The 72,089-nt window shown below is 45.0% G+C and overlaps 2 protein-coding genes and 1 pseudogene across 4 annotated transcripts in view; 2 read left to right on the top strand and 1 right to left on the bottom strand.

The window, feature by feature from the left end:
* Positions 1 to 16,717: 16,717 nt before the first annotated feature.
* Positions 16,718 to 51,453, bottom strand: MARVELD2 (MARVEL domain containing 2). Of its 2 annotated transcripts, none has more exons than XM_085896437.1 (8): positions 51,347 to 51,453; positions 44,002 to 44,659; positions 39,096 to 39,612; positions 34,114 to 34,149; positions 32,380 to 32,489; positions 28,917 to 29,088; positions 20,365 to 20,415; positions 16,718 to 19,409 (listed from the first exon to the last, which is right to left on the bottom strand). In XM_085896437.1, the coding sequence occupies exons 2-8, from the start codon at positions 44,508 to 44,510 to the stop codon at positions 19,287 to 19,289; spliced, it is 1,518 nt and encodes a 505-aa protein (XP_085752563.1). In that variant the 5' UTR covers positions 44,511 to 44,659; positions 51,347 to 51,453; the 3' UTR covers positions 16,718 to 19,286. The 2 variants fall into 2 exon arrangements, with proteins under 2 accessions (XP_085752563.1, XP_085752564.1); XM_085896438.1 differs by lacking the exon at positions 51,347 to 51,453 and adding an exon at positions 51,161 to 51,283.
* A 13,479-nt stretch (positions 51,454 to 64,932) lies between these two features.
* Positions 64,933 to 67,194, top strand: LOC147020810 (uncharacterized; annotated as a pseudogene).
* An 877-nt stretch (positions 67,195 to 68,071) lies between these two features.
* LOC147020808 (E3 ubiquitin-protein ligase Trim36-like) overlaps positions 68,072 to 72,089 on the top strand; it is an 89,184-nt gene continuing 85,166 nt past the window's right edge. For both annotated transcript variants that reach the window (XM_085896436.1, XM_085896435.1), the window contains exon 1: positions 68,072 to 68,297. In XM_085896436.1, the coding sequence (XP_085752562.1) occupies positions 68,181 to 68,297 (117 nt within the window). In that variant the 5' untranslated portion in view covers positions 68,072 to 68,180. The remainder of the gene's footprint in view (positions 68,298 to 72,089) is intronic.

Raw genomic sequence — 72,089 nt, 5'->3', positions numbered from 1 at the left:
AATACAGGTAACCATCGTGTGTGTTTACAAAAACCTTTACACAAGTCAACACCGTGATCTTGATTTAATACAGGTAACCATCATGTGTGTTTACAAGAACCTTTACACAAGTCAACACCGTGATCCTGATTTAATACAGGTAACCATCCTGTGTGTTTACAAGAACCTTTACACAAGTCAACACCGTGATCTTGATTTAATACAGGTAACCATCCTGTGTGTTTACAAAAACCTTTACACAAGTCAACACCGTGATCCTGATTTAATACAGGTAACCATCCTGTGTGTTTACAAGAACCTTTACACAAGTCAACACCGTGATCTGATTTAATACAGGTAACCATCATGTGTGTTTACAAAAACCTTTACACAAGTCAACACCGTGATCCTGATTTAATACAGGTAACCATCCTGTGTGTTTACAAAAACCTTTACACAAGTCAACACCGTGATCTTGATTTAATACAGGTAACCATCCTGTGTGTTTACAAAAACCTTTACACAAGTCAACACCGTGATCCTGATTTAATACAGGTAACCATCCTGTGTGTTTACAAGAACCTTTACACAAGTCAACACCGTGATCTTGATTTAATACAGGTAACCATCCTGTGTGTTTACAAGAAGATTTACACAAGTCAACACCGTGATCTGATTTAATACAGGTAACCATCCTGTGTGTTCACAAAAACCTTTACACAAGTCAACACCATGATCTTGATTTAATACAGGTAACCATCCTGTGTGTTCACAAAAACCTTTACACAAGTCAACACCATGATCTTGATTTAATACAGGTAACCATCGTGTGTGTTCACAAAAACCTTTACACAAGTCAACACCGTGATCTTGATTTAATACAGGTAACCATCGTGTGTGTTTACAAAAACCTTTACACAAGTCAACACCATGATCCCGATTTAATACAGGTAACCATCCTGTGTGTTTACAAGAACCTTTACACAAGTCAACACCGTGATCTGATTTAATACAGGTAACCATCATGTGTGTTTACAAGAACCTTTACACAAGTCAACACCGTGATCTTGATTTAATACAGGTAACCATCCTGTGTGTTTACAAAAACCTTTACACAAGTCAACACCGTGATCTTGATTTAATACAGGTAACCATCCTGTGTGTTTACAAGAACATTTACACAAGTCAACACCGTGATCTTGATTTAATACAGGAAACCATCCTGTGTGTTTACAAAAACCTTTACACAAGTCAACACCGTGATCCTGATTTAATACAGGTAACCATCCTGTGTGTTTACAAAAACCTTTACACAAGTCAACACCGTGATCTTGATTTAATACAGGTAACCATCCTGTGTGTTTACAAAAACCTTTACACAAGTCAACACCGTGATCTTGATTTAATACAGGTAACCATCATGTGTGTTTACAAGAACCTTTACACAAGTCAACACCGTGATCCTGATTTAATACAGGTAACCATCCTGTGTGTTTACAAGAACCTTTACACAAGTCAACACCGTGATCTGATTTAATACAGGTAACCATCCTGTGTGTTTACAAGAAGATTTACACAAGTCAACACCGTGATCTTGATTTAATACAGGTAACCATCCTGTGTGTTTACAAAAACCTTTACACAAGTCAACACCGTGATCCTGATTTAATACAGGTAACCATCATGTGTGTTTACAAGAACCTTTACACAAGTCAACACCATGATCTTGATTTAATACAGGTAACCATCCTGTGTGTTCACAAAAACCTTTACACAAGTCAACACCGTGATCTGATTTAATACAGGTAACCATCATGTGTGTTTACAAGAACCTTTACACAAGTCAACACCGTGATCTGATTTAATACAGGTAACCATCATGTGTGTTTACAAGAACCTTTACACAAGTCAACACCGTGATCTTGATTTAATACAGGTAACCATCCTGTGTGTTTACAAAAACCTTTACACAAGTCAACACCGTGATCTTGATTTAATACAGGTAACCATCCTGTGTGTTTACAAGAACATTTACACAAGTCAACACCGTGATCCTGATTTAATACAGGTAACCATCCTGTGTGTTTACAAGAACCTTTACACAAGTCAACACCGTGATCTTGATTTAATACAGGTAACCATCCTGTGTGTTTACAAGAAGATTTACACAAGTCAACACCGTGATCTGATTTAATACAGGTAACCATCCTGTGTGTTCACAAAAACCTTTACACAAGTCAACACCATGATCTTGATTTAATACAGGTAACCATCCTGTGTGTTCACAAAAACCTTTACACAAGTCAACACCGTGATCTTGATTTAATACAGGTAACCATCGTGTGTGTTTACAAAAACCTTTACACAAGTCAACACCATGATCCCGATTTAATACAGGTAACCATCCTGTGTGTTTACAAGAACCTTTACACAAGTCAACACCGTGATCTGATTTAATACAGGTAACCATCATGTGTGTTTACAAGAACCTTTACACAAGTCAACACCGTGATCTTGATTTAATACAGGTAACCATCCTGTGTGTTTACAAAAACCTTTACACAAGTCAACACCGTGATCTTGATTTAATACAGGTAACCATCCTGTGTGTTTACAAGAACATTTACACAAGTCAACACCGTGATCCTGATTTAATACAGGTAACCATCCTGTGTGTTTACAAGAACCTTTACACAAGTCAACACCGTGATCTTGATTTAATACAGGTAACCATCCTGTGTGTTTACAAGAAGATTTACACAAGTCAACACCGTGATCTGATTTAATACAGGTAACCATCCTGTGTGTTCACAAAAACCTTTACACAAGTCAACACCGTGATCTTGATTTAATACAGGTAACCATCGTGTGTGCTTACAAAAACCTTTACACAAGTCAACACCATGATCTTGATTTAATACAGGTAACCATCCTGTGTGTTTACAAGAACCTTTACACAAGTCAACACCGTGATCTGATTTAATACAGGTAACCATCCTGTGTGTTTACAAAAACCTTTACACAAGTCAACACCGTGATCTGATTTAATACAGGTAACCATCGTGTGTGTTTACAAGAACCTTTACACAAGTCAACACCATGATCCTGATTAATACAGGTAACCATCCTGTGTGTTTACAAAAACCTTTACACAAGTCAACACCGTGATCTGATTTAATACAGGTAACCATCCTATGTGTTTACAAAAACCTTTACACAAGTCAACACCGTGATCTGATTTAATACAGGTAACCATCCTGTGTGTTTACAAGAACATTTACACAAGTCAACACCGTGATCTGATTTAATACAGGTAACCATCCTGTGTGTTTACAAAAACCTTTACACAAGTCAACACCGTGATCTTGATTTAATACAGGTAACCATCCTGTGTGTTTACAAAAACCTTTACACAAGTCAACACCATGATCCCGATTTAATACAGGTAACCATCCTATGTGTTTACAAAAACCTTTACACAAGTCAACACCGTGATCTTGATTTAATACAGGTAACCATCCTGTGTGTTTACAAAAACCTTTACACAAGTCAACACCATGATCTTGATTTAATACAGGTAACCATCCTGTGTGTTTACAAAAACCTTTACACAAGTCAACACCATGATCTTGATTTAATACAGGTAACCATCATGTGTGTTTACAAGAACCTTTACACAAGTCAACACCGTGATCTTGATTTAATACAGGTAACCATCCTGTGTGTTTACAAAAACCTTTACACAAGTCAACACCGTGATCTTGATTTAATACAGGTAACCATCCTGTGTGTTTACAAAAACCTTTACACAAGTCAACACCGTGATCTTGATTTAATACAGGTAACCATCCTGTGTGTTTACAAGAACCTTTACACAAGTCAACACCGTGATCTGATTTAATACAGGTAACCATCCTGTGTGTTTACAAAAACCTTTACACAAGTCAACACCGTGATCTTGATTTAATACAGGTAACCATCCTGTGTGTTTACAAGAACATTTACACAAGTCAACACCGTGATCTTGATTTAATACAGGTAACCATCCTGTGTGTTTACAAAAACCTTTACACAAGTCAACACCGTGATCTTGATTTAATACAGGTAACCATCCTGTGTGTTTACAAGAACCTTTACACAAGTCAACACCGTGATCCTGATTTAATACAGGTAACCATCCTGTGTGTTTACAAAAACCTTTACACAAGTCAACACCGTGATCTTGATTTAATACAGGTAACCATCCTGTGTGTTTACAAGAACCTTTACACAAGTCAACACCGTGATCTGATTTAATACAGGTAACCATCCTGTGTGTTTACAAGAACCTTTACACAAGTCAACACCGTGATCTTGATTTAATACAGGTAACCATCCTGTGTGTTTACAAGAACCTTTACACAAGTCAACACCGTGATCTTGATTTAATACAGGTAACCATCCTGTGTGTTTACAAGAACCTTTACACAAGTCAACACCGTGATCCTGATTTAATACAGGTAACCATCCTGTGTGTTTACAAGAACATTTACACAAGTCAACACCATGATCTTGATTTAATACAGGTAACCATCCTGTGTGTTTACAAAAACCTTTACACAAGTCAACACCGTGATCTTGATTTAATACAGGTAACCATCCTGTGTGTTTACAAAAACCTTTACACAAGTCAACACCATGATCTTGATTTAATACAGGTAACCATCCTGTGTGTTTACAAGAACATTTACACAAGTCAACACCGTGATCCTGATTTAATACAGGTAACCATCCTCTGTGTTTACAAAAACCTTTACACAAGTCAACACCGTGATCTTGATTTAATACAGGTAACCATCCTGTGTGTTTACAAGAACATTTACACAAGTCAACACCGTGATCTTGATTTAATACAGGTAACCATCCTCTGTGTTTACAAAAACCTTTACACAAGTCAACACCGTGATCTTGATTTAATACAGGTAACCATCCTGTGTGTTTACAAGAACATTTACACAAGTCAACACCGTGATCCTGATTTAATACAGGTAACCATCCTCTGTGTTTACAAAAACCTTTACACAAGTCAACACCGTGATCTTGATTTAATACAGGTAACCATCTGTGTGTTTACAAGAACATTTACACAAGTCAACACCGTGATCTTGATTTAATACAGGTAACCATCCTGTGTGTTTACAAGAACCTTTACACAAGTCAACACCGTGATCTTGATTTAATACAGGTAACCATCCTGTGTGTTTACAAGAACATTTACACAAGTCAACACCGTGATCTTGATTTAATACAGGTAACCATTGTGTGTGTTTACAAAAACCTTTACACAAGTCAACACCATGATCCCGATTTAATACAGGTAACCATCCTGTGTGTTTACAAGAACATTTACACAAGTCAACACCGTGATCTTGATTTAATACAGGTAACCATCCTGTGTGTTTACAAGAACCTTTACACAAGTCAACACCGTGATCTGATTTAATACAGGTAACCATCCTGTGTGTTTACAAGAACCTTTACACAAGTCAACACCGTGATCTGATTTAATACAGGTAACCATCCTGTGTGTTTACAAGAACCTTTACACAAGTCAACACCGTGATCTGATTTAATACAGGTAACCATCCTGTGTGTTTACAAAAACCTTTACACAAGTCAACACCGTGATCTTGATTTAATACAGGTAACCATCCTGTGTGTTTACAAGAACATTTACACAAGTCAACACCGTGATCTTGATTTAATACAGGTAACCATCCTGTGTGTTTACAAGAACCTTTACACAAGTCAACACCGTGATCTTGATTTAATACAGGTAACCATCCTGTGTGTTTACAAAAACCTTTACACAAGTCAACACCGTGATCTTGATTTAATACAGGTAACCATCCTGTGTGTTTACAAGAACATTTACACAAGTCAACACCGTGATCTTGATTTAATACAGGTAACCATCCTGTGTGTTTACAAGAACCTTTACACAAGTCAACACCGTGATCTGATTTAATACAGGTAACCATCCTGTGTGTTTACAAAAACCTTTACACAAGTCAACACCGTGATCTGATTTAATACAGGTAACCATCCTGTGTGTTTACAAAAACCTTTACACAAGTCAACACCGTGATCTTGATTTAATACAGGTAACCATCCTGTGTGTTTACAACAAGATTTACACAAGTCAACACCGTGATCTTGATTTAATACAGGTAACCATCCTGTGTGTTTACAAGAACCTTTACACAAGTCAACACCGTGATCCTGATTAATACAGGTAACCATCCTGTGTGTTTACAAAAACCTTTACACAAGTCAACACCGTGATCTGATTTAATACAGGTAACCATCGTGTGTGTTTACAAGAACCTTTACACAAGTCAACACCGTGATCCTGATTAATACAGGTAAACATCCTGTGTATTTACAAGAACATTTACACAAGTCAACACCGTGATCTTGATTTAATACAGGTAACCATCCTGTGTGTTTACAAGAACCTTTACACAAGTCAACACCGTGATCTTGATTTAATACAGGTAACCATCCTGTGTGTTTACAAGAACCTTTACACAAGTCAACACCGTGATCTTGATTTAATACAGGTAACCATCCTGTGTGTTTACAAGAACCTTTACACAAGTCAACACCGTGATCTTGATTTAATACAGGTAACCATCCTGTGTGTTTACAAGAACCTTTACACAAGTCAACACCGTGATCTTGATTTAATACAGGTAACCATCCTGTGTGTTTACAAGAACCTTTACACAAGTCAACACCGTGATCTTGATTTAATACAGGTAACCATCCTGTGTGTTTACAAAAACCTTTACACAAGTCAACACCTTGATCCTGATTTAATACAGGTAACCATCCTGTGTGTTTACAAGAACATTTACACAAGTCAACACCGTGATCTTGATTTAATACAGGTAACCATCCTGTGTGTTTACAAGAACCTTTACACAAGTCAACACCGTGATCTGATTTAATACAGGTAACCATCATGTGTGTTTACAAGAAACCTTTACACAAGTCAACACCGTGATCTGATTTAATACAGGTAACCATCATGTGTGTTTACAAGAACCTTTACACAAGTCAACACCGTGATCTGATTTAATACAGGTAACCATCCTGTGTGTTTACAAAAACCTTTACACAAGTCAACACCGTGATCTTGATTTAATACAGGTAACCATCCTGTGTGTTTACAAGAACCTTTACACAAGTCAACACCGTGATCTTGATTTAATACAGGTAACCATCCTGTGTGTTTACAAGAACCTTTACACAAGTCAACACCGTGATCCTGATTTAATACAGGTAACCATCCTGTGTGTTTACAAGAACCTTTACACAAGTCAACACCGTGATCCTGATTTAATACAGGTAACCATCCTGTGTATTTACAAGAACATTTACACAAGTCAACACCATGATCCTGATTTAATACAGGTAACCATCCTGTGTGTTTACAAAAACCTTTACACAAGTCAACACCGTGATCTTGATTTAATACAGGTAACCATCCTGTGTGTTTACAAAAACCTTTACACAAGTCAACACCGTGATCTTGATTTAATACAGGTAACCATCCTGTGTGTTTACAAAAACCTTTACACAAGTCAACACCGTGATCCTGATTTAATACAGGTAACCATCCTGTGTGTTTACAAAAACCTTTACACAAGTCAACACCGTGATCTTGATTTAATACAGGTAACCATCCTGTGTGTTTACAAGAACATTTACACAAGTCAACACCGTGATCCTGATTTAATACAGGTAACCATCCTGTGTGTTTACAAAAACCTTTACACAAGTCAACACCATGATCTTGATTTAATACAGGTAACCATCCTGTGTGTTTACAAAAACCTTTACACAAGTCAACACCATGATCTTGATTTAATACAGGTAACCATCATGTGTGTTTACAAGAACCTTTACACAAGTCAACACCGTGATCCTGATTTAATACAGGTAACCATCATGTGTGTTTACAAGAACCTTTACACAAGTCAACACCGTGATCCTGATTTAATACAGGTAACCATCCTGTGTGTTTACAAAAACCTTTGCACAAGTCAACACCGTGATCCTGATTTAATACAGGTAACCATCCTGTGTGTTTACAAGAACATTTACACAAGTCAACACCATGATCTTGATTTAATACAGGTAACCATCCTGTGTGTTTACAAAAACCTTTACACAAGTCAACACCGTGATCTTGATTTAATACAGGTAACCATCCTGTGTGTTTACAAAAACCTTTACACAAGTCAACACCATGATCTTGATTTAATACAGGTAACCATCCTGTGTGTTTACAAGAACATTTACACAAGTCAACACCGTGATCTTGATTTAATACAGGTAACCATCCTGTGTGTTTACAAGAACCTTTACACAAGTCAACACCGTGATCTTGATTTAATACAGGTAACCATCCTGTGTGTTTACAAGAACATTTACACAAGTCAACACCGTGATCTTGATTTAATACAGGTAACCATTGTGTGTGTTTACAAAAACCTTTACACAAGTCAACACCATGATCCCGATTTAATACAGGTAACCATCCTGTGTGTTTACAAGAACCTTTACACAAGTCAACACCGTGATCTTGATTTAATACAGGTAACCATCCTGTGTGTTTACAAGAACCTTTACACAAGTCAACACCGTGATCTTGATTTAATACAGGTAACCATCCTGTGTGTTTACAAGAACCTTTACACAAGTCAACACCGTGATCTTGATTTAATACAGGTAACCATCCTGTGTGTTTACAAGAACCTTTACACAAGTCAACACCGTGATCTTGATTTAATACAGGTAACCATCCTGTGTGTTTACAAGAACCTTTACACAAGTCAACACCGTGATCTTGATTTAATACAGGTAACCATCCTGTGTGTTTACAAGAACATTTACACAAGTCAACACCGTGATCTTGATTTAATACAGGTAACCATCCTGTGTGTTTACAAGAACCTTTACACAAGTCAACACCGTGATCTTGATTTAATACAGGTAACCATCCTGTGTGTTTACAAGAACCTTTACACAAGTCAACACCATGATCCTGATTAATACAGGTAACCATCCTGTGTGTTTACAAGAACCTTTACACAAGTCAACACCGTGATCTGATTTAATACAGGAAACCATCCTGTGTGTTTACAAAAACCTTTACACAAGTCAACACCGTGATCTTGATTTAATACAGGTAACCATCCTGTGTGTTTACAAGAACCTTTACACAAGTCAACACCGTGATCTGATTTAATACAGGTAACCATCCTGTGTGTTTACAACAAGATTTACACAAGTCAACACCGTGATCTTGATTTAATACAGGTAACCATCCTGTGTGTTTACAAGAACCTTTACACAAGTCAACACCGTGATCTTGATTTAATACAGGTAACCATCCTGTGTGTTTACAAGAACCTTTACACAAGTCAACACCGTGATCTTGATTTAATACAGGTAACCATCCTGTGTGTTTACAAGAACATTTACACAAGTCAACACCGTGATCTTGATTTAATACAGGTAACCATCCTGTGTGTTTACAAAAACCTTTACACAAGTCAACACCGTGATCCTGATTTAATACAGGTAACCATCCTGTGTGTTTACAAGAACATTTACACAAGTCAACACCGTGATCTTGATTTAATACAGGTAACCATCCTGTGTGTTTACAAGAACCTTTACACAAGTCAACACCGTGATCTTGATTTAATACAGGTAACCATCCTGTGTGTTTACAAAAACCTTTACACAAGTCAACACCGTGATCTTGATTTAATACAGGTAACCATCCTGTGTGTTTACAAGAACATTTACACAAGTCAACACCGTGATCCTGATTTAATACAGGTAACCATCCTGTGTGTTTACAAAAACCTTTACACAAGTCAACACCGTGATCTTGATTTAATACAGGTAACCATCCTGTGTGTTTACAAGAACCTTTACACAAGTCAACACCGTGATCTGATTTAATACAGGTAACCATCCTGTGTGTTTACAAGAACCTTTACACAAGTCAACACCGTGATCTTGATTTAATACAGGTAACCATCCTGTGTGTTTACAAGAACATTTACACAAGTCAACACCGTGATCTTGATTTAATACAGGTAACCATCCTGTGTGTTTACAAAAACCTTTACACAAGTCAACACCGTGATCTTGATTTAATACAGGTAACCATCCTGTGTGTTTACAAAAACCTTTACACAAGTCAACACCGTGATCTTGATTTAATACAGGTAACCATCATGTGTGTTTACAAGAACCTTTACACAAGTCAACACCGTGATCCTGATTTAATACAGGTAACCATCATGTGTGTTTACAAGAACCTTTACACAAGTCAACACCGTGATCCTGATTTAATACAGGTAACCATCCTGTGTGTTTACAAAAACCTTTACACAAGTCAACACCATGATCCCGATTTAATACAGGTAACCATCCTGTGTGTTTACAAGAACATTTACACAAGTCAACACCGTGATCTTGATTTAATACAGGTAACCATCCTGTGTGTTTACAAGAACCTTTACACAAGTCAACACCGTGATCCTGATTAATACAGGTAACCATCCTGTGTATTTACAAGAACATTTACACAAGTCAACACCGTGATCTTGATTTAATACAGGTAACCATCCTGTGTGTTTACAAGAACCTTTACACAAGTCAACACCGTGATCTGATTTAATACAGGTAACCATCCTGTGTGTTTACAAGAACCTTTACACAAGTCAACACCGTGATCTTGATTTAATACAGGTAACCATCCTGTGTGTTTACAAAAACCTTTACACAAGTCAACACCGTGATCTTGATTTAATACAGGTAACCATCCTGTGTGTTTACAAGAACCTTTACACAAGTCAACACCGTGATCTTGATTTAATACAGGTAACCATCCTGTGTGTTTACAAGAACCTTTACACAAGTCAACACCGTGATCTTGATTTAATACAGGTAACCATCCTGTGTGTTTACAAGAACCTTTACACAAGTCAACACCGTGATCTTGATTTAATACAGGTAACCATCCTGTGTGTTTACAAGAACCTTTACACAAGTCAACACCGTGATCTTGATTTAATACAGGTAACCATCCTGTGTGTTTACAAGAACATTTACACAAGTCAACACCGTGATCTTGATTTAATACAGGTAACCATCCTGTGTGTTTACAAGAACATTTACACAAGTCAACACCGTGATCCTGATTTAATACAGGTAACCATCCTGTGTGTTTACAAAAACCTTTACACAAGTCAACACCGTGATCTTGATTTAATACAGGTAACCATCCTGTGTGTTTACAAGAACATTTACACAAGTCAACACCGTGATCTTGATTTAATACAGGTAACCATCCTGTGTGTTTACAAGAACATTTACACAAGTCAACACTGTGATCTTGATTTAATACAGGTAACCATCCTGTGTGTTTACAAGAACATTTACACAAGTCAACACGGTGATCTTGATTTAATACAGGTAACCATCCTGTGTGTTTACAAAAACCTTTACACAAGTCAACACCGTGATCCTGATTTAATACAGGTAACCATCCTGTGTGTTTACAAGAACATTTACACAAGTCAACACCGTGATCTTGATTTAATACAGGTAACCATCCTGTGTGTTTACAAGAACATTTACACAAGTCAACACCGTGATCTGATTTAATACAGGTAACCATCCTGTGTGTTTACAAAAACCTTTACACAAGTCAACACCGTGATCTTGATTTAATACAGGTAACCATCCTGTGTGTTTACAAAAACCTTTACACAAGTCAACACCATGATCCTGATTTAATACAGGTAACCATCCTATGTGTTTACAAAAACCTTTACACAAGTCAACACCGTGATCTTGATTTAATACAGGTAACCATCCTGTGTGTTTACAAAAACCTTTACACAAGTCAACACCGTGATCTTGATTTAATACAGGTAACCATCCTGTGTGTTTACAAAAACCTTTACACAAGTCAACACCGTGATCTTGATTTAATACAGGTAACCATCCTGTGTGTTTACAAGAACATTTACACAAGTCAACACCGTGATCTTGATTTAATACAGGTAACCATCCTGTGTGTTTACAAGAACATTTACACAAGTCAACACCGTGATCTTGATTTAATACAGGTAACCATCCTGTGTGTTTACAAAAACCTTTACACAAGTCAACACCGTGATCTTGATTTAATACAGGTAACCATCCTGTGTGTTTACAAGAACATTTACACAAGTCAACACCGTGATCTTGATTTAATACAGGTAACCATCCTGTGTGTTTACAAGAACCTTTACACAAGTCAACACCGTGATCTTGATTTAATACAGGTAACCATCCTGTGTGTTTACAAGAACCTTTACACAAGTCAACACCGTGATCTTGATTTAATACAGGTAACCATCCTGTGTGTTTACAAAAACCTTTACACAAGTCAACACCGTGATCTTGATTTAATACAGGTAACCATCCTGTGTGTTTACAAGAACCTTTACACAAGTCAACACCGTGATCTGATTTAATACAGGTAACCATCCTGTGTGTTTACAAGAACATTTACACAAGTCAACACCGTGATCTTGATTTAATACAGGTAACCATCCTGTGTGTTTACAAAAACCTTTACACAAGTCAACACCGTGATCTTGATTTAATACAGGTAACCATCCTGTGTGTTTACAAGAACATTTACACAAGTCAACACCGTGATCTTGATTTAATACAGGTAACCATCCTGTGTGTTTACAAGAACATTTACACAAGTCAACACCGTGATCTTGATTTAATACAGGTAACCATCCTGTGTGTTTACAAGAACATTTACACAAGTCAACACCGTGATCTTGATTTAATACAGGTAACCATCCTGTGTGTTTACAAAAACCTTTACACAAGTCAACACCATGATCTTGATTTAATACAGGTAACCATCCTGTGTGTTTACAAGAACATTTACACAAGTCAACACCGTGATCCTGATTTAATACAGGTAACCATCCTGTGTGTTTACAAGAACCTTTACACAAGTCAACACCGTGATCTTGATTTAATACAGGTAACCATCCTGTGTGTTTACAAGAACCTTTACACAAGTCAACACCGTGATCTGATTTAACACAGGTAACCATCCTGTGTGTTTACAAAAACCTTTACACAAGTCAACACCGTGATCTTGATTTAATACAGGTAACCATCCTGTGTGTTTACAAGAACATTTACACAAGTCAACACCGTGATCTTGATTTAATACAGGTAACCATCCTGTGTGTTTACAAGAACATTTACACAAGTCAACACCGTGATCTTGATTTAATACAGGTAACCATCCTGTGTGTTTACAAGAACCTTTACACAAGTCAACACCGTGATCTTGATTTAATACAGGTAACCATCGTGTGTGTTTGCAAGAACATTTACACAAGTCAACACCGTGATCTTGATTTAATTCAGGTAACCATCCTGTGTGTTGATGTGGATTTTTTAAACCCACCTTGTTGTGATCGTTGTCCTCCTGAAGGATTCTAACTGGTCGATTGTGGAATCCTATTTGACTTCAGACAGAGTTTAACGTTTGTCCGATTTGATTATAAAACCCTACAAAAACCCTATCGACACTGATAAAACTGATGTCCACACAAGTCCTTCCTTGTGAAACAATTTATTTCCTAATTATCCACCATACACTTCTCAACCTTGTACAATGAACTCAAGAATCCCCATTTGATTGCAATATTATTTGGTTCTATTTCATTTATTCTTATTTTAGTTAACAGTTTGACCAACCCGATTCAATTCACTTCTACATTACATCAGAGAGTTTTATTCTAACTTGGTACTTGGTCAGTTCCAAGGAGTACGAACCACTGAGAAACTATACTTCCTCACGTGCTCGTACCAAGAAAATGTGTCTTTCAAAACATTTTATACTTCCATGAGAGAGAGGTTGGGGGATATTCACCCAGACTGTAGACGTGTCCTTTAGACAAAAAGCCACTTTGTACATTTTCTAAGCAAAAGTTAATTTATCAGCTTGGTCACTCTACTCCAGAACAACACATTTCTTATCATTTAGGGCAAAAGTCTTTTGGCCAGAAATGACAGCCAATTCAATTTGCAGCATAAAAGTTACATTTCTGAAACTCCATTTGTTACAATTTAAAATACATTAATATAAATTTTTCCCCCACAGTGTTTACAAGAACATTTACACAAGTCAACACCGTGATCCTGATTTAATACAGGTAACCATCCTGTGTGTTTACAAAAACCTTTACACAAGTCAACACCGTGATCCTGATTTAATACAGGTAACCATCCTGTGTGTTTACAAAAACGTTTACACAAGTCAACACCGTGATCTTGATTTAAAACAGGAAACCATCCTGTGTGTTTACAAAAACCTTTATAGAAGTCAACACCGTGATCTTGATTTAATACAGGTAACCATCCTGTGTGTTTACAAGAACATTTACACAAGTCAACACCGTGATCTTGATTTAATACAGGTAACCATCTTGTGTGTTTCCAAAAACCTTTACACAAGTCAACACCGTGATATTGATTTAATACAGGTAACCATCTTGTGTGTTTCCAAAAACTTTTACACAAGTCAACACCGTGATCTTGATTTAAAACAGGTAACCACCCTGTGTGTTTACAAAAACCTTTACACAAGTCAACACCGTGATCTTGATTTAAAACAGGTAACCATCCTGTGTGTTTACAAAAACCTTTACACAAGTCAACACCGTGATCTGATTTAATACAGGTAACCACCCTGTGTGTTTACAAGAACCTTTACACAAGTCAACACCGTGATAGATTTAATACAGGTAACCGTCCTGTGTGTTTACAAAAACATTTACACAAGTCAACACCGTGATCTTGACCTTCCTTTGACAATTGATTCAAAGTATTCGTATTTTTATTTCCTAACAGCGTCAAAAGGAAAAGAATGTCCAGGTATGGGTTGTTGGATAATAAATTTACTTGGTCAGAAAGAGGATAATAAATTTACTTGGTCAGAAAGAGGATATTAAATTTACTTTGTTTTAAAAGGGATAATAAATTTATTTGGTTGGAAAGAGGATATTAAATTTATTTGGTTGGAAAGAGGATATTAAATTTATTTGGTTGGAAAGAGGATATTAAATTTATTTGGTTGGAAAAGGGATAATAAATTTACTTGGTTGGAAAAGGGATAATAAATTTATTTGGTTGGAAAGAGGGCAATTTACTTGGTCGGAAAAGGGATAATAAATTTACTTGGTTGGAAAGAGGATATTAAATTTACTTGGTCGGAAAAGGGATAATAAATTTACTTGGTCAGAAAAAAAAAGAGGACAATTAATTGACTTGGTGAGAAAAAGCGGATCACTGGACCTGTTAGCTGACATGGGCCCTGGCCCGTTTTAACCTAATTTTGGTCGCATTCTAACTGGTGGGTCTGGAGAGGAAGGGATTTGGAGGAATTTACGAGATTTTCCAAAAAAAAAAAGTACTTAGCCCAGCCATTTCGACACACTTCCGGTCACGTGATCAGCATGACCTCCACAATTTAACATCACGACCCTGTCCTGTTGTTACCTACATTTGGTAGCATTCTGACTGGTGGATCTGGACAACATTTTTAAAGGAATTGATGCGATTTTCACAAAAGTTGACCAAGTCAGCCATTTTGACGCACTTCCGGTCACGTGATCAGCATGACCTCCATAATTTAATATCCCTACCCTGGCCTAACGTTGAATCTCAAATTTGCTTACATTCTGACTGGTGTGTTGAGATTATTTTTGTAGGAATTTACTAAGTTGACTATTTTGGCCTACTTAAAGTCAGGTGACCAGAACAAGCTTTGCAATCCCCGTTTCCAGTCAGGAGCAGAACGTTGCTGCCAAATTTCAGCCGAATCGGCCCAGGGAAGTCGAAATTGGAGACGGACAGACGGTGCACGATTACAATACCTTCCAGATCACCTAATGATAAATTTACTTGGTTAGAACGCTGATAATCAATTTATGTGGAACAAAAACCTGTGTCTGTTTAATCAAACAGACGCCAATTTTAAAAGTGCATCTTTTCAGGATTGAGGAATAAGTGGGAATGGGAGCCTGATGTTGCAGTTCCAATGTTAACATTTACTGTCAACACAGGCGCAGTTGATCCCTGTTCCACAATCTGTTCCATAATGATGATCCGTCGTCACAGACGTCGATCTTTATTGTTCAACATCATCAAAAACTCTTTAGGGCATGGAATGAGCACAAACTACTACTCCAGCCACAACAATTCTGATTTACCTGACTGTTACGGAGCGTCGTTGCTGCCAAAGCAGTTTCTTGGTAAGGGTTATACTAGTTGGGTCACTTGGTGGTTGGGTCAGTAATTTGCAATTTGTTCAGGGTGCCGGCAATAGCTCACCTACTCTTCGTGAAGGACACTGTAGGATCTTTAACACCCACCAACTAATGCTGGCAGATAGGATGCCAAGTTTAACATGTTTCCGAAGGACGGCACACCCATGGATGAATCACCCTGCCTGAGAAACCAGGCTGGGAGTTTATAGCTGGATCGGGGTTCAAATCCAGGCTTGACGACTTCGAGTTGTGTGTGTGTCACACCCCAGGCCATCCCATCAGCTCTGCAAATGAACACACTGGAAAATTGCTTCTGCAGAAACATTGTATTTATTATTATGGAAAATCAGAAGTTCATCTACAAAAATAATTTGCAGAATTTACTCCGTATAACAAAGAAAGTTGAAAACACAAAAATGTCGGTTCATTGTTTAATTGTCCATCATCAATGCAATGGACAAAGACAAACATATGAACACATTGTTATAAAACCCCTGCTGTCGGTCGTAGCAAAAGTGATTTACACACTTGATTGGTCTTTAAAAACTTTGACAAAAATCAACACCTCAAAAGAAAAGTACAATGCTCATATCCACTCCTCACATTGTAAACTACAAAATGTTCACGTCGTTCGTATCTGATGCAATGCAGCATATTGGGTTAAACGGAACAAATATACACGAGCGGCACTGGGTAGAGCACACACCTCTGCCAGGCCAAACAGTTTACATTTTGTATCCCACCGATAGGCCGGATCTGGATCTTCACCAAAATCGAATCAGCTTGTTCTCCTCACCCAACCAACTCATGCACCTAGTTTCATCCGAATCCGTCTATAACTTTTTGAGATATTGTGCTATAGATATTGTTCTTCTCAATGGTGCAGAATAACTTTAAAAAAAATTCTCGGATACGGATCGAGATCTTCACCAAAACAATCAATTAGTCCTCGTCATACACAGCATGTCCACCGAATTTCGTCCGAATCCGTCCATAACTTTCTGAGACAAAGCATAACTTATCCTGCTCACAGACAGACAAACAGGGGTGAAAACATAACCTCCGTTCACCTTCAGTTGCCGAGGCAACAATCTCGCATTTGCAATTACAAAGCCCAACAGGACGGCGCAAAGGTAGCACAATCACCTACTGTAGGTATGGGTTCCATTCTTCACCTGAATAAATGATGGGATCGGTGCTTTACAGGCAAGACGGCGAATTACAAAGTGCATCGTCTTTCAGGCGGAGGCAAAGCCGAGCATCCCGTCCGCCAGCATTGGACGTCCGATGCGAGTTATCGCCGAACGACCTGAACAAATTTGAAATTCCTGCCTCCTTCATTCAAACGTCAGGTCGACCCAGCCATCCCGCCCCAAAAACAAAAAAAACAAAAAAAAAAAAACAAAAAAAAAAAACTTTCCCCAGCTGAGCCCATAATTTGGGGACAAATGGGGTAATTAAATTAGTGCTGGTCGTAGTAGTTATTGCAAAATAACAATTATAAGGAAGTGACTACAAAAATAAAAACTTGTCATTGAAAAACTACAAGCAAACATAACTCTGCGGAATATTTTGTGTTTTTAAGTGAAGCAATTCTTACTCAGATTTTTTTTTTTTTTAATAAAACTGATCAAACCGAACGAATGTATAGGAATGAGATACGACGACGATAAATAGTGGTTCGTAAAAACAATGTTCCTTAATAGGTTGAGCTACCGAGCAATGTTCGTTGATATTTGAAGAGGTCGCAAGTTGCTGCCATGCTGCCCGAGGGTATCGACGCATGGCAAACCACGAACAATTATTTAATTTAAAAATGTCCAAAGAAAAGCAATTTTTACATTTTTTTTTTTTTGGACACGTCAATCAATGCTTGAAGTTGAGTGAACCTCGCAAGACATTCAAAGAAGAATTTGGAGTCTGGAGCATCAACGATCATCGAGTGTGCGGAGGAGGTAATAAAACGCGTTTCATTTTTGATGATTGTGCTCTAGTCAAGTGATAATTTGCAATCAATACTCACAACAAAGGGCAACAATAAGAACCGGAGAAAACATCCTAAAAAAAAAAACACGAAACCTCAGAAACATTATAGGGGCACAAATTGTAGGGTCATGGGTGAAATTGGGTGAACTGAACCAAAGTTCAAAGGACAGATCTCCCCTTGAATTAGCTACCCACACGATGATGGTTTCATTAGTGTCAAGTACGTACACCGACTGTCATTTTGACCAACAAGCTGTGCATTCCCCGATGAAGGCCGCTGGACTTTAAGACTTTGTCTTTCATGACAAAACCTCGAGTTGGATATAGTTTTGCACTACGAGTTCTGTGGTTGGGCTGGCAGGATGGCCTTGTGGTATGCACATTCACCTCAAGGCTGTCTAGCCAGGGCTCGCATCTCGGGCCGTCTATAAACTGCCATCCTGGTGTCTCACAGGCAGAGCGATTCAATGTGTGCACCCATCCCTCGGATGGACGTTAAACTGGGCGTCCCATCTGTCACATTAGTTGGTGGATGCTAGATATCCCAGTGTCCTTCGTGAAGAGTAGGCAAGCAATCGACGGCACCATTAACAAATTAACAATTCCTGTGCTAACCTACAGAGGGGATTGCATCAGCAGCACAGCTGTGCCCTCAGCCAATCATGTGATCCGCAACCTTGTGCTGCGTACAAAATAAGCTCGGATTCAAAAATTTGGTAATTGTACGAGATAATTTTGATATAACATTGCGCATTATTGTGATGAAGCTGCTGATCATCACACAGCACCCAATCAGGTAATGATGCCAAATTGGGACACCACAAAATCAAGTCTCTTGGTCGAGTCGGGTAGTTTCACAGTTTGAACTGGGAGTCGGTGGCTTGGTGATGCACATCAGACCAGTCTTTGTCGACCGCCCGGCTCCTGTTGATCGTACTCTCGTATGCGCCGCTTGATATGGGAAAGCTTCTTCTTCAGATACTCGCATCGGTCTTGTCTTTCCTTGAGTGCTGGGTCCTGCCAAAGAGGAAGAAATATGTGAAACGCAGATCACTCCAACTTCCTTACTTTGGTGCTCTGGGGAACCCAGTTTGTTCATTCTCCTATTTACTCATGTGATCAACCTCTGGAAGAAGTCGAGTCTCTCCAATTATTGGATTTTACTATTAGACATGACAAACATTTCTGAGTTCTTCTAAAAGTGTGTCCCAACTTGAACGTAATTCAGCAGACCTGGAGTACTCTATCGGTTTACATTGTGGGCAAGGCATCCAGCATTCTCCTCTATATGGTCGAGTTGGATGAAATCATCGACGGTGCCCATCAGGAATTCAGGACACAGAACCCACCGGGGTCTCCTTCATTACACACGAGTCAGTCGTTCGACTTTGTCTGCCTCTCATCTGGCCTTGCACCTGCTACTCACTCACTCACTCACACATCCATCCTCAATCACAACTGTCAAAAAGAATTCAAACACCAACCATTTCCTCATTTCCAAGACTGCAGCTCACTGACTATACCCCTTTTCCCTGGCTGATGGAAACACCTAGTATTTTCATATTCCGCAGTCTATTGTTGAAATAATTATCGTTATGGAAAAAAAATCTGCGTTTTCTGGCGTTTCAGATCAAAAACCTGTCGAGGGCAGATTTTAATCCTCTCTCCACTTGGTTTGCTTTTACCAATTGACTCGTTGGGTTTAGGAATATACAAAACTGAATGCTTCATGTGACGGAGCAAACACATGGCGGTTTAAACAATGTTCACAAGAAACGAGGCTTTCCAGATGATTGTTAATTGGCATCAAGCAAGTCACAGAGAAGAATTTTAAGGATAAAGATCAACTTGTCAGTGAGAAATATATTTGGGGGAAGGAGGAGGGGGGGGTGGTGTGGCCAAACAGCAAACTTCTATATAAAATGATCTTGTGGAAGAAAGCACCGAGCAATTTCCAAGGTAATTCACTCACATTCTTCTTTCGTTCATATTCTGTGAATATTTTCTTGGTTCTTTCAGTCTCCTGTAAAAATAGAAAAACAAATAAACTCAATGGAGCGATTGTAAAGCAGTTCACCTCTCCTATCTATCGAACAAAGTTCAAGGGGCTGTTCAGTCTCACTCCCCCCACCCCCACCACCACTCCCCCAGGGCTTCAAGTAAGCAGTGCACAGTCATCTCTCATCATCTGCAATTGTCACATGATCTTTATTACCCACAAAAACTTTTTCTAACCTCACCATCTCACTTGCTAGTTTCAGCGTTTCCTCACCTGGTCACGCTCCTCTTTTCCTGTTCGTTCATTCCCTTGATGTTTGTCCCACTGTCAGTTCTACCATGCTCTTCATGAGCCTCACTCCTATAAATAAATATATATTTCACACACACACACACACACACACACACACACACACACACACACACACACACACACACACACACACACACACACACACACACACACACACACACACCATTGTATAAATATGATTAAAGAGACGACCATACTGTATATTACCCACAGCATTTTTGGGAGAGCGTTTATTAATATTAATAGCGCAACGAGCCGCACGGCACGGGGGAAGGAAACCAGAGAGTTGGTGTCAAAGCCACCCAATGCTCGCCTGTTTATACATTTATCGTTTTTAAGACTAGTCTAATAATATTTTTTATAAAGCATTGCAGTGAAGTCTGATCCAAATAATTTTAAAGCAATATATGTATTTGTATATTGTAATCAGTAAAAAAAATTGTGTGGTAGATAAAAACATTAGAAAGGAAATAACTTGCACCAAAAACTTTAACATTTTCACGCTCACGCTGATGCTCACGCTGACGCTCACGCCGGGGGTATCGCTATAGCTCTCTGTTCTTCGAACAGGCGAGCTAACAAAAAGAACACGAATTGGAAATTGACCAACTAGAGGAGATGAGCAAGAGAATGGATGAAATGAGGAAGGAAGAATGTGAAAGAGGTGTGGAGATGAGAAAGGAATTAGAAAAAAAAGCTTCTGACTTACCGAAACACCAAAACAAAGAGACGGGATTACAAAACGAGCTGAGGATGTTGAGAGAGGAAAGAAAGAGAACGGAGAATGAAATGTTAAAGAACCACACTGTGCAGATCAAAAAGTTAGAAGCAGAAGCAAGATTAAAGAATGAGATGCAAGAAAGAGTATTGAAAGAAACGAGATTGGAGAAGGAAGAACATGAGAGACAGTGGGAAAGGAAACAAAAGGAAAGACAAGAACAACTAAAGGAGAAAGCAAGGTTGAAGAACGCGGAGATAGTGAAAGAACGACGAATGAAACAGGAAAAGCAAATCAGCCAATTGAAAGAAACGATGAGATTGGAGAATGAGGAACATGAGAGACGGTGGGGTAGAAAACAAAAACAATATGAATTTGAGATCAACCAACTCAAGGAGAGAGCAAAGTTGGAGTCCACAGAGATGGAAAAGCTCCGGAAAGATAACGAACAACTAAGGGGGCTCAGAGAGGAAGAACGACTCAAATGGGAAGGAAAATAGAGCCAGGAAGAAACGGAAATAATAAACGAAGTGAAGGAGAAATTAAAGGAGGTAGAGGTGATGACGACGGAGACGCAGGAATTAAAAGAAACTAAAGACGAACACACACACACATGGAGTTAGCGATGGACAATGAGGGGGAGCTTGGGGAATGTTTGGTGGCCCAGTGCAAGCAGCAGGATAGCCTCCTTCAGGAACGAGGGGAAGGAATATGCCCCCTTGAAGCGGATCGCGACCAGGTGAGTCTGGTCGTGCCGAACAAGTTGGGGGGGGGGCGAGTGCTGTGAACAGGTACACGCGGAGCTTGGGGGGTATGGAGGCCCCGGGAGCGCTTGTGGTGGCGCGGATTCCCAGCGCGATTGTCTCGGTGTGTGTGGTGAAAGGTGTGAGTGTGGCAAAATGCGTGTTGAAACGCGCGCATAGCATGAGTGAAAGGGCGTATGTGAGAGGAACCGCATGTGTAAGAGCGCGGTATGAGAGGGAAATTGCGGTTGGTAGGCGGGAACACGCAATCGCATGTCCGAGTGAGAGTGTCATGGTAAGGTGTGTAAGCGTCATGGCATGCGGGAGTGCGTGCGTTGAATAGCGACAAAGACGGTGCCAGACGAGGGACAAGGGCCGTGTAGCGGCCGTAGTCGTTTCTAGGACCGTGCCAGATTCGCACAGCAGCACGTGCGGGGTCCTTGCTGTGCTTCGCACGAGGCGGCCACGTGCGCACCTGCGCAAGTGAGATCCGGTTCGGAAACGCATGCGGTGGATACAAGCTGATCCCGCGGACGGACAAAAGTTAGGCTGGAATTGTGAATTTGGATCGGACGGGTTCTCCAGGCGAGCATGTGTGTAAAGCTCCATGTGGCCTGCGCTGCGCGTTCTATTCGCAGAGCACGCTAAGCGGCTTTCCCGATGCGTTATGTGTGCCCCGGCTTGCGCGAGAAATCGCGCGGGTTCAGGGTGCGAGTGACGTCATCGGGGATTCCACGGCGCGGGTTACGGACGAGCAGAGCACATGTGCTCGCGTGGGGTACCCCTCGAAATGCGAGGCTTGCTTGGGATGCGCAGGGGGACGTCGTGGCTGCACGAATGGTTGGAATCCGGCAGAAGGAAATCCCTGCCGGATGTTACCATCCGATAAGGGACGAGAAACGAGAACAGCTGCCATGACGTCACGGGAAAAGAGCGCCGGTTGCGAACCCCGCGCTGGTGAGCACAAGAGAGAAAAAAAAAAAAAGAGAAAAGCAAGCCTCGCCATTTCGGGTAAACAGGATTCCTGGGCAGGAGACCCCCTTGCTTTAGGGCACAGGAAGACCACTAGCTAGGGGGATGGGTTAGTTTAGTTAGACCAGCTTCATGGGGATGTGAGTTGTTCCTCATGAAGCCCGTGAAATGGATTAGTTAGAGGGATTTTAGTTTAGATTTAGAGAATGGGAAATGATTTTTGGAGACACGGACAGACTTTGAGTGTGTAATGGGGATGTAGCTTAGCTACGTAGAGTTAAAAGGATGTGCTATATTGTAAGGGATGACGAGGGAGCACGAGTTCGTTGAGGGATTTAGTGAAGAAGAATGGCAGTGTTCAGCGATGTGATGCGAGTTGAGAAAGGAAACAGGTTGAGTGAGTGAGGGCCAGCGGGCCTGTGTGAATGGAGTGAATGTGGTATGCATGGTGCGATGAGTGATTGGGGGGAGGAGTAATTCCCACCCAAGGGACCCCAGGGTCAGAGTAATGTAAGTTAGTGGGTTAGTCAAATTGACAAAAATGGAAGTCGTCTTGCTGTTGGTGCGAGTATAGGCCTGAAACCAGTTTTGAGTCCTGTTGACGCGTTGGGAGCGTGGCTGCGAACGGTGAGTATCGCTTAGTGGGCACCTCGGGCACCGGACTAGTCGGCCGCGGTAGACCAAGGGCCCAATAGGGGCCGGGAAAGCGTAGTGGGCACGGGTGGGCCCGCATGAAGTGGGGCCCGTAGCGCCAATGGCCACGTGGGCAGTGTCGTGGGCACGGGCACCCGGAGAAAGGGGCCCGTGGTGCTAGACTGCCATGTGAGTATCGAGGAGGAGTAGCCAAGGAGGGCACTCCCCAGGTTTTCGGGAGCTGTTAGGCTCGGAGACAGTCGCAGGGCCCGGGGGTACCATGGTTGGAGAATCGGCAGAGGGTAGTTCCTGCCAAGTGAGCCACACGGCCCAGCCATGAGACCGTGCAAGGGCACGAGCGAAAATTGGAGGGCAAGGCCCAAATTTGTGAGGACACCAACACAGGCGACGGGAATCTTGGTTGGTAGAACCAATAGATTAAGTGAGAGGCGTTTGTTGAAAGCCCCGGGGCAGTTTAAGGAGTTAATAAATGTTAGGGTAGATAGGGAAGTGTACCCCTCCGCACCATCCATCCCTTCGCTCTCGTTGTAGGCCGCTGAACCCACTTTGGGTTAGATCGCTGAGATCTGAGGAGGCCATTCTGAGGCTTCATTGGGCCTCAGGACAGGACGCTAGCTCTCCCTTATTCCCCTCCAGGAAAGGAACATAGGGGTTGGGAGTAGGCTGGGTGACACAATAGGTTAGCCGGACAGAGACAATAAAGGGGGTTAGGGAGACGAATTAAAAAGGGAAAAATAAAAATAAGATGGGGCTAAATTTGGTTTTGCAAACTAAGGGATTGGGTATGGACAGAGACAGGCAAAGGCGATAAGTTGGGAGGGAGACAGTAGGGTAGGTCCGAGCCCGACTTCAGACCCGCCGGCACCACAGCACTCCCTCCACAAATCGCCAGAACGAGACAAGAGGCCAGCCAGCTTCGTATGCCGGCCTGTTTGTGCTACAGCGGCCTGTTCCGGCCTTGCCATGCCTTGTCTGCCTGCCTCTGCCTTGACCCCATGCCTGCTAGCCCTTGGTTGCATTTGCCCCTGTGTCCATCCATCACCATGTGCGCCAGGATCATCGTGCAAGTTGCTGGGACTGCCCTGCAGGCAGCCCCGCCGACCATTGTGTTTGCTTGCGTCAGTGCCCATCCAGTGTTCTGCAGGGACTGCCCTGCAAGCAGCCACACACGGGGACTGCATTGGTGCAGCCTGTGCACCATTTGTGTTTGCTTGCGTCATCCAGTTCACTTCAGGGGGGAAGCCTGGGACTGCATTTGGGCAGCCTGGCTCCCTGTTTCAAGAATGGCCTGTGGGATGGCATATGGCATGCCGGGTTGGGGTGAGTTGCCTCCAGGAGCTGAAGACATGAAAAAGGTTCTGTGACGCACAACGGGGCCTTTCGAACAGCCCTTGAAGACATCCGACCTTCAGCTGCGGAGCGCTCACCCTAAAATACTGAATAACTTTGCCATTCCCTTTTTCCCCACAAAGTCCATCAGTCCTGGGCCATGGTTTCATGTAAAATGTATAAGGTTAAGTTCAGGTAAAAATTGTAAATGAGTTTTGCTCCCCCTGCATGTTTGTCGTAGCGCCAGCAATTGTAGATAAGTCGCCTGTACGAGTGAGTTTGCTTAGGTAGTTACACAGCCCGTAGGTTATTTACTTTTGGGACACGGATACACCAAATGTCACACTCAGGGATCCGAAGGTAAATCATACTCGGGGAGAACTTACACATGAAGGCACACGGAAATTTGACGACTCGGGACGAGTCTGTAAAAAGGGGAGGGGGTAGTGTTACGGTTGTGGAAATTCACAGATCACCATTCAGGTTCCCCAGAGATCAGTTATGTCCGTAAGTGTGTGTTCCAGGTTAGATTTCCCCACCGATGCATAACGGGCTTTATTCGTGTGCCAGGCTGTGAATCTTGAGGTAGTGTTATTCTTTTCTATCTTTATTTTAACAACACCAATCTCTACAAACAAACAAACTTCTCCTCACCATCATCTCCACAAACAACAACAACTCAACAAACAAACTAACTTCTCCTCACCAGCATCTCCACAACACTGCCATCTCTTCACCAACAACAACATCCCAACAAACAACATCTCCACAAACAAACATGATGGCATCCTCGACAGCGGCAAAGTGATCTCAAACACGGCCGCGTTGTGAAAGTGATGTCAACCACGGCCCCTTTTGACGGCAGAATCGGATCAGAACGGCGAAAGGGGCGGAGCCAGCCGGGGGTGAAGGTTCAAAGGTGAAAGGAAGGAGGGCGCTGACTTTGGGTGGTAAGCCCAGAGCGACCCCTACCCTGCGGGCTATAAAAAGGCGCGTTTCAACGCCGAGAGTGTTGTTGGTCGGTGGAGGGAGTCGAGTTGGTGAGTTGAGTTTGGAGCCTGGACTGCAGTTGAGCGGTTGAGGAGGCGCCGGGTCGTCGACAAGGAACGAACGACTTGGAGAAGAGCGCTGGGAGAGAGCGTTCAAGTTCACGCTGCGCTGGTGTGGTGGAGTCGGGAAGAGAGCTTGGAGAGTTCGGAGGTTGGAGTGCGGGCAGAGACATCGACGGTCGCCCAGCGAGTCACCAAGAGGGTGGCAGGTAGCCTGCTTGGTCTCTCGGAGTCCCTTCGGTCATCCCGGCTTCGGGCAATTTAAAAGGCTTACGAGCCCGGTTCTTCCTTTCTTTCTGGGGGTTTGTATGAAAGTCTGTGGCCCCTTGTCTACCAAGTAAAACTGAGTAAGTGCATGTACATATTAAATAGACCAGCTGTAGGTTCTTGCTCGCATCTTTTTCCCATCCCCCCCACCCCCACCCCCATTCATTGCATTGCTTGCATGTGTGGAAATAAATGTCCCCATTTGTGAATGACACCTGCTCGTTGCGTACCTTCCTCCATTGACTGCCATAATTGCGTTCGGAATAATTAGCTGGCTGATTATAAGCCGATAAAATGTACATCTGGTCCGACGGGGCTTGGAGATATAAAACCGCTCGGCAATTGCAAACAGAACGAGCTGCTTAAAGCGGCTCGTTTTCGTGCAGGCTCCGTTGAGGAATAAACTCCCGGCATTTCTGTCTGCGCGAATAATTAGGTACATCGACAATTCGGTGATCGACCCTGTAGCGCGTGGACAGAAGAGTTGGCTGGTTTATGGTGCGGTTAAAAACAACCGCAGCTGGGTTTCGGCGTTGATCCGAAAGCTCCGACTAGATTGCTCATTCGGTGGGCGTGCGCGGCCGCAATTGAGCTAAAGGCGGTCGTCCGCACGCTGGACGGGTGATAATCCACAACAATGTGGTTTTTTTTGCCCCATTTCTCAATGGCGAAGAATCACTGTATAAATAAATAAAAATTATCATATCCAGATCCGGATCTTTCACAAAATCTAATCAACTTGTCTTGGACACACAACAAGCCTGTCCACTAGGCTTCGGCTGAATCTGTTCATAACTTTTTGAGACATGCTGCTCATAGACAGAGAGCACATGAGATGGAGATGGAGATGGAGAGAAAGAGGAGGAGAAAGAGAAAGAGAAAGAGTTGTTTCCACAAGCCTTTGGTCTGTATTGAGGAACTGAGCACTCCGGTAGACCCTGCAGTTCTGGATCATCCTCCAGGGACCATCAATGAGCACATGGTCAATCTCCTTTGCCACACCACCAGCATTGGAATACCAAGTCCAGCGATGAGCCTGGCAATGAAACCATGAACCTGCCACCATGACTTCTTGCAAGGTCAAGGAACTTAGTGCTATTTTGGTTCACAGTTCAAGACCCATGGAGACCAACGCATGTCTCATAACCATCCCTATCAGTTCCAGGCAATGCAGTGAAATCCTCCAAGACTCGAAGAGTATATCTCCTGGGGCACTGATCAACCACAGACTCGACCGTAGCATAGAATACGTCCTTCACGGTGAGATCACTCGCCTCATTCGGAGCATATACTGAGACCAGGGAAATGACACCCATGGAGTGACAAATCCTTAGTTTCATAATACGCTCGTTGACCGGAGGTTACCTCAATTATCATTTAAGTCAGGTTATTGGATAGTTACAGCAACTCCTTGGGCATGGTAACCATCAGTGACCAGACCAATAGTAGGTGCAACCTGCCAACCTCCCACCATGATCTCGCCACAATCCGGTCTCCGAACCTCAGAGTGCTGCAATACCGATGTTCAAACACTTGAGCTCAGATAGTAAGAGAGACAGGTGGTCATCCTCTCTTAGGGGAAGGACATTCCAAGCACCCACCCGAAGGAACCGCCTCGGATTATCCTCAGGAGACTGCCATCTGGTGGAAGACTCCTCAGAACCACCCTGACGCACACTCCCACATTCTGACCCAGGAAGGTTACCTCGTGGTTTTCCTCTTATCAAAGAGTAGGGGTCCTGAAGGCTTTGCCCCAATCCCGTCACCGGTGAGCTGCCCTGTGAAGAGCAACTGCACAGGAGTTACTCCCACCGAGTGAGTTTTCAGTCTTCTTGGCACTTTTCTTGTGTTTTGTGCAGTGAAGGATTTGATGGTGGCTGGAGTGCAAATCCTGCCACCGTTTATTCCTGATACGTGAAACACCCTGCAACCCTAAACTACAGAAAACAGACTTTTTGAAACGCCTGCTGCATTTCCCATCCAATCACCATGTAACTTTCTTTAAAATAAAAAAATAAAAGAAAAGAAAATGAAAAACAATCTTTATGGGTTGGTGCTACTACAGTGAAAGTTGTGTCAATTGGTCAAGCAGTTACATAGAAAACGAATGTAAAGGCAAATAAACATGAAAAAGTGAGTGCCTCGGCCGACATGGTTTAGGATGAGTGTGGACGCCAATTTCAAGTTTAATCTTTGTTAAATTCGCTTTTCAAAATTCTTAGTTTTGCAAAGATCGAAGGCTCATGTTTGAGTTTGTATATAAATCGTATCAGGACTAATACACGTGCAGACATCCTTTATATATCAACTACAAGGACATCTTTAGATGAACAGGTGTATGGGACTTGAACCTGAGTGGTCCACATAAGGGGTTCAGATGTGAACTCTAACAGATCAACTTATTTTCACCATGTTATGAAACAAAACAAAAATGTGCACATTAGTGTGAAGCAAAATGATGTCACGCTTTGTATGTCATACGGTGGGGCCCTCCGTGCATGAGGATAGTTGGCGAATCAAGGTGTCCAATTCCTTCAAGCGACCCTTCACCTCCTTCAGTTCTTCAGTCAGCTCCTTGTATTCTGCAAACTGATCATTAAATACCGCTGCATACCTCGCTCGCTCCCTCTCACTCGCGATGGCTGGGAACTTACTGCGGTACAAGGTGGAAAAGAAGATCAGTAAAAAAAACCCTCAAAGCAAAAGATAAACTTGGTTTATCAACTCAGGTCAAACTGAATAAATCTACACAAACACCACTTGACAAATTGTTCATGTAAATCAGATTAAGTGATGACTAAACTCAAACCGTACCTTCTCACGTCTTCCCAAACAAACACTTATGACCTTCCTCTTTTCAAAAAGCAGATTTTTTTTTACTTCTTCAAAAACCCTTAGACTATTCTCTCTTTCTTCACTTTTCTATCTCTGCAGTTCTTTCATTTAAGGCCCGATCTCGATGAAGACTCATAGTCCGTGACTTGAGTGTTTAACATTAACATAAACAAATTTCCACATTATTGTCAATCTCATTCTTCCCCCCAGATATTCAAGACAGCTGTTTACCACCATCTCAATTGTTCCAAATCCAAACTCCATGACCTTTTCTACCTTCATTTACCCCCCCCCCAACCCCAATCCCTCCTCCAAAATTTCCCGTTTTTCTCTCCTGAGAGTTTCCTTCGAAATCCATCTTGTCCACCCCATGCATCCTTTCTTGCCCCACATTCCTCCCCACACCCATTGTTTATCCAAATCTGCCTCCATCTTGGCCTTCAAATCTGCTGTTGGTGTTTCCCCCACCCCTCTCTGCACTGCTTCTTTTGTCCTGTTCCAGTCAGTGTACTCGCTCTTCCATGAGCCTCGACTCTGTATACAACAATAAATAATAATAAAGACTAGTAGAAAGTGAAACCACAAAATCCAAAATGTTTTGAATCCACCATTGTATTCTTCCAGTCATGAATCAAAAAGATAATCCAACCGATTATGCTCGTCACAATTCCATCCCGGAACTTCCACATACCACTGTTATTGTTATACATCAATGATCTGCCCGATGGGCTTCTTTCTCAATGAAGCATTTACACAAATGACTCAACACCGTATGCTACCTACCCAAGAACCTAGCTCGTCTCCTCCTTCCCACGACCATGCGAGGACCACTCTCAATCAGGACCTAGAGAGCATGATCAACTGGGGAGAAGACTTGCTTGCTACTTTCAACCAAAAAACAAAAGACCCACTTGTTGTCCGTGTCTAGTTCATGATCACCTTGTTTTCCAACCCTGTCTAAGGATTCTTCACCTTTGCAGGAACTTCCTGTTTTCTGTCTGCTTGGATTGGATATCACTTCAAACATCACATCTGGTAGAGCTGAAAGAGCTTCCCAGCACCTTGGCTGCTTATTTCATGTTCAGCGATACCTTCCTCAAGCTGCTATGCGCCATCTACACAAGGCCACTGTACAACCTGTCATGGAGGATCATTGCCATATTTGGGCTGGTGCTCCGGCCTGTCACCTATCTCTCCTAGACAGAGTCCAGCCATGTGCTGCCATTCTGGTGGGACAGGAGTTGGTATTACCGCTGGAACCTCTCTCAGTCTGCTGCTCTGTTTATTCTTTGAGCATTTTCTACAGATATTACGACGGAATGTGCTCTGAGAGTCTCTCAGATGTTGTTCCACCTGAGCATACTTGTAGTCACCCGACACGTTTGGCAGTTTCTTCCCATACACACACTATATCCGTCCCAAGGAGTCGAAGAATACCTCATCGAATACGTATGAGGTATTCTTCGAGTTCCCCTCCCCCCACACTTCATCACTTTGGAATAGTTTACCTGTTTCCTGCTTCCCCCTTAATCCCCACCTCCCTCAATTCAAGAGGAATGTCAATAGATTCCTCCTTTCTGTTTAATATCTATAGATACTTTCCTTTGTGTAGTCCCAACCTTGAGTGGCCTTTGGCTTTGTGGTGGGCAAAATCTCATTAAAAAAACAAGCAAAACTCGAAGGGCACCCGGTAGAGCGCATAACTCCGCCACGCAATGCCTGATCCACGAGAACATATCAGGCCCAATACATTTTTGAAATATTATGTGCTACAGTACGATATCGTTTTTGTGTATGTATGTATGTATGTATGTATGTATGTATGTATGTATGTATGTATGTATGTATGTATGTATGTATGTATGTATGTATGTATGTATGTATGTATGTATGTATGTATGTATGTATGTATGTATGTATATATATATATATATATATATATATATATATATATATATATATATATATATATATATATATATATATATATATATATATATATATATATATATATATATATATATATATATATATATACCTGGTGTTGGCGCAGTGGTTAGGGCAGCGGCTTGGGATCCAAAAGGTCCTGAGTTCAAGCCCCGTTGGGCCACTGAATTAATACACCAGGGGGTTGACTCAGCCTGTCATCCTTCCGAGGTCGGCGAAATGAGTACCAGTATACTGGGCCGGTGTATACCCCGGTTAAAATAGGTGTACCACATCCCTGTGTCGTAAGAGGCGACCAGGGTTGCGTCAGGAAGGGCATCCGGCGTAAAAACTAAGCCAAATCACTATGCGGATCATACGGATGATCCGCTGTGGCGACCCCTAACGGGAGCAGCCGAAAGAAGATATATATATATATATATATATATATATATATATATATATATATATATATATATATATATATATATATATATATATATATATATATATATATATATATATATATATCTCCCACACCTCTCTCTCCCTCTTGAAGAATCACTATAAAAATTAAATAATTCTCGTATCCAGATCCTGATTGAGATATTCACCAAAATTGAATCATTTCTTACTTGTCACACACCCAACATGTCCACCAAGTTTCGTCAAAAATCGGTCCACAACTTTTTGAGATATCGTGCTACATATCGTTTTTGGCCCTATCTCTCAATGAAATGGTGAAGAATCACTTTTAAAATTATCAGATCCAGATCCAGATCTTCGCCAAAATCTAACAAGTTCGTCCATGTCACACACTGAACCTGTCCACAAAATTTCATCCGGATCCGTCTGCAACTTTTTGAGATATCCTGTACACAAACAAGAGACAGACAAAGACAGAAAGTGGTGAAAACATCACCCCCTTCACCTTCGGTGGCAGAGGTAACAAATCCCACAACTTACGATGCTTTCCCTCCCCAACCCCCACCACCTCTCGTTCCCATTGCTCTCAAGTCATGATATTATTGAAGCATCGGATGGGCGTACTGCATTTACTTTGACTACCCTGTCTTTCTGACAGTTGGTTTCACATGACAATCTGATCCTTATCCTGTACGTCCCTTATTCATCATCCTTTTTTGGAGTCAAGGTAAAGATCAATCGGCAGGACATTACTCACGCGAGGTAGTCTGGGATAACCACAGGCTTTGGGACGTGGCCCTGGGGAATGGACCCATTAAAAATCTCAATCTTCCTCCTTGTCAACGGACTCTCGTCAAATGCATCAACCTGCATCGCAGTCACCCGTATGGATGGTAAATACACAGAAATGATTCAGAGGACTTAAACTTGCAATGTTTACCGAACCTGTTTACATGACAGTATGCCTCCTTGCTTTTGTACTTCAGCACTCATTAACTCAAATGCAGAGGAAATGCAAAGTTTAATTTCTTAGCCTGTCATGGGGTTGCGGAGGGGCAAGGTGAAAATAAAATAAATAAATATTTCTACAACCAGATATCCCCATTATACAGGACTCGACATTAATGGGTGTCTGGGTGTGCAGGGCACATGATTTTATAAGTGGTTGGGTTTTGGATACCAGGTTGGACACCCTCAAAAATAAATAAATAAACAAATAAAAACGCATAATGAAAATGTATTGGACCCCCAAATTTACGATTGCCACGATTGGAGTGACAAGATTTTTCAAATCCACTTCACAAGATGAAACGTCGCCAAATTTAGCGATACTATTAATAATCCTCAAACACTACAATCACAGGGGGTCTGCACGAAGACGCTGCAAACTTGCACATACGTGAACCAAGATGTGAAAACGATTGGTTGATGACCATCAGAGGAACGAGTCACACCATAAATCAGAGGAACGAGTCACAGAAAAGACTCTTCCAATTCGGCTTCACACCTGTGAAAAAACAAAATGTGGAGCGTGCAGCAAAGGGAGAGGAAAGTGTGCCTGATGCAGCAGGAAGACAAGATGAGCGATCGAGAGGAGAGTGTGCCCTCGTGTCCGGCCGGCACATCAGCAAGCTCGGCACATCAGCATCAGCAAGCTCGGTTGCTCTGCCAAGTGATGCGATTGTTACGGCGTCTGATCATGGAAGCAATGTGCAGAAGCATGACGACTCCCATCACTGTGAGTATGCCAATGCGAAGACCCTTGCGATCAGAGAATAAACTTCTCCAATGACCTCTGGACCAGCCAGCATCCCTCAACATATCATTCGCATGGACAAGGGCATGACGCTTGTGTGGCAACTCTTCAACATGGCTTCGTTGTGAAATCTGAATTACCGTTCACGACACATACAGGCATCGCCCAATTGCAAAAGCTCAATGGAGTTGGATCTATGTACTTCAGTGACCAGGCTTGCAGAACGTGAGTTTGGATAATTATTTAAACGAGCAAGTGCTCGAAGTATAAAGATATTCCAATATGTGCAGTTCGAAGTTTTTGGAAATTTGTTTCACCGTGCTCGTTGTTAGAACTTTGAGGTAGACCATACGCTCATTAGATCTCCCGTACATGCGTTTTAGTTTTACTTTCTTCAGGCACCCATAAACGAACTTAATGTGGAGTCCTGCATTATATATATGATCAAATGCATGTGACGTACGACCTGAATTTTTCAACAATATCGAAAAGACAGCAGACGACAATCAAAGTTGGGGTCGAAGCAATCAAAGACATGCGCCATGAACACCAGACAAGACACAGTGATGTAAAATAAATCGGATCAATCGTCTCAAACGAAGGCGATCACCGATACCGTTGTGAAACAGTATGTGGGGATATGTCAAGCATGCCTTTTAAGGAAGACAATGCTGAGAAATAGTCTACAAGTAAAGGAGAAAAAAAGAAAAAAAGAAAACCAAATGAAAAACTTACTTTCCGATATCTGTTGTCATCTTCAACATATCGATTCTGTTGAAAATAAAACCACACGAAAGGAATAAACCCATTGAATATCAACCCCCTCATTTAGCCACACAAACCCTTTTGTTGTATCGATGGGATATAGTTGGGCTCAAAACGCTGAATCAGTGGGAATTGGTGTCCACTTTTTTTTGAAGACGGATTCTAGGGTAAAATTTGATGCTGAGTACTATTGGTGCTGACCGATTTTTTTTTAAAAGGTTCCCAAAGTGCCCATTTTGGGCCTTAATGGTGCCCAAAACCGGTTTTTGGGCATTTTGTTCAAATTTATGTACAGGACAATAGTTTTTTCTTCATAAAAAGGTTGATTTAGACCTACGATATGTGTGTTATGAATTTAAACTCATGAAATTGCCCAGGGCCCGTAAATTGGGGAAAAAAAGGGCCCATTGGCCCATTATGTGTAAATAGGCATGGGTGCAGGTGTTTATCCAATTTAATAGCCTTATAAAGACAAATTTGGACCATATCTATTACCCGGTGTACATGAAGTGGGCCTTGCTTGAAAAACAGATATTCAGATTGTGGGACAGGTGCCCATATTGGGCAATGAGACCCATTTTCAATATAAAATGGGTTTATAATTTAGGTTTTGATCTTCAAAGTGAGCCAGATTACAAGTGAATTAGAACAATGAACCTACTGTATTCCATTCCATCTCCTGGGCACTTAAATGGTTGAGCCAAAGTGCCACCAAAGGACCTAAAAAGGGCCCATGTTATAACTATGTAATCAACGGTTTTCTGCTTAATGCTCGTATCCATTTTCAAAGGATAGGAAACTGGGAAGGTTTTCTTGAAATTATTGATCTCTTTCTACCGTGGTGTTTCGGACTAAACCACCAGAATTATGCAAGAAGTATGAGCTATTTCTATGTCGACATGCAGAGGAATCCCAATGCGTACGCATACTTGTCTAGTGTGGGCTTCACTGGATCCTTGTCTGGCAGAAAGCACACGAAAATCCCGATGGATCAAATAATAGAGATGACAATAAACAGACTATCAGAGGACACGGGAGGACTGTCTGGAAAGACTGAAAATGTTGGCGTTAAGTGAGCGTTGGATGTGAATCAATCACTGCTTGACAGCCCTGCAACACCATCTAGATACCAAGCTTGGAAGGCATGCTTCGTATTGCCATGAAGAGTTTGAAAACAAGAGAAAGGAAAGGGACGACAACAATGTATCAAGAGTTGTTGATGGTCTGAATACATGGGTTTCGACTTTGTGGGATCCTTCTCAACCTCTTGTGCATCTCAGTACTGGTGAAGTAGCGCCGGATTCAATGTTGAGAAACGTCTCATCCAGGAAAGAACCTGGACAAGAAGCCAAAAGAGATTTCCTTGAACGTTTCTCAAAGAGTAAGCAAGATTATACCGCCACAAGAACAAAAACAGAATCACCTGCCAGTGAGAAGTCTGATTTCACGACACAAGACACAAGCTCTACGCCTGAAAAGGGACGATCGAAATACACTGACCCCATTAAATGACAAGAAGTGATATCTTTCGATAAACTGAAACGCAAAATTCCGAAAGTGTCGGTTGGTGAGGACGAAGGAAAGTCTTTTGCTGCCATATTGACAGAATATGATAGAAAGCAGCTCAATCTGAGGTCAATAATGGGATGGCCCATTACCAGTAAACCCCGGGCTATTTGCAATGAGCAAGGTACCGGTAGAGCTTCTTCGAAATCCCTCTTCCGAAACAACTTGCAAAAACTATCGCCACAACCGGCGATGTCCAAGCCTCCAGAGGATATAGAATGTTGTGTCGTCGATGCAATGAGAGTTGTTCGGATAATCCCCATCAGAGGACTAGAACCACAAACTTTCTTTTCATGGGCAGTTCGCATCGTAAACTACCTGAAGTCTCTTCCAGGAAATACTTTGCATCTGGTGTTTGACGACTACAGAGCAGTTCCAGGTCAGACTTACCTTTCTAAAGGTCGTCCAAACAAAGGCAGAGAAAGAAGAATATCTGATCTGAGTCAACAGCTTCCAAAAACTGGCTATTGGAATGGTTTCCTCACCAATGATGGGAACAAACTTCAGCTGTCCAATCTTCTCGCAGATTTCATCATGTCAGGGAAATCCAGTATCCAGAAGGATACATTTGTTACGAAAGGTGAACAGTGTCTCTTTTTGGCAAGCGATTCGTCTAGCCCTTCAACGCAAATTGAAGAACTGAGATCTTCCCATAGAGAGGCTGATCCCCGAATCGCACACCACGCCGTCTTTGCAGCAAAAAAGCACAGAGAAACTTGTGTAGTTGCAGATGACACGGATGTGTATGTTCTGTTGTTGTTCTGTGCTGAACAGTGTGAAGACAATGTCTATTTTCAGCAAGGTACGTCGTCGTCTAGGGAAGGAATAACAAATCACAATATCAAGAGCCTCGTGTCACATCTAGGCAAGGACGTTTGTGGAGCTCTTCCGGCTTTTCATGCCTTGACAGGGAGCGATTATACCCAGCCATTCTACGGGCGTTCAAAGTTCAAAAGCTTTGAAAAAAATGAGACAGAATCCTGAATCAATCAGGCTCTTAAGCAGCCTTTCAACACAGACCGCTGATGTTGATCAAGTTGCCGACTTTGTGTTGCACACCATATACAAATCGACCCAAGAAGGAGCGGACCCCTGGGGAAAGCAGGTATGCGATGTTGATTTCTGGAAAGGGACACACCAGAAAATTCACTTCATCAAAAAGACTGCCTCCAGATTCTAATTCCTTGGGATTTCACATAAAGCGTGAGAACTTCGTTATCGACGGGATGGTGAATTGCCTCACTGGCTCATTTGAGCAACCAGATCCCCTTAACTACGGCTGGAAATTCGAAGACGGTGTCCTTGTTCCTATCTGGTATGAAGAGGATAGTGTGCCACAAACAGACCAGCTGCAAAATAAGCCCGCGCCACAGGTACTCGACTTCACAAACGAACACTGTAACAAAGAGACTGTTAACCTACAGCCCTGTGAAAACGAAGTCCACGAGGAAGGAGACATCGCAACACATGAAGAATCAGATGTAGCAGAAAGTGACTGCAGCTCTGAAGACGAAGATGAATTCCCTGAATGAGGATTTCTTCAGTTCACTTCCTCGATAGACAAAAGATTCACAAGGTAATTTAAAAAAAACAATAGAGAAGTTTTAAGAGTAAATTGTCCATCAATTCATTATGACATTTTTTTTCTATATTGCTATGTTTCAAATTTTTCTTGACCTTTTTATTCATATATGTTATTCATGTATGTTAAGTCTTTATTTTCATTGTTATTTTCAGGCAGCAGACAGCGCAGCGCATCCTGGATTACAGCCAACATGAGCAATTGATCTGGACAAACTTCGACACGACTCCTTATGATGCGCCTGATTAATGAACGTAGTTGACAAATATGTGCCTCGAAGACTTTAAACCGAAATGGTATGAAAATTATATTCCGAGAGGCCTGGTTACAATGGCTGTTGTTCATGTGAGGTAATTACAATGAGTGTTCGAAAATGTATTGTACGGCTGAAAACGTTCATCGACATTTCTCATTGCAGAGTTAAAAGAACAGGACCTTAATATGAGCTTGCAAATCTTTTTTTTTTATCTCTCCAATTTCAGCCCATGCTGTTGATGATTATGGTGAACTGTTGTTGTAATACAATTGTGCTCTGGTGAAAAAAAAAGAGCCTCACATGAGACGATTACATTTAACGTAAGTTGTGTTGTTGTTCGTCTTTCGGCTGCTCCCGTTAGGGGTCGCCACAGCAGATCATCCGTTATGATCCGCATGCTGATTTGGCATAGGTTTTACGCCGGATGCCCTTCCTGACGCAACCCTGGTCGCCTCTTACGACACAGGGATAAGGATTGGGTTTTGCCATGATTCCGGGCTGCCCTACACCCTCTCATAGCATGGCCCAGCATAGAGCGCCCGTCCTCAAGCGATCCTCCAACCCAAGCCTCCGAGTAGCCGGATTACAGGCGCACGCCACTATGCCCGGTATATTTAACGTAAGTACTTTAGGTAATTATATATTCAATGTTACAGTTGATTTAACGCAAGAAAAACATTGACATTATATGTACTGTAAATCAAAATGAAAGTTCTGTTTCTAAATCACCCATTCTTTAGTTTGAGATCAACTTCAATGAAATCAGCACCCCTCAAAGCCTATAATTCAATATTTGTTTCAGGAAAAACAGTTGATTACTTGCATTTTTATCATGTGCCCATTTTAGGCCTTTTGGTGGCACTTTCGGCCACGTTGGCCCATCCTGCGTGCCCAGTGGACAGAATATTACAACTCCTGTTTACAGTGGGTTAATGGATGTAATTGATTGGTAACCTGGCTCACTTTGAAGATCATAACTGAAATTATAAGCCAATTTTTATTAACATGGGCCCCATGTTGCCCAATATGGGCACCTGGCCCACAATATGCATATGTATTTTTCAAGCAAGGCCCACTTCATGTACACCGGGTAACAGATATGGCCCAATTCTTTCTTTATAAGGCTATTAAATTGGATAAACACCTGCACCCATGCCTATTTACACATAATGGGCCAATGGGCCCCTTTTTTGCCAATCAACGGGCCCTGGGCTATTTCATGAGTTTAAATTCATAACACATATATCATAGGTCTAAATCAACCTTTTTATGAAGAAAAACCTATTGCTCTGTACATAAACTTGGCCAAAATGCCCAAAAACCAGTTGTGGGCACCATTAAGGCTCAAAGTGCCCACTTTGGGCACCTTTTTTTTTTTTTTTTTTTTTTTTTTTTTATAAATCGGTCGGCACCCTAGTACTCAGCATCAAATTTTACCCAAGCATCCATCTTCAAAAAAAGGGGGACACCATTTCCCACTGATTCAGCGTTTTGAGCCCAACTAATAGTTTAACGATCAAAACCAACTCAAAGTCGCCAAAAAATCACCTTGGGCTCGGCAGAGCTTCGAAGATCATCCATGGCAAGTGCATCTTTACGTCTCCGTGCAACTTCGTGCCGCCACATCTTGAGGGCAACTCCAGCACAAAGCAAATACAAGAGGGCTGAAATGTAGAGGAATGCCATTCCGGCAGACTGACTTCCCTCAATGTGACAGAAAGTCCCGCTGATTGGATTTACAAAGCCGGGGGAGCGACACAAACCACCCCGATAAGCGTCGTTGGTGTACACAATTGCAGCAGAGAGGTAAAGGACAGCCAGTACGGCATTAATCGCCGCTTCTGTGGGAGGCCACCAATTAGAGTCCAGCAGAATTGTTCGGTAGTACATTGTAAGGCCAAGAACTAGCATGACCACAGTGACAACCCAGGCCAGGCCAGCTATCACCAACACATAGGGAGTCTTTGGCCCATCGTAGGAATATTGACCGTAACCATAGCTCCCCGTTCCACCACCGTAACCATAGCCACCAGGTGACATCGTATTATAACCATAGAAGTTGTACCTGCCATGAAAGACACCAATATATTAGTCTTGTATACTGTGCACAAGGAAACAAACTGGAAGAGGTCATTTGGTACAACATTTGTGTCAATTTCCACACCCCATGATTCCCATCTCCTGCAGGTAGTGTTCATCAACCCAACGGAATGACCTACTCTTCTTTTTTTTTGTTGTAGATTACCATGGGGCACCGTCGTCATTTATATGTAGCTTGTGGATGCAGTTCGCATCAGTTCTTGCAGAGGCATGTTTGTGCCGCTGATGCAGTGCCCCCCCCCCCTTTGGGATAAAGCGTGAATTTGTAATTTGTTCACGGTGCCGTCAATAGCTCACCGACTCTTCGCGACACCGTGGGATCTTTAAGTACACCAACGAATGCTAACAGATGCCCAGGTTAACGTCCATTCGAAGGGCGGCCGGCACACACGTTGATGAATCTCCCTGCCTGTGAAACACTGGGATGAAAGTGTATAGCTGGGCTGGGATTCTAACCCAAGCTAGACAGCTCAGCGGCGAGTGTGTGTACCTCCAGGTTATCCTGCCAGCCTTACAATGGGTTACTTAATTGAACAAGCACAATGCAGATGCCTGAGAAAAGAGAAAATAATCACAATTATCATTTTAAAAAAAGAAATAAATTACAAATAAAAATTAGTTTTTTGTTTTACAAATAATTCAATCAACAAGAACCTGTTTTGCAATCAACTCAAAGAGCATTCATCTTGATGAGAATAATAACGAGACTGATGTTGAGGTGCACCATCGCAAATCCCCACGCTTCACACCGAAACAAAAGTTGAAAGACGGCAACAAGTTCCACCAGGAATGACCCAACATCACATTTTGAGTTAAAAAAAGAAAAATTAAATAAAAATTCCCTTTTCTAAGTCCTGACCCCAGGGGCATGAACCAGGGGTCAAATCCATTATATTTTTTTTACATATTTCATGCGTCCGTCCCCCCCCAAAGTTGATTGAATACACAAAGTTTCATCAAAGAATGTTCGAAAATGTGTCCGTCATTGCATTTGTAATGTGACCTTTTGATCCAAGCCTAGAGACGGGGTCAAAAATGAGACTGCTCTCGCACCTCTGTGCCACGCGGTGATCGTAACAACCAAGTTTGGTGAATTTCTGCACAACTGTTTAGGAGGGGATGGTGTGATGGACAGACGGAGCAGATTAAAAGATTTTTTGTTTGTTTGTTTGTTTGTTTTTCAAAAAGCGTGGGGGTGGATAATAACGATCTAATACGAAATGACAAAGAAATGTTGAAGCAATGTAAATGCTATAAATACCATGCTCATAGTGCATTGAACCCACGTTCGTGATTTCTATCATTTCACATGAGGTCACGTCTCGACAATTTAATGACAGGAGACAAAGTCTCTTTTTATGGAGTTGTTCTTTAAAATTGTCTCAGTTCAGAGCGCAACATCAATATCAATTCCATTGGAACAAAGCTTCACTACAAACGGTATTCATCGTTATGGGAATAAGTTTCAAAGTCAACACCGGTAATGGACATCAAAGCATGTGGTAGGCCAATGTTTGGCCCACCACGTGCACATGGAGAATTATGTACGTAGTTGGGAAGAGGAGCTTTGGTAGATATGTACGTAAACTCTCAACCACATAGTTTGTTTGTTTTTTTTGGTTTATACATGGTCTACGCTCGCGGAAGGGCGAGGACACAGAACAAATGAGAACACAAAATAAACGAAACAGCAGGAGAAATGGGAAAGTCCAATAGCAGGGCAGAGGGAGAAGATAAACGGAGATGGACCAACAAGGGATGCAGTTAACATGAGGGTTGGGGTGGACAAGATGGATACCGAAGCAAAATTTTTGGAGGGGTGAGGGTGGTTTAATGGGTGCAGAAAAGATCATGGCTTTGGATGGGGGATGACCTAAGATGGTGGTGAACAGAGGTCCTGAAAAGCAGAAGAGAAGAATGAGATTGAAAAGTGTGTGGAAGATGGTTCCACAAGTGGGGAAGGAGGAATAAATGAGTGGATGCGAGCGGTGGTTCTGGATTTCAGTAGTTTCACGAAGAGGAGGTTGCTGGTGGGCCACGTGCGTCCTGCAGATACTTGAGAGGGGCAGAGCATGGAAAGAGCAGAGGGTGAAAGTTCTGAAATGAGGCGGAAGAAGACAGAGAGACCACCGACCTGTCGGCGATGGCGAATTGATAGGCCCATAGACTCAGCTTCATCGTGAGAGATTCCAATGATCTTGAAAGCCTTGGTTTCCATGGTGTCAATCAGAGCAAATACATTCACATGAATATGTAACCTGTAAGACTACTCATAAAGGACATCGAGTTGTCCCATACAGCATTGAGTTTAGTTTTCCTCGGCAGGCACTTCGGCAGGTAACTACGCAGCGACAGCAAATTTACTCTTCACGTCAGTAGTCATCGATCACCTTTATCACCTTCAGGTACCACGTCCTGAGATTCAGGCTGTTTTGGGTGGGGTGAGGTTAACGAGGGCAGAAAAGATCGTGGTTTTGGATTGGGGACGATCTGAGATGGTAGTGAACAACTGTGTTCAAGACCTGGAGGGAAGAATGAGATTGAAAAGCATGTGGAAGTTGGTACCACAGGCAGGAAAAATGAGGTACAAATGAGTGGAGGGAGTTTCACCAGAAGGGGGTTGATGGTGGACCGTGTGAGCCCTGCAGAAACCAGGTGGTAGAAGACAGAGACCACTGATATGTCTGCGACGGCGAAGCGATAGGTCCACAGACTCAGCTTAATCACGGGAGATTCCGATGATTTTGAAGGATTGGTTTCCACGGCATCAAGCTGAGCAAGATGTGAGGCAGGGGAGCCAAATCCAGAGTGGAGAGCAGTGCTCCATTGAGCTGTGAATGAAGGCCTTGTAGGTCAAGTGTGAGAAGGAGACTTTGTATGACTGAGGATGACACGCCACCCAGGCACAACCAAACCACGCCAACCCACGAAATGTACACGATAGAAGCAAACCGTAAATGGTGCGTGAAAGCATGATTACACGTAAATCGTGCATGGTATTTTAAAGGTTATTCAATCCACAATTCCCCTGGGTTTGACAAGTTGACATTTTCTGTTGAGGAAACTCTTCTACATCAGTGGTAAAGTCAACCACCACAATTACCACATTTAGGGGGACAGAAAAACTTCAGAATTCCTGGCAATGTTGAAGAGACTTAGAACAAATCAATGTCTGGTGTTCTCTCAGGGAGCCACGCATCATTGGTCCTTCCTCGTTGTGAAGAGAAGCAACGGTCAATGGCGAATGTTACCTTGTAATGTTGTAGAATTTATTGTTCCCAATCTATGACGATTTAACTTTTCACATCTCACCTTGTGCCAGCGAGACTCTGCTCCCTGCCACTATGGTTCGGATGTCCGACGCTTTTTGAATGAAGTCTTCCCAGACAAGTGGATCGGAAGACGTGGACCAATCGCTTGGCCACCTCATTCACCTGACCGGTCCCCATTGGACTACATGTTATGAGGCGATACAAAGCTGTCGTTTTCCCATCAAAACCACTTAATTTGGATGAACTTAGGATGATCACAAACACAATTCATGAAATCACTCGGCAGCAACTGGAGAACGTTTTCAACAAGTTGGCAAATCGGATTGAACGATGCATTACGAAAGATTGCAGTTATGTTGAATCCTAAAAATGTGAAATGGAACAAGTTTGGGGGAGGGGGAGAGGGGATAAAACCCGACTATTGTTTTGTGCACCATTGTTACCTCTGCCAGCAAAGGTGAAGGAGGTTATGTTTTCATCCCTTTCTGTCTATCTGTGTTTGTGTGCAGGATATCTCAAAAAGTTGTGGACGGACTCGGACGGAACGTGGTGGACAGGTTGGGTGTGTAACAAGGACGAATTGATTAGATTTTGGTGAAGATCCAAATCTGGATCTGGATGAGAGAGTTATTTAGTTTTTAAAGTGATTCTTCACCATTGAGAGATTGGGCCAAAAACGATACAAAGCATGATATTTCAAAAATGTATTGATTGGGCCCGATATGTTCTCGTGGATCAGGCATTAGGTGGCGGAGGTACGCACTCTACCGAGCTCCCTTCTAGTTTAGTTTGTTTCTATCATGTGTACATCAGGAGTTACAAAAGTTCAAAGCAACACAAGACTTTATGGACACCCCACGAGTGCATGTGCGTGCACATAACAGCAATCACGAGTTCAGCAGTTCAGCTGTGGGGACTTGCAGTTCAACTTGTAGTTCAGCAATAAACAAACAAACAAAAAGATCTACATCAGAACCTGCAACATAACCTAACCAGTTGGGCTGTCCCATCAATTATTGGGAATAGGATCAAGAGCAGACAATTCATGTGGGCATGTTGATCTACATTTGGGTTGTCCTCACCACTGGTTGTCTTTGTAGATATTGGCACAAACGCAGGCAAAGATCACAGCACCGCAAAATAGGAGGATCACAGCCAGCAGCCGCAGAAGACCGGACCAAGACCGCATGTAGCCATAGCGTACACGGTATTCTTCTTCCTGTTGGCTGATTGTTCGGAGTGTTACTGAAGGCTCCGCACTCTCCTGCCACCCTGCGGAGTTGAACCCAGATCCACCATTCCAACTCTCTGTTGGTGGTGGCAGGTTCTGGTTTGGCAATCCTTCAGTGCTGTGATGATTAAGATGATCGTCATCATCATCATCCATCGAGAGGTCATATTGCCATGCATCTGCAGCAGGCAATTCCCATTGTGGTGGTTCCGGGTTTCTCTGAAATAAATTTTTAAGGGCATATGGGACAAACCGATGAACAGGCTTGGGTTCTTGGATATCCGATGGGTCACCGACAGGTGGGACTACAGGCAATGGTGGGGCTATTTCAGGAATGTCCCCCAGACCACGACTATCCATCTTGTTTTAGGTGCCAAGGTTATACAAGCCTGTGGAAACCTGTGAAGCACGCAACTGCTTAATCATGCTGCCACCACTCAGGAAACAATTCAAAGTTTGTGAAAAACTCTGTGGGTTCCACAACAGAGCACTTGTGTTTTTCAATACTTCTGCAAGACAGAAAACCAACAATGTCAGTGAAAAAAACAACATTAATATACACACCCAGCCCAAAACACACGAACACATCTACATGTTAAATTATATTCAAGTTAGTTTACCTCGCCTCGCCTCCGCTCCCCCCTCACCACCCCCCCCCCACCAGCCACAAACCTCAACTCGCTACCACCCCCTCACATCTCCACCGATTCCCCATCCCCCACAACAACAAACCTCACCTCACCTCACTACCGCCCCCGCAACAAACAACACCACCGCTCCCCCAACAAACCTCACCACCGCTCCCACCCCAACAGACATCACCACCGCTCCCCCTAACAAACATCACCACCACTCCCACCCCAACAAACATCACCACCGCTCCCCACCAACAACAAACATCACCACCGCTCCCCCCACTACAAACCTCCCCCCCCTACCACTCCCCACCCCCACCACAAACCTCGCAAGCGCTCTCCCCCACCCACAAACCTCGCTACCACTCCCCCACAAACCTCGCTCCGCTACTGCCCCCGCACCCCAACCAAAAACCTCGCAACCGCTCCCCTCCTCAACCACAAACCTCGTCACCGCACCCCCCACCCCCACAAACTTTGCCACCGCTCACCCTCAACAAACCTCGACACTGCCCCCCCACAAACCTCACCACCGGTCCCCTCCAAACCTCACCACCGCTCCCCTTCCAAACCTCACCACCACTGCTCAACCCCCAAACAATCATCACCACCGCTCCCCCCACCCCTGCCAACAAACATCACCACTGTTCCCCCCGCAAAAAACATCACCACTGTTCCCCCCCACAAACATCACCACTGTTCCCCCCCCCACAAACATCACCACTGTTCCCCCCCACAAACATCACCACTGTTCCCCCCCCACAAACATCACCACTGTTCCCCCCCACAAACATCACCACTGTTCCCCCCCACAAACATCACCACTGTTCCCCCCCACAAACATCACCACTGTTCCCCCCCACAAACATCACCACTGTTCCCCCCCACAAACATCACCACTGTTCCCCCCCCACAAACATCACCACTGTTCCCCCCCCACAAACATCACCACTGTTCCCCCCCACAAACATCACCACTGTTCCCCCCCCACAAACATCACCACTGTTCCCCCCCACAAACATCACCACTGTTCCCCCCCACAAACATCACCACTGTTCCCCCCCCCACAAACATCACCACTGTTCCCCCCCACAAACATCACCACTGTTCCCCCCCACAAACATCACCACTGTTCCCCCCCACAAACATCACCACTGTTCCCCCCCACAAACATCACCACTGTTCCCCCCCACAAACATCACCACTGTTCCCCCCCCCACAAACATCACCACTGTTCCCCCCCACAAACATCACCACTGTTCCCCCCCACAAACATCACCACTGTTCCCCCCCACAAACATCACCACTGTTCCCCCCACAAACATCACCACTGTTCCCCCCCACAAACATCACCACTGTTCCCCCCCACAAACATCACCACTGTTCCCCCCCACAAACATCACCACTGTTCCCCCCCACAAACATCACCACTGTTCCCACCCACACAAACATCACCACTGTTCCCACCCACAAACATCACCACTGTTCCCACCCACACAAACATCACCACTGTTCCCACCCACACAAACATCACCACTGTTCCCACCCCCACAAACATGACCACTGTTCCGCCCCCACAAACATCACCACTGTTCCCCCCACAAACATCACCACTGTTCCCCCCCCACAAACATCACCACTGTTCCCCCCCACAAACATCACCACTGTTCCCCCCACAAACATCACCACTGTTCCCCCCCACAAACATCACCACTGTTCCCCCCACAAACATCACCACTGTTCCCCCCCCACAAACATCACCACTGTTCCCCCCCACAAACATCACCACTGTTCCCCCCCACAAACATCACCACTGTTCCCCCCCACAAACATCACCACTGTTCCCCCCCACAAACATCACCACTGTTCCCCCCCACAAACATCACCACTGTTCCCCCCCACAAACATCACCACTGTTCCCCCCCCCACAAACATCACCACTGTTCCCCCCCCTGGGCAAACATCACCACTGTTCCCCCCCACAAACATCACCACTGTTCCCCCCCACAAACATCACCACTGTTCCCCCCCACAAACATCACCACTGTTCCCCCCCACAAACATCACCACTGTTCCCCCCCACAAACATCACCACTGTTCCCCCCCACAAACATCACCACTGTTCCCCCCCACAAACATCACCACTGTTCCCCCCCCCACAAACATCACCACTGTTCCCCCCCACAAACATCACCACTGTTCCCCCCCACACAAACATCACCACTGTTCCCCCCCCACAAACATCACCACTGTTCCCCCCACACAAACATCACCACTGTTCCCCCCACACAAACATCACCACTGTTCCCCCCCACAAACATCACCACTGTTCCCCCCCACAAACATCACCACTGTTCCCCCCCACAAACATCACCACTGTTCCCCCCCCACAAACATCACCACTGTTCCCCCCCACAAACATCACCACTGTTCCCCCCCCACAAACATCACCACTGTTCCCCCCCACAAACATCACCACTGTTCCCCCCCCACAAACACCACTGTTCCCCCCCACAAACACCACTGTTCCCCCCCCACAAACACCACTGTTCCCCCCCACAAACATCACCACTGTTCCCCCCCCACAAACATCACCACTGTTCCCCCCCACAAACATCACCACTGTTCCCCCCCACAAACATCACCACTGTTCCCCCCCACAAACATCACCACTGTTCCCCCCACAAACATCACCACTGTTCCCCCCCACAAACATCACCACTGTTCCGCCCCCACAAACATCACCACTGTTCCCCCCCACAAACATCACCACTGTTCCCCCCCACAAACATCACCACTGTTCCCCCCCACAAACATCACCACTGTTCCCCCCCACAAACATCACCACTGTTCCCCCCACAAACATCACCACTGTTCCCTCCCCACAAACATCACCACTGTTCCCTCCCCCACAAACATCACCACTGTTCCCTCCCCCACAAACATCACCACTGTTCCCCTCCCCACAAACATCACCACTGTTCCCTCCCCCACAAACATCACCACTGTTCCCCTCCCCACAAACATCACCACTGTTCCCTCCCCCACAAACATCACCACTGTTCCCTCCCCCACAAACATCACCACTGTTCCCCTCCCCACAAACATCACCACTGTTCCCTCCCCCACAAACATCACCACTGTTCCCCTCCCCACAAACATCACCACTGTTCCCTCCCCCACAAACATCACCACTGTTCCCCTCCCCCACAAACATCACCACTGTTCCCCCCCACAAACATCACCACTGTTCCCCCCCACAAACATCACCACTGTTCCCCCCCACAAACATCACCACTGTTCCCCCCCACAAACATCACCACTGTTCCCCCCACAAACATCACCACTGTTCCCCCCCCCACAAACATCACCACTGTTCCCCCCCACAAACATCACCACTGTTCCCCCCCCCCACAAACATCACCACTGTTCCCCCCCCACAAACATCACCACTGTTCTCCCCCCACAAACATCACCACTGTTCTCCCCCCCACAAACATCACCACTGTTCTCCCCCCAACAAACATCACCACTGTTCTCCCCCCAACAAACATCACCACTGTTCTCCCCCCACAAACATCACCACTGTTCCCCCCCACAAACATCACCACTGTTCCCCCCACAAACATCACCACTGTTCCCCCCCACAAACATCACCACTGTTCCCCCCCACAAACATCACCACTGTTCCCCCCCACAAACATCACCACTGTTCCCCCCCACAAACATCACCACTGTTCCCCCCCACAAACATCACCACTGTTCCCCCCCACAAACATCACCACTGTTCCCCCCCACAAACATCACCACTGTTCCCCCCCACAAACATCACCACTGTTCCCCCCCACAAACATCACCACTGTTCCCCCCCCACAAACATCACCACTGTTCCCCCCCACAAACATCACCACTGTTCCCCCCCCACAAACATCACCACTGTTCCCCCCCCCACAAACATCACCACTGTTCCCCCCCACAAACATCACCACTGTTCCCCCCACAAACATCACCACTGTTCCCCCCACAAACATCACCACTGTTCCCCCCACAAACATCACCACTGTTCCCCCCACAAACATCACCACTGTTCCCCCCCACAAACATCACCACTGTTCCCCCCCACAAACATCACCACTGTTCCCCCCCACAAACATCACCACTGTTCCCCCCACAAACATCACCACTGTTCCCCCCCACAAACATCACCACTGTTCCCCCCCACAAACATCACCACTGTTCCCCCCCACAAACATCACCACTGTTCCCCCCCACAAACATCACCACTGTTCCCCCCCCCACAAACATCACCACTGTTCCCCCCCACAAACATCACCACTGTTCCCCCCCCACAAACATCACCACTGTTCCCCCCCACAAACATCACCACTGTTCCCCCCCCACAAACATCACCACTGTTCCCCCCCACAAACATCACCACTGTTCCCCCCCCCCACAAACATCACCACTGTTCCCCCCCCACAAACATCACCACTGTTCCCCCCCCACAAACATCACCACTGTTCCCCCCCACAAACATCACCACTGTTCCCCCCCCCCACAAACATCACCACTGTTCCCCCCCACAAACATCACCACTGTTCCCTCCCACAAACATCACCACTGTTCCCCTCCCACAAACATCACCACTGTTCCCCTCCCACAAACATCACCACTGTTCCCCTCCCACAAACATCACCACTGTTCCCCTCCCACAAACATCACCACTGTTCCCCTCCCACAAACATCACCACTGTTCCCCTCCCACAAACATCACCACTGTTCCCCTCCCACAAACATCACCACTGTTCCCCTCCCACAAACATCACCACTGTTCCCCTCCCACAAACATCACCACTGTTCCCCTCCCACAAACATCACCACTGTTCCCCTCCCACAAACATCACCACTGTTCCCCTCCCTCAAACAGCACCACTGTTCCCCTCCCTCAAACATCACCACTGTTCCCCTCCGACAAACATCACCACTGTTCCCTCCCACAAACATCACCACTGTTCCCCTCCCACAAACATCACCACTGTTCCCCTCCCACAAACATCACCACTGTTCCCTCCCACAAACATCACCACTGTTCCCTCCCACAAACATCACCACTGTTCCCCTCCCACAAACATCACCACTGTTCCCCTCCCACAAACATCACCACTGTTCCCCTCCCACAAACATCACCACTGTTCCCCTCCCACAAACATCACCACTGTTCCCCTCCCACAAACATCACCACTGTTCCCTCCCACAAACATCACCACTGTTCCCCTCCCACAAACATCACCACTGTTCCCTCCCACAAACATCACCACTGTTCCCCCCCCACAAACATCACCACTGTTCCCCCCCACAAACATCACCACTGTTCCCCCCCCACAAACATCACCACTGTTCCCCCCCCCACAAACATCACCACTGTTCCCCCCCACAAACATCACCACTGTTCCCCCCCCACAAACATCACCACTGTTCCCCCCACAAACATCACCACTGTTCCCCCCCACAAACATCACCACTGTTCCCCCCCACAAACATCACCACTGTTCCCCCCCACAAACATCACCACTGTTCCCCCCACAAACATCACCACTGTTCCCCCCACAAACATCACCACTGTTCCCCCCCACAAACATCACCACTGTTCCCCCCACAAACATCACCACTGTTCCCCCCCAAAACATCACCACTGTTCCCCCCCAAACATCACCACTGTTCCCCCCCCAAAACATCACCACTGTTCCCCCCCCCACAAACATCACCACTGTTCCCCCCACAAACATCACCACTGTTCCCCCCCCCCACAAACATTACCACTGTTCCCCCCCACAAACATTACCACTGTTCCCCCCCCCCACAAACATCACCACTGTTCCCCCCCACAAACATTACCACTGTTCCCCCTACAAATATCACCACTGTTCCCCCCCACAAACATCACCACTGTTCCCCCCCACAAACATCACCACTGTTCCCCCCCACAAACATCACCACTGTTCCCCCCCCACAAACATCACCACTGTTCCCCCCCACAAACATCACCACTGTTCCCCCCTCCATCATCACCTCTCGTCCCCCCTCCATCATCACCTCTCGCCCCCCGTCTCTCCCCTCCACCACCACCATCACCTCTCGTCCCCCGCCCAGTTTCCCCCTCCCCCACCATCATTCCCTCTCGTCCCCCCGCCCAGTTTCCCCCCTCCCCCACCATCATTCCCTCTCGTCCCCCCCAAACCTCACCTTCATAACTCTCTTACTCAGAACAAACACGAGTAGTGAGAGTTTTTATTACAGACATCTTGTTTATTGATAAGATCAAACTCACGGGGAACAAAACCGTTTAAACGACAAAGAAGAAACAAATCCTCTCACCGAGTAACCTGAAGTGAATTATTTATTCCGTCACGTGACACAACACGACAAACAAATATCAAACTCCTCGTTCCGCGCAAATACGACGAACACGTGATCAATACAAAACGTAAACTAAACAACCTTTACATGTTTAAAACCTTTCTGAACACACGTTCATAACCAAGTAAGGCGGCCATTGCTCACCTGCCCGACTTCCGGCAGCAAACAAGCATTGAGCGTGTTGACGTCATGCGGTCAATACCTGAATGGCGGTGGCGTCGTCATCCTCTTCTTCTTCTTCCTCTTCAGAACGAACATCACCGTCATCCTCTTCCTCCTCTTCTTCTTCTTCATAATTAACATCACCGTCATGCCTTCTCTATCGTTGACCGGTTCTCTTCATGATTGAACGTCGCGTCACATTGATCGGAATAAAGTGAATTTTAAGTGTTCTTGTGAAAGGAAAGGGAGGATGTAATTAAGTCCGAGGAGTGTGACGACGACGACGACGCAGCAGCAACAACAAGAGGGTTTATCGGGCAGGGAGCCAAATACTCCACATAAAGTTATTGAGTTATCGACTTCCACTCACCGATTAAGGTTCATGACTTCGTCCAGTCTGAGCGGTGTGTCCCATGACCTGTTAACCTTGAGTGTGCATGAATACAGTCACGAGTTCAATAAGAAGCAAGAAATGGTGGATCACCAGTGGGCCGATTCGGCGTCATGTCCACCGTCACAAAGGTTAACGGGAATCCCCAGCGGAGCACCACGTCACAAAGGTTAACGGGAATCCCCAGCGGAGCACCACGTCACATAGATTAACGGGAATCCCCAGCGGAGCACCACGTCACAAAGATTAACGGGAATCCCCAGCGGAGCACCACGTCACAAAGATTAACGGGAAACCCAGCGAAGCACCACGTCACAAAAGTTAATGGGAATCCCCAGCGGAGCACCACGTCACAAAGGTTAACGGGAATCCCCAGCGGAGCACCACGTCACAAAGGTTAACGGGAAACCCAGCGAAGCACCACGTCACAAAGGTTAATGGGAATCCCCAGCGGAGCACCACGTCACAAAGGTTAACGGGAATCCCCAGCGGAGCACCACGTCACAAAGGTTAACGGGAATCCCCAGCGGAGTACCACGTCACAGAGGTTAACGGGAATCCCCAGCGGAGCACCACGTCACAAAGGTTAACGGGAATCCCCAGCGGAGCACCACGTCTCAAAGGTTAACGGGATACCCAGCGGAGCACCACGTCACAAAGGTTAACGGGAATCCCCAGCGGAGTACCACGTCACAGAGGTTAACGGGAATCCCCAGCGGAGCACCACGTCACAAAGATTAACGGGAAACCCAGCGAAGCACCACGTCACAAAAGTTAATGGGAATCCCCAGCGGAGCACCACGTCACAAAGGTTAACGGGAATCCCCAGCGGAGCACCACGTCACAAAGGTTAACGGGAATCCCCAGCGGAGCACCACGTCACAAAGGTTAACGGGAATCCCCAGCGGAGCACCACGTCACAAAGGTTAACGGGAATCCCCAGCGGAGCACCACGTCACAAAGGTTAATGGGAATCCCCTGCGGAGTACCACGTCACAGAGGTTAACGGGAATCCCCAGCGGAGCACCACGTCACAAAGGTTAACGGGAATCCCCAGCGGAGCACCACGTCACAAAGGTTAACGGGAATCCCCAGCGGAGCACCATGTCACAAAGGTTAACGGGAATCCCCAGCGGAGCACCACGTCACAAAGGTTAACGGGAATCCCCAGCGGAGCACCACGTCACAAAGGTTAACGGGAATCCCCAGCGGAGCACCACGTCACAAAGGTTAACGGGAATCCCCAGCGGAGCACCACGTCACAAAGGTTAACGGGAATCCCCAGCGGAGCACCACGTCACAAAGGTTAACGGGAATCCCCTGCGGAGTACCACGTCACAGAGGTTAACGGGAATCCCCAGCGGAGCACCACGTCACAAAGGTTAACGGGAATCCCCAGCGGAGCACCACTCACAAAGGTTAACGGGAATCCCCAGCGGAGCACCACGTCACAAAGGTTAACGGGAATCCCCAGCGGAGCACCACGTCACAAAGGTTAACGGGAATCCCCTGCGGAGTACCACGTCACAGAGGTTAACGGGAATCCCCAGCGGAGCACCACGTCACAAAGGTTAACGGGAATCCCCAGCGGAGCACCACGGCCAAAACATCAATCTTGATGAGGTTGAAATCAACTTTATCACTCATCACACAACGCGCCCGACTGGGCCAAAACCATCCCCTCCCGGAATGGCCCCTGCACGGAAACCCCGTGCCCACACAGACATGGAGTACAGAACAACATCATGGCGGAGCCACTTGTTTGTTTTTTCATCTTTTTCTTTCGTTTTCACGCTTATCCATCTACTATCATTCTCGGTGTTATATATAACGAAAGTAGGTGACAGTAACTGGCAACAAATACTGCAGAAGAGTAAGTAAGGTTAAACAAAAATACTTAAATGGTCACTTAGCATGTGGGAGGTCACAGAAATCATGCACTCGTAGTCAGGTATGCTGAGACCATCAGCAGGTAGACTGCCCTCCGGTCGCGGGGATTATTCTGCCCCATGACAGTGTTTATGCGAGCATTGTGACCACAATACGATTCTAAGCATCCAAAATACAATCCTTGAAGTGTTTGGGCTGGTCACGCAGACGGTTGGAGCGTCTCGGTGTACATCCAGTTTGGGACACCGTTGGATGATCCTCACAGGTGTCACGGATGGTCTCAATAGATTGGGAGCAATCAGGTCCATGGGTGTTAAATTTTGGTGATGTACCAGAACCAGGATCTAGCACTTAGCTGATAGGGATTGGCAAGGATTCAGAACCGTTGGCGGGTGAAGACAACTCGTAGGGGATGAATGGGGGATCTGGTGGTTTTATTGCTGGTTGAAGGAAAACGTCCTCGGTTTGCAGTGAACCACCACGCACCCGATTGCGAGGGAGTGGAAGCATATCCTTCCGGAAGTCCGGGACTGTAGCATTTAGATTTTTTGACCCGATAAGCTGCACTCCTCAATTGGGACCCCACAAACTTACGCATGTTGCACCAGGGTCCATCGGTGGCAGAGTCTCCAGTGCACTGCTTGATAATGGCGTGGGGTGCGCTGCGCAATGCAGCACACTGGTGGCGCCTCGAGATTACTTGGTCGATTGCTCTGTCCAAGTGAAGAGCGTAAAAATATCGGTGAATCACGGAACTGAGTTGATGGCGACTCGGATGATCCAGTTGAATGTGTAACGCTGTAAGTAAGCCATTGGACCACCTGATGTGGGACAATGATGCACTCACATGCTGAGGACAAGGTCTTGTCCTGACGGACTACAATTAGACCATCGTTGGAAACTGAAGCGACCTGGAGGTATCACTTGACGTCCTTGATGTTGGTTGCTTTCCTTGATGGGCGGGTGCCCTGAACCAAGTGGGCATGAGTCCGCCTTAGGTCTGCGCACTCTGCCTAGACTGCCTTCCAAGCAGTTCTGTTGGTAAAGGGCAGTTTGGTACGGCCGGAAATGATGTCTTGGGCTGACACATGCAGGACTACGGCCTCCTCCTCGCGTCATATGAAGGTACAAATTTGACAGGTGTCGGTACAGTCTGGTGCATTGCAGTTGGCAAAATCAGATGGGGCGTTGGCGGATCCTGCGAGGTACCGTACGGTCACCTGATAATGGCTGATGGTTGACAAGATTGTGGATATACAAGGGTTTGCTGAAAACTCACGACGACAGAGCTTCTCATAAGCTTGTACGCATGGTTTGCTATTGGTGAGGATGGATGCATGATGTTTCAACTGGATAATGAACGGACCGAAGTGTTTTACCGATGCAGTGATGGAAAGGGCCTCCACCTCACATGGCAACCAGGGAGGTTGGCGCCCGCGTAACTTCTCGCTGAGGAAACCTGCAAGGTGAGGTCTACCATTGCGCGTGATGTACAGAGTCGATCCGACACTGTGTTTTTTTTTTTTAACGGAACCATCTGTCACAATCCATAACTGATCACAAGGACGAGGAAGAGTAACTGTATGGGTCGAAGTAAGAGCGCCTTGGGCTCTGTGGAAGGCAGCATGTAACTCATCAGTCCACACAACTCTGTCCAGTGATTGGCATCCAGCCACAGCATCATCCAAGGGGGATAAGAGAGTGGAGCAGTTTGGGATAACACGAGCGAGAACATTATATGCCCCGATGAAGGATCTCATTCCCCTGACCTTCTCGGGAACTGAACAAGTGGAGAACATAGCCACACGATGTGGGCTGGCCTGGATCGCACCACGAGACCAGATCCATCCTCAGATGGTGGTGCTCTTAGGACATATAACTGTTTTCGTAGCAGAGAGGTGGAGTCGGCATTTATACAGAGCATGGAAAACCATTCTGCAGTTTTGGAGGAGCTCGTCCACTGTGTCCGCACCGCAATAGAGGTTGTCAGCGAGTTTAGCGACGGTCCCATTCTCTAAGAGATCACCAAGGACGTGGCACATGAGTTCTTCGAGTGCTGTCTCTGATCCAGGCATTCCCATAACAGATCTGGTATATACACGTATTCCATGGAAGGGTGTGGCTACACCGCAGTACTTCATGGACTGGCGGGATAATGAAATCTGGTAAAAGGCACTCGTAAGGTCAGTTGTAATTAGATACTTCCACTGAGAAATTTTGCGCAGGATGGAATCTACGTTTGGCATAAGAGAGGGTTGGGGCTTACTGTACCGGCCCACATCAGCAAAGGCCGTGACGAAGCGAAAACCGCCACTGGGCTTCTTGATCAAGAATGAGGGATTCAGATATTCCACAGTAATCCCCATGTCCTCAGGACGAACAAAGACTCCAAGTCATCAAATTTGTGTTGTAATTCACACAGCTTATCATGTGCATGTTGTGGTAGACGGCCTTTGCATTGTGGAGGCTGAACAGGACCCATGTTAACAACAGCCTCAAAGGGGCCTGCAGCACCATTGTACCTTTGGAACACTGGGTCAAACACTTCGTCATACTCTTCAAACAGGGCACAAAACTTTGATCATTCGTCGGGAGCGAACATGTTGTCAGGGTCGAGGGTCACAGTCGTAGCGTGTCCTGAGGGTGATGTGAGTGTGCGTTTTACTTTGGGGGAACTGGTCTCGGTTTTACCACCTGGGTGTTCTTTGGTGTACTCGGTTATGTACACAGGGCGGATTTGGCAAAACTGCTCCTGTCATTTGAGAACTCGAGGTTCGTTGGTTAAATTGGGGATCCGAACCTTCCTGCTAATGCTACGGATGATATTGGGAGGGGGCCAGAACTCACTTGGTCGCAGTGACCTTGCACTTGGGGCATCCGTGCGAGGTTCGAGTGCGAACACTGAGGTTCACGACTCGACATGTCATTTGGGAGGACCATTTCGATAAACTTTCCGGGCCACAGAGTAGTTGTGTGGGGTGGGGCACGTAGTACATGAGCTCGACGTACTGCATGGCGATCAAGGCTCCTTCCCTGAGACCCATACACGTATGTGGTGCCATCACCCAGGATAACTTGGTACTTCGCAGGGCGGATTGAGAGGTCATTAGACTCCATGAAAGGCATTCGCGCAAGTATCTCCACGTCAAGATTTTTGACGACCAGGCCCTCAAACTGAAATTCTCTTCCGTCACATGTCAATGTCAGTCTCGTCTCACCAACAATTTGATGAGGGGACAATCCATCAGCCTGACGAACGGACTACGCACTCTTCTGAATCTTGGCTCCTAAATTTCTTGCAGTTGTCTCACGAATCAGGTTTCCCATGGCACCGCTGTCAATGGTGACTCAGGTTGTGTGGTGACCGTGGAAGGTGTCAATATATGGAGACTGGTGAATCTGGACACGTAGTGTTGTGGCCGGTTCTGTAAAATCTGTGTTACTAACTATCTTGTTCTCATGGGCACATGTTATGCCTCCAGGCTCGTCGTCTGACTCTTCAGTTATATCAGCCACTTGGCGTGCTCTTGCAATATAGCAACAATCTCGTTCGGGGAGGAAAGGACATTCGCTGAGGAAATGACTGTAATCAGTACGACGAACTTGTTTGCAGAGGGGACAGGACTTCATAAGGTTGGAACGAGTCCCCGAAAGGACTTGACGGGGTTTTGATGATGGGAATGATGCCGGCGGGAGGCTTGTCATCGAGACGTTACAGTACGCAATGACTTTGCATCTTCAGCAGTGTGGAGCTCATCTAATAATGAGTCAAGTGCCTGGGATATCTCCGGCTTTCTGGAGGCTAAGGTGTGGGACCTGAGCTCAGTTCCATTAGCGTTGTTTGACGAGTCCGGGGAGTCCACTGTGAACAAGATGAAGCCATGTGAGCACAACAAAGTTCTCCAGCGAGGGGGACGTCTCCTCAACTTCAGTGATCACCTGGTTCTGGTGGGAGATGCCACCATCTCGTTGAAGCAAGGTATCTTCCACAAACGCCATCAGGCATTGGTACAAGTCTCATGGCGCTCCTCAGGGTCATGGCGTATCGCTGCAAAGACAATGAAGTGTGCACCCGTCGGCTGGAATCCAAAATGTTGTCCAATCGACTGCCATATGTTGGCTACGGAAGTGGAGTTTCAGAATATGGTGTTATGGGATATCACAGGGCAGTAGTTTGCAATCTGACCCAGCATAAGTTCCAGTACGGCGACTTTCTGTTGGGCAGTGCGTCGCCGCTCAACGGGGACACTCTCACCATCGTCCTAAAGTCCATGAAGAGGGAATACTCTGCTCTTCTTCTCCCAGGTGACGCCCTCGGTGAGGAAGGGAGCAAAGTTGGGATCGAGCGATAAAATATAAAGGAAATTGTATCTCCAACATTCAAGTGAGTTTACCGTTTCACTCTTGCTGAGTGACCACTGCTTTGGTGCACTTTGTGTGGTGGCCACTTTGATGACGGGTACGTTGGACAGACGATGTTTTTGACACAGCTACAGAACGAGCTGGTTGGCCGCTCACCTTCTTGTGAGGTGTGATTGGGGTTCAAAGATAGCTCTCGTAACAGGGACGTTCTGTCGATCGCCGTCTCCAGGATGAAGAGTGCGTGTAATCATATCCCGACGCTGCCACCAAGCCCCAAAGATTCACGGGAATCCCCAGCGGAACACCACGGCCAAACACCAATCTTGATGAGGTTGAAATCAACTTTAATATCACTCATCACACAACGTGCCCGACTGGGCCAAAACCATGCTCGCCCGGAATGGCCCCTGCACGGTAACCCCGTGCACACACAGATACGGAGGATAGAACAACATAATGGTGCACAAAATAATATGATCCACTCGATGACAGAGGTGTCATAAATAGCCGGTGTCCGTGGGAATAAGCTGTCCCCCAAAAGGGGTTTGGTGATAGAAATCCCACTGGTTGAAAAGACTGAAAATCCCTGAAGATCGGGATCCGTGACACGGCATCTGGTACGAAGCTCCGTGAGTCAAGAGGGGAAATGTGTCGCTGAAGATGGGACTGTGAATGCGGTTCAACTCCAGCGAACTCCCGCCAGTTGGGAATTAACTTACAAGCACACAAGGGCCGTGCCCAGGGTCCCCGGGGAGAGGTGGTGTAAGGGCCATGCCATTGCATGGGGCCCCAGATAACATGGGGGCCTCAGATAACATGTGGGGCCCAGATAACATGGGGGGCCCAGATAACATGGGGGGCCCAGATAACATGGGGGCCCCAGATAATATGGAGGCCCCAGATAACATGGGGGCCCCAGATAACATGGGGGCCCCAGATAACATGGAGGCCCCAGATAACATGGAGGCCTCAAATATCATGGAGGCCCCAGATAACATGAGGGATCCAGATAACATGGAGGCCCCAGATAACATGGAGGCCCCAGATAACATGAGGGCCCCAGATAACATGAGAGCCCCAGAAAACATGAGGGCCCCAGATAACATGAGGGCTCCAGATAACATGGGGGCCCCAGATAACATGGAGGCCCCAGATAACATTGAGGCCCCAGATAACATTGAGGGCCCAGATAACATGGGAGGCCCAGATAACATGGGGGCCCCAGATAACATGAGGGCCCCAGATAACATGAGAGCCCCAGAAAACATGAGGGCCCCAGATAACATGAGGGCTCCAGATAACATGGGGGCCCCAGATAACATGGAGGCCCCAGATAACATTGAGGGCCCAGATAACATGGAGGCCCCAGATAACATGGGGCCCCAGATAACATGGAGGCCCCAGATAACATGGAGGCCCCAGATAACATGGAGGCCCCAGATAACATGAGGGCCCCAGATAACATGGAGGCCCCAGATAACATGGAGGCCCCAGATAACATGGAGGCCCCAGATAACATGGAGGCCCCAGATAACATGGGGGCCCCAGATAACATGGAGGCCCCAGATAACATGAGGGCCCCAGATAACATGGAGGCCCCAGATAACATGGGGGCCCCAGATAATATAGAGGCCCCAGGTAACATGAGGGCCCCACATGACCGATCTTGGTTCACAATGTTTCAAGACAGGGCCCCCGATGGTGGATTGTGGGGTCTCACTTTGCCAATAAAACGTATCACCTTGTGAGTGGTGATAAACACATCACAAAGGGAATGCTCCATCTCAAGGAAAAAAATCACTGTGAAAAAATGAATCAATTAAAAAATGTTTCCTCTGATGTTTAATGAGACGAGACAATTACAAAATTAGAGGGTGAGGTTAGTATTAATTGAGAAAACAAGAGGAATAATAACAACGTTTAATGTGTACGAATACAACAATAATCACAATAAAATTTATATAATTCCTCATGTAATCCATTAAGTATGTATTTCGATATTGTTTCACAAATCCACACTACAATTTATTGTGGGATCACAAAACACCCCTCATTTGGAAATGGACGAACCCATGTACACAGGTGAACATTGCGGTTTTTAAAATCTAAAGTCAGACACCCGTCCCAAGGATGACACAAAACTACCCCAGCAGTGGTGAAAAGCGGTGAAATATCTCAACACAAGGTTAAAATGGTTGAAAATTTCCCGAAGTGAACTTTCTCCATTGCACAATCAGCAGAACCAGAAAAGGGTCTTCGGTCGAGCACATTTGGGGCACATACAAGTCGACCACTCAACAATAAACTTTTAACTCTTCCACGAGCCTCGTCTATGCTATACAAAAAAATAAGAAAATAAAAAATTTGGGAACTGAACACACCCTTGCAAGTGCTGCGGTGTGTTCCATTACCAATCAGCTTGAAGAGTACTCCCCAAAGTGGCTTAAGCACTGAAGCACGCACTCCAACGAAATGGTTGATAAGGAATGGCTGGCTTGGCAAGCTGGTTGGTAATGGAATTTTTTTTTTCCAAGGGGAGGGGGGGGGGACGCAATAAAACATGGGAATTCCTCCTGATTTTTTGCAGTCGATTCTGAAGCAACATCGGCTAAGCGAGTGCGGAAATAACACGGAGTCGTCTTTTTGGGGCCTTTTTGGGTGGAAATAACATCCCCTCCCAGCAACATTTTGAACATTCCCCCTCCGTTCCCTCTCCCTTACCTCAAATGGACGCACAGCTGGCATGGCACGTGAAAAGGCTGAATGCTTAAACTCAGTGTTTGCTTCTAAATCTTGTGTCCAAAACCCATCACTTTCTCTACCCACCTTACCCAGTCGCACCCAACTGTCCCTGGACTCTGTGTCCTTTTCTCCTGACAAGGTGGAGAGCTTGCCGTCAAACCTCGACTCAGATTCTGCAACTGGTCCAGACGGCATCAGCCCACGTGTCCTAAAAACCTGCTCTGCTGCTCTTGCTCACCATCTCATTTGCTCAAGGTCATCTGCCATCTGCTTGGAAATCAGCAAACATTACCACTCTGCACAAAAAGGTGCAAAAACAGATCTCTGCAACTACAGACCAATCAGCCTTCTCCCAATCATCAGCAAGGTCATGAATCCATCATCGCTTCAGACATTAAATCCATCCTCTTCTTCAATGGCTTGATTTCCGATCATCAATTTGGTTTCAGACCAGATCACTCTACCCTGGATATGCTGCTTCTACTCTCCCAACAACGGCTGGAGGTCCTCAATGCCAGACGTGAAATCAGAGCCATATCCCGAGACATACCACGTGCTTTCGATACGGTCTGGCAGACTGGCACACTGCCCTGCTCACAAAATTCTCTTCCTATGGTATCCAAGGCCATCTCCACTCATGACTCGCAGACTTCCTCTCCTGTCGCAGGCAACATGTGGCCCTAAATGGAGTTATTTTATCCCCTCTTCCTGTCCACGCTGGAGTTCCTCAAGGTAGTGTTCTGGGTCCTGGTCTTTTACTGGTTTTCATCAATGATCTCTCCGACTCTCTGGAAAATCCTCTATCTCTTTGCTGCTGACTCCACCCTCTGTCATACTATCTGCCATCCTGCAGACCAGCAAGCAGTAGCTTCTTCACTCTCTGCAGATCTGGATAAAATCAAAAGCTGGTCCAACACGTGGAACATGACTTGCAATCCTGACAAATCTCACACTCTCACTATGTCTCCACAAAAGGACCATCTGGAACCCCCCTCCCCCATCTAATTTCTCGACAGTCCTCTTGAAGAAGTCCTTTCATTCAAGCTTCTGGATCTCACTATCGACAATGATCTTTCCTGGGAAAGCCACATTTACAACCTGGCCTGCAAAGCCAGTCGCCAACTGGGCATCCTCCATCGTGCAAAGTCATTCCTTGGCACACCTGAGCTCCTGACCACATACAAAGTTTTCGCCCACCACCTGATGGAGTACTGCTCTCCCCTCTGGGCTGGTGCTCCTGCCTCTCATCTTCCTTGGCTTCACTCTGTGGAAACCAAGGCATTTAGGATCATTGGTATCTCCCATGATGAAGCTGAGTCTTTGGGTCTCTCGCTCTCTCACCGCAGGCAAGTCGGTAGTCTGTCTTCTACTGTCTCCTCTCCAGTCTCGCCACCCCCCCCCCCCCAGCACTGTCTACAATATGTTGCCCCATAATTCCACAGGGTGCTCAAGGTCTGCCATCAACCCCCTTCTGGGAAAACTACCAAAATCAAGAATCACTGCTCACCTTCACTCTTTCATTCTTCTTTTTCCCCACCTTTTGAACAAACTCCCACACTCTCTTCAATCGCACTCTTCCCCCCCAGACCTTCAAAACAGCTGTTCACCACCATCGCTTATCTTCCCCCATCCAAAACCACAATCTTTTCTACCCCCGCTCATGCAACCCAAACTCACCTCCTTCAAATTCCCTGCTTTCCTTCCTGAAAGTCCCTGTCATGTGAGGACCTGAAAGTCCCTGTCCCGAAGGGCGGGACTGCTATGAGAGTGGACCGATGCATTTGTGAACTTTTCCCCAAAGCTTCCAGTGGTACCAACACATCTGTTCGGAATGTTGGTCGCTTGACCTTGGATTGTGTCCTCTTGATCGACTTCGAGATGGACCACGCCCACGGCTTGTACTCCTCTCTCATTCCTCCTGTAGTTGTGTCATGGGATTTTGTACCTGTCTGATCAAGTTCTCAACCTGTGTGGACAAGGCACAGACTTGGTCTGATTGAGGTGCAATTTTCTGTTGAGGTTTTAAACCAGCTCCTATGTGCGTAGTGGAGGACAAAGGAGAAGAGACCTCCATGATCTTGTCGGCGAGTTCCGCCAGTTGTTCGATGTCACCAGCCTCTTTAGTTGAGGCCAAGGTCAGTTGGATGTTGGTGGGAAGTCTCTGTAGAAACAGCTGCTTTAAGATGGTATTCTCCATTGCATTGTCGCCAAGCAGCTATCTCATCCTTTGAAAAAGCTGAGGGTTTTCTGTCACCAAGCTCTTCAGAAATGAGTAGTTGGTGTAGTCTAATTGACCTGAAGCTGAAGTACGCCTGATGAGCTCAGCCTTGAGTTTAGTATAACGTTCCGAGGTTGGAGGAGCAATTAGGAGATCCTTCACTTCTTGTGCTAATTCTGGCTGGAGAGATCCAACAACATAAGTGAAGCGTCTATCCTCGGTGGTGACACGCCCAGTCACTTCAACTCGCACAAACCAAAATGTCGGATCGTTGAGCCAGAAGGGAGGAAGTTTTAAACTAACGGCCACTACCTCAGTGGATGCACCTTGGTGGACATCATCGTCGGACATAACTTTGACAGGCACGATAACAAGAGATCACGTCGTGGTCACCATAATGAAAATAGAGTTATCGACTTCTACTCACCGCTAAAGGTTGATGACTTTGTCCAGTCTGAGTGGTGTCCCGTAAGCTGTTAACCTTGAGTGTGTATGAATACAGTCACGGGTTCAATAAGAAGCAAGAAATGGCGGATCACCAGTGGGTCGATTCGGCATCGTGTCCACAAAATAAAATGATTCATTTCATGTCGTGGTTGGCATAAATGGCCAGTGCCCGTGGGAATAAGCTGCTCCCGAAAAGGAGTTCGATGATAGAAGTCCCGTTGGTTGAAAAGACTCAAAACCCACTGAAGATAGCGATCCGCGACGCGGCATGTGGTACAAAGCTCCGTGAGTCAAAAGAGGAAATGTGTCGCTGAAGATAGGACTGTTAATACAGTTTAGCTCCAGTAAACTACAGTAAACTCCAATAGTGAGTCCTGTGAGTCCTTTTTACGAAGGAGTAAATAGTGAGCTGCCAGACAGGAAAAGCGTCGTCACACTTCCGTTCAAGCCTTCCTCAACACCATCCCTCGAGGGGGAGGTTCAAGAGCCCGATAGTAGTGTGGGGCAAAATGATTGGTTTGAAACCGGATTTTTAAAACCATGCCGACACGACTGCTCGTAGTTGGACAAGTAAATGGAACAAAGTTCAAATTGGCACCGATGAAAAGTACACTACAAAGTCTCACGCAAGCATAGACCTTCAGACCTTTCGCCCAATAACTTCTCCGGTGTCCCGATAGATATTTTTTCGAAACTCCTTTCAATATCATGTCGTGATTATTGATGTTGTTTGACCAGCAACGTGATTCGTGAGACTCTCCCCTCAGAGAAATTCTGGTTACACCCTTGGGTGAGGTGAAGCTGGATAGTTACAGGCATTTTAGCAGAAATATTTGGTCAACCTCACACAAATTGCAACAAAAGCAAACTCAACAGATTTTGATTCCTGAATATGTCTTCAGTGACAGAAAAAAAGTCCTAAGGGATCCTCCGGGGGGGAAGTCCTGAAATCATGGAAATCCAATATGGCCGCCACCCGGCTTCGGCAAAAATGTGAAAATTGTAAAGATTGATATTTTAAGAAGCAAATATATGTTTTTCTGCATTCTAATTGTTTCTAGTTATGGTCAGTATATTGATATACAAGAATAATTATAAAAAAGTGAAATGTATTGAGAGTAAAATAAAAAATTATAGCTTTTTTGCCAAAAAATGTCAATATTTTTTCCCTAAAAAATATTTTGACTTGAGAAAGTTTGTTCATATAAGAACATATGTATCCCCAGGCATACATACCATATATTTCCAGATACAGGGACATTAGTACTATCCTCTGGTGAAAGAATTAACACACAATATTAATTTTTATTGAATATATTCCATTTGCCTACCCCTACCCCATTAATTTGAAATATGTGCACTTTGTGCATAATCGGTCCAAACAAAGGATAAACGCCAGGCTATAGCTAATACATTAATAGGATAAAGACAAATTCTGATTTTAAATACCATAGCTATGTTTATTTGTTAATATAACATTGTCAGTTCAAACTTAAAAAAATTATACTAATTCTGGATTTTTATTTTCAGGCATGGAGGGACCTGAACGGTGTGCCATCTGCAAACAGGATGGAGGAGGCCCATCAGCTTCAACTCTAACAGAAAAGGGGTGCTCAGCCATCAACCAGGCCAGCAGCGCAAGGAAAGACAGCATTCACACTGTACCTGGGGAAAGGGTGCACAAAGACTGCCGGCGTATATACTGCAACCCACATCAGATAGCCAAGGATACCAGGAAAGAAGAGTCAAAGGCCAGTACAAGCAGTGATAGACATGTACTTAGGTCATCTGAGGAGGGGTTTTCTTTCAACACTGATTGCCTTTTCTGTGGTAGACTAGCCAAGTTTGGGAGGAAGCAGAAGACGCAGGATGTGCTTAAAGTAAAGACAATTGAATTGAAGGACACGCTCCTGGCTATAAGCCGCGAACGAGCCGATGTTTGGTCAGATGCTGTGAAGGCACGGATGCTGCATGTGCATGACTTGCACGCAGCAGATGCAGCTTACCACCAGACATGCAGTGTTAACTTTCGCACAAATAAACAGATACCAATAGCTCAGATGACGGACACCGAAGAATCCAAGAGGACAAAGCTTGGACGGCCTCGAGGCGATGAGAAGACAGCAGCATTCTTGCAAGTGGCAAGATATCTTGAGGAAAATGATGATGAGCAGATCACCATCAATGATCTCATTGACCTCATGACACAGAAACTGGCAGGCACTAACCACGAAGCATACAGCTACACCCACATGAAGGCAAGGCTGTGGGAACACTTTGGTGACAGGATAATCCAAACTGCGATTAACGGCAACCTGAACGTGGTCACCTTCAGGAGAACAGCCAGGGCAGTGCTTCAGGAATAATACAACATCCAGCAGCAGGAAAAAGACACTACTGAAGAGAAAATCAAGCTTGTACAGGCCGCTGCCAAACTCATCAAAGAAGACATTAGAACCATTGAAACATCCCATGAAGTCTACCCATGTGGTGAAGACCTGCAATCGCAAGAGGCTGGCATTAAATACTTACCAGATACTCTGCTGGTACTGCTTGAAGGACTATTTGTGGGAAAGAAAGATGGTGTTAAAGTGGCTTCAATTGGGCAAGCCATAGTGCAGGCAACTAGACCCAGAGTCTTACTGGCATGACTGCAGGTTGGGTTGGGTGTGCAGCTATATCACCACTTCGCATCACGATTTCTCATTGACTCGCTTCATCATCATGGGTTCTGCTGTTCATATGAAGTGATGCATCAGTTTGAACGAAATGCTGCTTAGTCACATGGAACAGACATCCCTAACCTGACAACAGAGTTTGTGCAGTATGCAGTTGACAATGTGGACCATAACATTCACACACTGGATTGCCATGGCACATTCCATGGCATGGGGATGATTGCCGCAGTCACCCCTGGAACCAGATCAGGCCGGCCAATACCCAGGGCTAAGGTGACGTCTCGTGATGTCACAATGGTTGGAAGGGTGCAGATACGGTCCCACAAGGAAGAAAGTCACGAGATGACAGCAGTGACGTACCAGAAACTTGTCAACCTAAAAGCCCAGAACTGCTCTGAAAATCTTGATGTTCTATGGAAGACATCCATCTTGTTTGGGTCCCCCAGACCTGCATGGTCAGGAATGATGCAATTCATACACAAGGGTGACCACCCTGGCAAGGCGGCTATCATGTTTCTGCCCATGATAGACATGAAATCGAGTGACATCACATGCATATACTCGACCCTGATGTTTGTCAGTGAAAATGCACGACGCCACGGTGTCACTCCAGTAATCACCTTTGATCAGCCCCTCTGGTGGAAGGCCCTCATGATCATCAAATCGGAGCCTATGGGAAGTGATCTGAAAGGGATTGTCCTACACTTGGGCGGCTTCCACGCAGAGATGAGTTTCCTCGGATGTATTGGACACCTGATGGTGTCATCCGGGCTTCAAGAACTGATGGAGTTGATATATGGTCCCAATATATGATGAGGATGATGACGACATTGTCGAGTTCAAACTTTAATACGCTTGATTTTTCTCAACATGTATAGTAAGTTTATAATGGATGTAGTTTCTGAGTTTAATGCGAATTTTCATTTTCATTTCGAAACCTTCGTCAGCCAGATGTGATTGCCCCGAGTGGAATTGTGAATTTTGTCATGTTTCAATGATTTACATAATTATATTGTATTGCCATAGACTTGATTTCATCTTGTGTCTTCAACGTTTCTTTTTTTTTTGTCCAGGAGCCAAAATCAGTATCAGGTAAAAAAAAATTTTTTCGGGACAAAAAAATTGGCATTTTTGGACAAAAAGCTATAATTTTTTATTTTACCCTCAATACATTTCACTTTTTTTATAATCATTCTTGTATATCAATATACTGACCATAACTAGAAACAATTAGAATGCAGAAAAACATATATTTACATCTTAAAATATCAATCTTTACAATTTTCTCATTTTCCCCAAAGCCGGGTGGCGGCCATATTGGATTTCCATGATTTCAGGACTTCCCCCCCCCCCCCCGGAGGATCCCTTCGGACTATTTTTTCTGTCACTGAGGACATATCCAGGAATCAAAATCTGTTGAGTTTGCTTTTGTTGCAATTTGTGTGAGGTCATCCGACATTTTGCCTGGACGAGGAGGGGAAAGGAGATGATGATGAGTGAGAGAGAGAGAGAGAGAGAGAGAGAGAGAGAGAGAGAGAGAGAGAGAGAGAGAGAGAGAGAGAGAGAGAGAGAGAGAGAGAGAGAGAGAGAGAGAGACGGAGGCAGGGAGAGATGCAGACGGAGATGTAGAGAGAGACAGACAGACAGACACAGAGAGAGAGAGAGAGAGAGAGAGAGAGAGAGAGAGAGAGAGAGAGAGAGAGAGAGAGAGAGAGAGAGAGAGAGAGAGAGAGAGAGAGAGAGAGAGAGAGAGAGAGAGAGAGAGATGAGACAGAGACAGAGACAGAGACAGAGACAGACGAGACAGACAGAGAGAGAGACAGAGAAAGAGAAGAAAAGAGAGAGGAATAATAAAAGCCACACGCGAGTGGCGAGGGGGGGGGGGTGTTGGAACTTGTGAAGGTGGGGAGAGGAGAGAAGGGAAAGGCCAGTGGGGATGTGGGTGGTTGGGGCTTGTGACGGTGAGGAGAGGAGAGAAGGGAGAAGGCAGAGGGGAGGTCGGAGAGAGGGAGAGATATAATAAACCATATTATTACACAGACACCGCTACGAGTGGACGCTGTCTGTGTCTGTCTGTGTTACCCTGAGATGTCTGCCACACGCTCCGTGGTTGAACTAGGAATGGGACCCCGAGGCGGCTTCGGGGCTGGTCGGTCCAGCGAGACCATGAGTTCTCCGCTCGAACCTTCTTCATTCATGATCGAGGTTTGTGTTGTTGGCGACAAATGTGTTTCATTCGAACCCGCAACGGCTTCCTCGGTTTGTCCGTGTCACCTCATGAAATATTTTGTCTTGTTCTCAGCCATCAGGGTCGACCTCTTCACGGTCTCCAATGTCCAGGCAGATGTACCCGATCGGGTGTCTCGATACAAACCCGCGTTTGTTCGATTATGGTGAAAATCGGAGCAATTTGCGATGTAATGTTGGATGTGTGATCAGGGCTGCGAGGATTGACTCTGCAGGTGTATGTCTCGTCCTTGAGATGGCTCACCTGGGCTCGAACCTCGAACCAGCTATAAATGGACACTCCGGTGTGTGTGTGTGTGTGTGTGTGTGTGTGTGTGTGTGTGTGTGTGTGTGTGTGTGTGTGTGTGTGTGTGTGTGTGTGTGTGTGTGTGTGTGTGTGTGTGTGTGTGTGTGTGTGTGTGTGTGTGTGTGTGTGTGTGCACGCGCCATCCGTTGGAAGGACGTTATGTTGGAGGATTATAGTGTTCCAACATTGGTCGTTGGAATGCGCTAAAGATCCCACCGTGTGCTTCGTGAAGAGTCGGCGAGCTATCGTCGGCACCCTGGAACGAATTCAAAATTCCAGCCCTCAATGACTGCTGGAAGGCAATGGCAAACCACCGAGCATGACTCTTACCAAGACGCTGCTTCGGCAGCACCATCGCTCTATAAAAACAATGGTACATTGATGATGATGATGATAAGGACGATGAGGATGATGATGAGAATGAGGATGATGATGAGGAGGATAATGATGATGAGAATGAGAATGATGATGAGAATGATGATGAGGATGAGGATGATGATGAGGATGATGATGAGAATGATGATGAGGATGAGAATGAGGATGAGAATGAGGATGATGATGATGATGAGAATGATGATGAGGATGAGAATGAGGATGAGGATGAGAATGATGATGATGATGATGATTTTTGTTTGTTTTTGCACAACATAGCATTTTCAGTGAGGGCATTGCATGCCGTACATTTGTAACCGCGTATGGTTATTTTACATCAGGACATTACAGGCTGTTGCGGAACATATTACGCAGACCCGTGAGCCCACCCCCCAAATCCCCCGTGCCCCCCCTCCAGTCCCCCAGCCCCGGTTCACTTGCTGCGAACGTGACTCGCAAACAGATGGGTCGTCACGGGGCGTGCAGGTAGCCAGGGCTGTGGCCCATTGTCGGATATATCGATAAATAATTTTACCTTCATTTAGTAAATTTAAATTGTGATTGTAAATGATAATTCTCGGTGAGAATATATTCTGTAAATTCACACCGATGAAGGAAGCCATTGTTAGTGAGAGGCAAATCGAAACAAGGATAACAGGATTTCGGGAGCTGCGGATCATTTCCATGGAAATTCTCTAATTTGTATAAAAGTGTGTGTGTATTAGTGCCGTGACAAACAGGAATATTATACCTGAGTTAAACTGCTCAATGCACACACACCTGAGACTGGCCATGATGTACCAATTGCCTGATGCCGGTTGCTAAGCGACAGACATTTGTGCCGGTTGCTAAGCGCCATCCGGTGCTGCTTGATAAGCAAACCTACGCCAGAAACTCAGCTTGCCTCGAAATGCTGCTTACCTGGTGCTAACACCTGGGACAGAATCAGTGAGAAAAGAAAGGAAATTAACATTCTGACATCATCACAATCTTCAACTTATTTACCTTGATTGAAGTGTCATTTATGGTGCCGTATTTTCTTTTCCATATTTCCATATGGTGCCATATTTTTAAGGTGCCATATTTGTTCATGATTATCAGACATTGAGACTTCTATTGTCTCGGGTCTAGGGCCTCAGCCCGAGGGTGAGATCATGCAGAAGTTGTTCATACTTTCAGGACTCCAGAAAAAGTCAAAAGAATCTTCTTCTTCTTCTTCTTTCACCGCCGGTTAGTCACAAATGTGCAGTGTTGCCTGTTTTGTGGTTTTGGATTGTTTGGAGCCACACTCTCATTATTATTCTTCTTCTTCATCTGTTTGACACAGAAATCAGATAGAAATCCATGAAGATAAGGCAAACACATAGTTGAATGGGGCTTATAGGAGAGAGGGAAAAATAAGAGAGGCTGGAGGGGTCAGTGACTCAGTAAGAGTGGAAGAGAGAAGGGGTGGATTTGGGAGAAAGTACGAGGGGCTAAAGGGAAGCCATCTTGGAGGAGAGAGCACAAGGCAACAAACACAGGAGGTCAGTTCCAAAGATGAGAAAATAGAGAGATTAGGAATGAAGGTGAGCGTCCGGCTTCGAGGGTTTTTTGTTTTTTGTGTATACATGTAGTCGAGGCTCGTGGAAGAGCGAGTACACTGAGAGGGTGATGAACAGCTGTCTTGAAGACTTGGAAAGAGGAATGAGATTGAAGAGGATGTGGAAATTGATTCCAGAGGTGGGATATAACAATCAATGAGTGGAGGTGAGCAGTGATCCTGGATTTCGGTACTTTTACCAGAGAGGGTTGATGGTGGACCGTGTGTGTCCGACAGAAACCATCGCATGGAAAAAGCATGGGGTGCAAGACCGGAAAGGAGACAGTAGAAGACAGAAAGACCAGTGACCTATCTGCGATGGCAAAGTGATAGACCCATAGACTCGGCTTCATTGCGGGAGATTCCAATGATCTTGAAGGCCTTGGTGTACACGGCGTCAAGCTGAGCCAGATGTGAGGGGGAGAGAGAGAGGGGGGGGAGAGCGCGAGAGAGAGAGAGACAGAGAGAGAGAGAGAGAGAGAGAGAGAGAGAGAGAGAGAGAGAGAGAGAGAGAGAGAGAGAGAGAGAGAGAGAGAGGACAGAGAGAGAGGACAGAGAGAGAGACAGACAGACAGACAAACAGAGATGGAGAAAGAGAGACAGACAGACAGACAGAGAAAGCAGGTTTCTGTGGAAGAATTCCGACGCTAAGTTAACATCAGCGGCAGCAAATATAGTAGACCAGTCCTGAAGAGAGATGGCTGCTTGTAGTCCCTGCCAATCTGATTGAGTGAAACACCAGACTCTCCGGCATTGAGGTGGTTCTCTAAGAATAGCCAGAGAGATGTTGACATTCACAGGCACCTGATCAGATGAACCAAATGGAGCAGAGGACGAGCAGGAGACATTTGCAGGAAAATTTGGTCATCAAGTCCAGAAGGGAAGATTTGCCATTGGGAAAAATGTGGGTGGAAAGTTCACAGATTGAGTCAGTCCCATGGAGTCACAGAACTCCTTTGCTGAAGTGCCATGGCTGGTGAGAAAGGTATCAACACCCAGCTAACTTGCATGCTGACAATTTAAATCACCACATATGAGGAATAAAGAGTTGGGATGAGTGGTTAAAAGTTTGTTCATGTTGTCAGGTCAGGTTAGGCATGGAAGCATGCGCCAGAGCAGCGTGTCGCTGTGTCCACTTTCTGCCGGTCTTTTGTGGTCAATCACAATTTAAATTTACTAAATGAAGGTAAAATTATTTATCGATATATCCGACAATGGACCGCAGCCCTGGCTACCTGCACGCCCCGTGACGGAAATTTCCTCCGCCGGTCTAAGTGCGTCCACTTACTCCAGGGGCCTCCGTCTGGCCATCCCCCAGATACATGCCTGGCCAATCCCCATCTCCTTGAGATGCTGATCAACCTGCTGCAACTATGAGGAACGTGGTTGGCCCATTGGCCTCCTCCACTCACGAGGCTCCCTCGCTGAGAGAATCTGGTGAGCAGGATCAGCATCAGGAAAATGAGCCAGATGTCCATACAGCCGCAGCTGACACTCATGGACTATGCAG

Source organism: Eptatretus burgeri, chromosome 9, assembly GCF_056783735.1.
Source record: "Eptatretus burgeri isolate ZD-2024b chromosome 9, Ebu_testis_v1, whole genome shotgun sequence".
Lineage (NCBI taxonomy): Eukaryota > Metazoa > Chordata > Myxini > Myxiniformes > Myxinidae > Eptatretus > Eptatretus burgeri.
This window is presented reverse-complemented; position numbering and strand designations above follow the sequence as displayed.

Excerpts from the sequence above, each read along its gene's own strand:
- MARVELD2 (XM_085896437.1), bottom strand. The coding sequence starts at position 44,510 with ATGGATAGTCGTGGTCTGGGGGACATTCCTGAAATAGCCCCACCATTG. Across the intron at positions 34,150-39,095 it reads GAAGCTCTGCCGAGCCCAAG|AATCGATATGTTGAAGATGA; the intron begins GTGATTTTTTGG and ends TATTTTCAACAG. Across the intron at positions 32,490-34,113 it reads ATGACAACAGATATCGGAAA|GTTGATGCATTTGACGAGAG; the intron begins GTAAGTTTTTCA and ends ACTGCGATGCAG.